The following is a 64,319-nucleotide window of genomic DNA, read 5'->3' on the forward strand; positions in this document are numbered from 1 at the left end:
CTTTGTCGTGCAACCCGACCATGCCTCCATCACAAACACCCAACTTCTTCAATCACCATCAGACTCCAATGACGATGGTCTCCTTGATATTGTTTTAGTCCCTTTCATTGACGTTTCCGACATAGCTGGACCTAGTGTTTCATTTATAGACAAATTAGTGGCAACCGTTCTACAGTCTTTACCGTTCATCAAAACTGTAATCTCTAAGATGGAGTCTCGTCCCCGCTCTAGTTGTCGACATGTTCGGAACGAGTGCTTTGGGGATTGCCGATGAATTCAATATGTTAAGTTCTTGTTTCATAACTTCTAATGCAAGGTTTTTCAGTTATGCTGCACGCCGGTGATGGATAGAAAAGAGATCGATGAGCATGTAAAGAACCAAAAGCCTCTCAACATTCCAGGTTGCAAGCCTCTTAAATTTGATGATACCATTGAAAAAAAATCATGGATCCTAGCGATCCTTCATATCAACGAGTTATTAACAACGTTATTAAAATGTCTCTGTCCGATGGAGTCTTGGTGAATACTTGGGATGAACTCGAACCCGCAAATCTCAAAGCCTTGAGAGAAGCAAAGGTGCCCATTTACCCTGTTGGTCCACTAGTGAGACCGACAAAAAAGTCGGATTTGTGTAATGAAATAGATTGGCTCGACAAACAACCGAAAGAATCGGTGATTTATGCTTCGTTTAGGAGTGGTGGAACATTATCAACCCAACAGGTTATAGAGCTAGCTTGGGGGCTGGAGCTTAGCCAGCAAAGGTTCGTTTGGGTGGCTCGTCCTTCTATTGAAAATGATGCAGCAGCAAACTTTCTCACTTTGGGGAATGGGTCTGATGGCACCCTAAATTACTTGCCTGAAGGGTTTTCGGCTAGGACCCCAAGATCGTGGACTAGTGATCCCGATGTGGGCACCTCAAGTGGAGATACTGAGTCATCCGTCGATTGGTGGATTTTTAACACAGTGGATGGAATTCAGCATTGGAGAGTATCATTAACGGGTGCCAATGATTGCATGGCCTCTTTACTCGGAGCAGAAGAATGCTGGTACATTGACGGAAGATATTGGAAGCAAGCATCCAAGTAAAGACAATGAAATCAGATGGATGGTAGGAAGAGAAGAGATAAGATCGATGGTTTGAAAATAATGAAAGATCATGAAGGACGAAACATACGAACTAGTATCAGAGAGCTAAAAGATAGTGCAAGGAGAGCTTTGGTTGAAGGTGGTTCTTATAATTCACTGCCTCAATTTGCAGAGATCTGTATTCAACGTCTCAAAACAAAGGCTTATGGTGCTTGAACTTGATCACGTTTTAACATATATGCACGAATAAAAATCCTCCGCCCCTTCTTTGTTTTATCATATTTTAGTAAGCATTAATCTTAATATCCCATTTAGCATATTTTTATTTTTTTAATCCATCTTCTCTCCCCATAAACTTAAATGGGCAAATATCTCTATTTTTAAATTCTAGAGATAAACTGAATCTAAATACTTTTATTTTTTAAAATGATTACCTCCCCATAACTGTTGAAGAATTAATTAAAATTAAGAGAATGGTGGAACCGTATCAGCCAAGGAAAATAGATGCTGACAAAGAACCAGCAATGGTTTATTTGGGAGGTCCATTAACCAATAAGAGTTGACACAGCAGTAACCATTTTCAGGACTATCAATGGCTGCTGCGACAAAACTCGAGTATTGTCAATGGTCTCCAAACAATCATGTGGTCACTGATCACCGAACAAAAGATGAATGCCACGGTGGTGGCCGAGCATATAGTGGTGGGTATCCGAGTCAACATCATTACTATCAAATGACGTTTATAGGGGGTGAAGTGAGAAATAAGAGGAACATGCAAGGAAGATTATATAAAGATAGGTAAACAAAGCATTAGATACTGCATAACGATGGGATATAAGTGTGCAAAATATTAAATCATTTACAGAACAAATCCCATTATTTATTCTTAATATAGAAGAAAAGCATAGAAAGATGCTAAAGGGTTCCTTGGGTTTTCTTGAATAGACATATCATGCACTTACAGTTTCAGTAGCTTTCTTCAGCCATTCCATTTCATTTTTATCCAGGTAAGGTGCAAGAATATCCCGACATTTTGAATGGTAAGTATTCAACCACTGATTTCCTCGGGTGTCAAGAGGCTCAAGTCAATCAACTTTATTTGATATGGTGCCTGAACATACGATAAGCCGTTTAAATAAAAATTCTCTGTTAAGAGGGAGAATGAACATCAAACCATTGAAGTGTGAAAAATAAACATGCCATGAGATGGAAATAAGATGCATACAAAGGGATACTTTGAAATAGCTGAATAGCGTAGAAAAGGAGATAAGATTAATGGCTAATTCTCCCGGTAGCTTATCAATCAAGTTAATCAAGCCCAGAGTAATAGTATAGAATCGTAACCCACGCCAAAGTATGTGAAACCCGAAAAAACTGAAGGCATGCATGCACATGTGAAGACAAAACGGACATGCAACATGGTCGATGGGAGGAAGAGAGATGAATAATGAGCAACTTACCCATGTGATATGATCAAATGATAAGTATCCCTTGTCACCAAAATTGAATTCGGTATCAGCCTCCTTGACCACGAGTACATTCTCTAATCTTATACCAAAGCTCCCGTCTTCATAATAACCAGGTTCTGGGAAAAAGAATTTCCAATTACAATAGATTATTACTTCAGTTGCATGGTAATGGCATACTACTTTTAAGACAACAAGAATTCACTAGCTAGTATTTTAACATTGAGAAATATAATTCTTAAATTGCTTGGAAATTTTATAATCATGCTAACATATGCACAAAAACAGCACCAGAAAAAGGAGGGACAAGACGGCCTTTACAAAAGACTGGAGCCAAGAATGACAGCCCGCCAGCATTAAATGCTTAGAAAATGTATGCATGAAAAGCTTGAAGTAAACCAAGTGGTAAAAAATTAAGTACAATAAAGTACAAAGGGAAGTCGGCAAGAGACGAGATAAAAATCCTTTGTGAAGATTTTGAACAGTGTTAAGACAGGACAAACAATGCTAACCATCAGTTACTGTCATGGAAACTTGAAGTGGCACATTTTGAGCTTGTGGTCTAAAACTAATTTGATGCGGCCCTGCTCCAAGTAGTTCAACAAGGAAAAAACAAAGTTAAATTAAAAGTTTTCATTGAGTTAACAGCAACCCTAACTTCAAGGAATTGTAGTTCATTGCTAACCTTCATGAACATTCAGGTGAGACCCAATTCCATGACCAGTACCATGTCGATAATCAAGACCATACCTCCACAAAGGAATTCGAGCCAGGATATCAAGAGCATAACCTACAAAAGCAATCAATCAATCCATGAAACTACTATGCACATATAAGAGTATGTGTGTCTAAGAATATAATTATATCTATACATTAGTTTGCTATTGGAGTTGACACAAATCTACTTGATTTCAAAAAAGGATATGTTTAAATAAATATGGAACAATCGAGCAGATAAATAGAAAAAACTTTTAATACCGTTTGTTCCATTAGGAAATCGAGCATTGCCCAGAGCAATATGGCCCTTAAGAACCTGCATGAAATCAACCAATCTCTTCAAAGCTTAAGCTCAGGGAAAATATGAAATCAAATCCAAGTGAATCTCAAGTCAAGAAAGAAAGTGGGACCCAAGCATCTCAAACTATCTTTTAAACCAACAGTATCAAAATAAAATTAACTATTCTGAGTAATAAATTTTGACTTCCGATATGTTGAACAGTCTTCAAATGCCTTAATATGAACACAAGTTGGGTTATGTCCAAAGTCACAGTTGCTAACTCATTGGATGGATCATCGCAAACAACAGATGATGCTCCATTCTTAGAAAATTATTAATTTAAAGACTAATATGTATCGTCAAATAAAGATAAGATGTCCTATTCACTCTATGTTTCCTATCTAGCATCAAAATCATTCATGTGACGCATCATTTCCCAGGCAATATAAACAAAGATGCCGAGCGAAGGATATGCAGCTTGTGTTATCAAATCCACCAGGGGCTTTGGAAATATAAGCACATCATAAGATTTGCATATGGTCTGACCAAAAATAAGGTGAACATAGGTAATTAATAATGAAATATCAAGAAGACAATGCAACAGAAGCCACTTACATAGGTATAGCAAGCCCTCTCATGTGCCGAAGGCTTTCCAAATGAACTGTCCGAGTTATGTCAGTTGTTCCATCTAGATACTTTATCAGCCATAGAATAAAGAATCAGAACAAAGAATCAAGAATAAGATTATTAGCGTGTTATTGATAGTAAGCTAAATTGTTGACTTGAGTAAACCTGTCCTCCTGAATCAAATAGATAAATGCTATTTGGATCAAGCTCAGCACATGTTTCTGCCTGAGGTGAGTAATGGATGATGGCAGCATTTGAACCAACTGAAGAAATAGTAGGGAAACTTAGGCCCCTGAAGTGCTGCAATTGGTAACATTGGAAAAAAAATTGTGAGAAAAAATCCAATGCAAACACAAGTTATAGAAACACCTGGAACCAAGGTACTTCATTACACACTAACTATGACTGTAAGTTGAGACTCAGGAAATTCTTAGTTTCAAATGTTATGATGCCCAAGTTTACATAACAAAGTAATTACCAACTGGTGGACACAAACAACAGAATTTATCACTACTAAAAAAAAATCTCGGTTGAAAGGTTTTTACTATTAAATTATATCCAAATGATATTTTGATTAATTTTCCTTATCTCCACAACATAGCTTTCTCAAAGGTATTGTTACCTCTTTTGATGCACGAAGCCCCTCCAACTTATCACTAACAATCACCTCTGTCAGTTTCATAGTCTCCCTGCATCGTTCATACCAATAGCATGAAACAACTAAGCATGGTCAGTCCATCTCCAGCACAGATTTTTTTTCTCAAGAGAGCAGACAGCCTATTTAGTTTCAGGCTCAAAAAAATAGCAACAGAGCAGGGGTGAAAGAAACACAAGATATCAACTTGCAATAATCTTACTTACAGTCTTTTTTTGTTTGCTACCTCCCCTTCCAAGAAGTAACCAGAAGCCCCATAAATCTCTTGCATCTGTTCAATTGAGAGAGCAATAGCATCATTTCCAGCCTATAATCTAGTTGCATATGATGAGAAATATTTTTATTTTGAAATAAGAACCAAATCTAAACAAATGAGTTAGAAGCTTAACGAATTTGAGAGAATGTCCACAAATTTTCAAGAGAGAAAATAATATACAAAGGTCACAGTCCAGTACCTGCTTATCCAACCAGACCAGAAACTCCACAACAGCTGCACCATCCCGGATATGCGCATTTTTTAGACCTTCCAACTCAACTGGATTCTAAAAATGCAAAAATTGTTGATAAATATATATTAATTTAAGAGAAACAAGACGAAAGAGAATCCCTATTTAAATATTAAAGATCCTTGTATGTTCTTTTAAATGGGTAATGGCTCTCCTTTTTCTCCTTTTCGGAGGCAGCAGATGCTTGTTATTTAGGATCAGTGCAGGTGGATTTACAAGTAAATATCCAAAAACTAAGGTCTTCTATATAAATTGTTTTCAGAAAATCAGAAGAGGACTTCATATAAATATATTCTATGCAATTCTAAAGAAGGATTCAACCAGATAAGAAATGCTTCAACAACCTTTAAGGCTTTCTCGAGGGCCAAGGGTGACTGCTGCAGGAGGACCTTATTAGCATCTAGTTTTGAAAACAAAGCATAGCAGCATGAGGCAGGATCAACCCATATGATCATTATCACGAGTATCGTTTTCACAAACGCCATTTTGACTAGAATTCACTCTCATGGCCTGGTCAAGCTGATTAGATGCTAACATCACAACATCCGAACTCACTGCACCATACTCCCGAACTTCAATTCCATTCTCTTGCAAGGAAGAGCTCACCTGGATTAACATACATGTGATCAATATACCCAAACCATCTAGCCCAAAAGTTATATCTTTATTTAAGATGATTAAATACGGTAAAAAAATTGAAAACTTCAACAACCAAATATATATACTCAAATTCCTACCTTAGAAGAAACCTTCCTTTTGTCAACATAAAGGAAAGCCGAGTTCGTTGTTACAATAGCAAACGCATGAACAACTGGTGAGTAAGATACATCGCTCCCACGGATATTATACAACCAAGCAACCTGTAAACTAGCCATTTAAACTAGAAAAAAAATAAAAAGCTCAACAGATTCGATTAGAACCAACAATTTGATAAAGCCACACCTCATCTAAAGCTGTGATGATAATTCCACGAGCCTTTTCATTGGCAAGCTTTACCCTCAAATCTTTCAATTTTTCAGCAACAGAACGACCGGAAAATTCCAAAGGATGATCAACCACTGGATTACTTTCAGCTGGTGGTCTGTTTTTCCAAACCTCATCAACCAAATTGGCTGAGGTCTGAACTAATTTCTGTTTCTTTTTAGCAAAAGTTCGTTCCCATCTTTGAGCCGTGTCCACTGACACACACCAAGGATCAACCCCGATAGCTGCCTCCCTTGGCAAAATCTAAATCATTCGTTAAATATATAGTATATATTAATAAAAGTATCGAATTTAGAAGCAAAAGATTGAATTTTTAGTGTAGCAAAACGGTAAATTTTACATCAGGCATCCAAACATCAGGTGAAGGATCTTCACCAATACGCATTAGTTTCCACTGATCACTAAGCTGCTGCATCGCTTGCAAGAAATATCGGCCGTCCGTCCATAGCATTGCTTCGTGTTTAGTAATAAGTACCAATCCTGAAATATTCGCCAAAATCAATAAAACATAAATAATGATGATGATGATGATGATAATAATAATGATGACGACGACGACAATATGAGAAAATTGAAAATAGAGACCTGCACTTCCGGTGAATCCAGAAACAAACTGGCGCCTTTTATCACGGGCAGAGACATATTCACTCTGCAAAATCGATTCAAAACTAAACAAAGAATGTTTTTTTTTCCTTTTTAGAAATGATAAAGGAATTTAAAAAGGAGGGTTTTTTTAATTAAACCTGATGATAATCTTCAGAAGGGACGAGTAAAGCATCGAGAGGAGGAGAGTGAGAGGTCATTAAAGACCTTAAAGAAGCGAGTATATCCGCCATGGGAAAAAGTTCAAAGCTTTGGAAAGATCTTCGAGTATTTGTTTTCTTTCTAGGATAATCAGAAGGGTGGAGGAAAGCGGCTGATATAGAAGTTAGGGGTTGAAGTTTCGTAGGAGACTGACTCTGTAAGCTGAGCTGAGGAAAGTATTAAAAACTCCTCTTTTCTGTCATGTTTGGAAATTCCAGTGTTGACCTCATCTTTCATGTGATCTGTCCTGGAGATAAGCGATTTTTCACTAAAATATATATATATATAATGATAAACTACGTATTTAATTATCTAACTAATTATTTTTAGGGTAAATTATAGTAATAGTCACTGAACTTTTTAAAGATTTCATTTAGATCCCCTAACTTTTAAAACTTGCAATACACTCCTCCAACATTTAGTCCGATTGCAATATGTTCCCCGACGTAACCGGCCGTTTGACACCGTTACACTGTCGTTAGTACGTTTGTAATATGATCACTGAACATTTCAGGCATTTGCATTTAGGTCCTCCAACTTTTAAAACTTGTAACACAGTCCTCAATTTTATTCTAAACCCTAAATTTTTTTTCGATCTCGAATTTCCTTTTTCGCTTCTCATTTCCAGCGTAATTTTTCAGTCGAGGATACATGGGAAATTCTAATCTAACTTTGAATTATGTGCATGTGTTGACTTGAATAAGGGTCCATTGAGAGAAGACCCGACCAAGGGACTATCGAGACCATCAACGATTCAAGGTGTAATGTTAGATACAGGTCATCTCACGTGAAGCATAGATGTTCGATGAAATGTTTGTGAGAAAAAATGGGGTTAGAAATACAAAGTTGATAGGTATTACTGAAATGAACTAAGTATCATTGTTGAAAGTTATCAACAAAGGTGTAATTATTTTGTATATATGGCATATAATAATTTATTTGTTTAATCCTTGTGGTTAAAGTTTTTCCAACAGATGATCAAATATAATGAAATCTCAAACATCGTATTCACCTTTCAGTCTCTTTCGCTCACATGCACTCTCGTTTGGTTTTTGTTCTTCAATTTTTCGCCATGTAGAATTGTAAACCCAAACAGTGTTCTGTCTTTCAGCTTTTTGTTTACAAAGAAAAAATTGAGGAAGACTTGATGGAACGCAACACCAATTGCGTTTATTTCTTAGCCTCTCCCCTCACTTGTAATAAGGTATTTATTTTATCTTTTGGGCTATCTGGAAGTAAGCTTTTCCTCTTTCGCACTTTCCTATTTTCAGCTCGCATTTTGTGTTTTTTGTTGAAATTTTTATGTTTCTAGAACTGCATGTCAATGATCTGGATATTCAGTGTTAGTTTTGAACCAAAACCATCTAATTTTCCTTCTTTCTTATCAAAACTTTTAGTACTCCTTATGAAAGATATTCAATCCATCATAATAGAAGTGAAAGAGGGTCCTAGGCTAATTTTTTTATCTTCTTGTTTGGTTTTTTTTAAATCAAGGAATTAGTTGTGAGTATCGACATAGTGAAATCGCCAGACTCAATCTGAGAGATTGCTGGTACTAGTTTACTGGGAATTGTATTGATCCGACTTGTGGTTTTCGGCGTTCTATGAGCTCGTACTCTTTTTAATAAGTTCATGTTGATTATGGGACTGATATATCGTGAACAAATTGGATTTTTTTTGCATGTTTTGGAAATTTTTTTCATAAGGAGTACTAAAAGTTTTAATTAAGAATAAAGAAAGAAAATTAGATGGTTATGGTTAAAAACTAACACTGAATATCCAGATCATTGACATGCAGCTCTAGAAACATAAAAATTTCAACAAAAAACACACAATGCGAGCTGAAAATGGGAAAGTACGAAAGAGGAAAAACTTACTTCCGGATAGCCCAAAAGAGAAAATAAATATCTTCTTGCAAGTGAGGGGAGAGGCTAAGAAATAAACGCAATCGGTGTTGCGTTCCATCAATTTTTCCTCCATTTTTTCTTTGTAAATAAAAGGCTGAAAGACAGAGCACTGCTTGGGTTTACAATTTTGCATGGTGGAAAATTGAAGAACAAAAACCAAAAGAGAATGCATGCGAGTGAAAGAGACTGAGAGGTGAATGCGATGTTTGGGATTTCATTATATTTGATCATCAGTTGGAAAATTTTTAACCACAAGGATTAAACGAAGAAATTATTATATGTCATTTATACAAAATAATTTCAGCTTTGTTGGTAACTTTAAAAAATGATATTTAGTTCATATTTGTAGTATTTGTCAACTCTGCATTTCTAACCCCGTTTTTTTCTCACAAGCATTTCACCGAACACCTATGTTTCACCTGAGATGACATGTATCTAACATTACACCTTGAATCGTTGATGATCCCGATAATCCCTTAGTCGGTCTTCTCTCAAAGGACCCTTATTCAAGTCAACACCTCCATATAATTCAAAGTTATATTAGAATTTTCCATGCATCCCAGACTGAAAAGTTACGCTGGAAATGAGAAGAGAGAAACGAAAAAGGAAATTTGAGATCGAAAAGGAATTTGGTGTTTAGAATGAAATTGAGGAATGTGTTGCAAGTTTTAAAAGTTGGGGACCTAAATGCAAGCGCCTGAAAAGTTCAGTGATCATATTGCAAACATACTAATAGCAGTGTAACGGCGTGAAACGGTCGGTTACGTCGGGGACCATATTGCAAATGGACTAAATGTTGGAGGATTTTATTGTAAGTTTTAAAAGTTGGGGGACCTAAATGAAAGCTTTATAAAAGTTCAGTGACAATTACTATACTTTACCCTTATTTTTATAGTTTCATTATTTTTTTCAAAATCATACTAAGTATTTAGTTATCTAGCTAATTATTTTTATAGTTTCATTTTTATTTTTTTCAAAATCATAATAAAAGTTATATTTTGACTTCATTTGATCATTTACTATTAAAAAATTAATTATGAAGATGACGTGTCATTATAAGGTAAGGTCATATCATCATTTAAAAATAAAAAAAGTAACATAAGCAGTTATGTCTTTTACGATGGATGACTGACTAAAAATAATTAGATGATTAAATATGTAATTTATCCAAAAAAATAAAAATGTAAATTCTTGTTAGGATTGATATTCTTTTTATCTATTTATATATTTACATGAATACGAGTCAAATAATAATGGTAACGTGCTTATATTAACATTTTCTTCAATAACTTAATTAGTGAATGTTTAAAAAATTATATTTAAACTCTTAAAAAGTGTTATATTTACAAAATATGAGATCTTTCTAAATTTGAATCAAATTAAATATAAATAAAAAGATTTATTTTTAAATCAAATTTAGATAGATTAAAAGTTTGAGCCGACTTTATCCATGATAATCTTTAAATATATTTTTCAAGTTTCTCTATAATATAAATTATATTAATTTACTCTTTATTATTAAATAGATGAAATTCTTTTAATCAATTTTCATATTTTAAAATTTGTTAAAATGTTTATAATTTTTCAAATTTTAACATAATTTTGAGTCACTTAATATGTTTTAATTGTATTTTTAACCAAAAAATAGCAGTATAATACACGTGTTTAATGGAAATTAAACAAAATAAAAAAATATTTAAATAATTTTTAAGAATATTTAAATCTAAATTCACGCACACGTATAAACTACGTTGTTTGAATCTGAATTATCAAGAAAATAAATTTCTCTTTATCACTTAAATCACCCCAATAATTTTAAATATTTAAATAATAAATGATAATAAAACATAAATTTAATAGTTTATTCTAAAAATATTAAAATATATTTTTATCAAAATATTATTTGATTAAAATATATAAAGAACATGCTCGTTTTTTTTACAAAAAAATTTAGGTCGGGAATGGCCCCCCAGTTTAGGCTCAGAGCATACATAAAACTCAATTGAGATTTATATAGGAATTTACAGATTGACTACTAAGAGTGACAATTATAGGATTCAAACTTAGTCTTACAAGCTCAAATTTTCGAATCTCAACTACTTGCATCAATACTAGTTGGCAACATGCTCGTCTTTTAATACAAATATTAATTATTTTTTAATAAAGTATATAATGAAAATATTTTTATGAAAATAAACAATTAAAATATAATTTTTATTTAGGGTGTTTAAAATTAAAAGGTGATATTAGGTTTTTCTTTGCTTTAGTTTTATCTTTTTGCTTTTTATCATCTTTAGTCCCTTTTCTTCTTTATTATTATGATCAATGTTGATACTAATTTTAATGTTGATCGTCGATCGTTGATATTCATTTTTTTCTTTTCTTTTATTATAAATATCTTTATTTTTTTAATAATTTCGTCTTTATGACATTTTTTATTTTTTGGCACGCTTTTTTTTATTATTTTATCGTTATTTTCGTTTATCTTTTTTGTTATGGTTGGATTTAACATCGTTATGACTGATCAAGATAGCGGTTATTTGTTATTATGTTGATCTTCCCTGCTTTGGACTATCGTATTGGATTTGGATACGTGATTTGCGTTCATGGATATTTTTTTTGTCGTTCAAATATGATTTGTAGTTTGTCAATGGCCTTTCAATAGCTTCATTCACTTTTGTGGTTCATTTACTGATGTGATCATATCTATTCGTATATACCTTATGTTTGAGTATGGTCATTTTATATGCTTAGTTTTCTTGTATGGTCACTTTTGTGGTTATTTGGTTAGTTTTTAACCTTTTCATTGTATGATCATTTTATATGCTTAGTTTTATTGTGTAAATAATTATAGAAAAATGTTATTGTTATATGCTTAATTTACGATTATGATCATAAACTTTCATTGTATTTTAGACTCTTTTTTATTTTATTAAAATTAGCGGCTTCTATTCAAAAAAAATTAAAACATGATATTAATTAAAAATATTTTATATATTTTAAATGTTTTAATAAAAATAAAGGTATAATGATAAAATTATCCCTAACGTTTACACAAAAAGTCATTGTGTACTCTATTCTTTTTCCCAGAGTATTTTATCCCTTGGTGTTTCAATTTTTTATCAAATCAGCTGAATGAAAATCATTAATTAGCTAACAATCAACCTATATTATTGACTAAACATTTTCACATGTATTTAATTGATGATGTGACATAAGCCATGTCATTTACATAGATTGATTGTTAGTTAACTAATGATTTTCTTCAACATGATATATTTTGACCAAAAATTTAAAACGTTTGAAGTAAAATGCTTCAAAAAAAAAAAAAAGAATAAGTTGTAAAACAATCATTTGTACAAATAGTAGTGGTATTTTTATCATTATGTCAAAAAAAATTCTTTTTGTGTAACAAAGCTCGTTGTGGTTGATACTTTCAACCTAATCCACTTTATTCGTAAATATTAGGATTTGAACTCTCAACATTGTTTAGTCTTATTCACACTAAATATCTTTATATTTGAGAAAATATATATTTTATACTTAGAGAAAAAAATAATATTCTTTGTATTTATTTTATAATTAAATCTAATTTTGATACCAAAATATTGTTTAACCCTAAATTTTAAAATGAATTCTATGCAAAGTACGTACGTAGCACATAAATCTCTCAAAGGGGCTTGTATTTTCAGTACTCGCAACGACTAAACAAAATCAAAGAGAAAACCTAAATAGTCTAAAGACTGCCACCAAAAAAGAAAATGACCGATTACGAAGCTTGCTACCAGCGTAACGGAGAGGATATTGGAAATAGTAATGGCGGCGTTCCCTCTCCTCAGCCTCGCGAAGGTAGTCACGGTGGACTTGAGGATCACCGCGATTCCAAATCTCAGGTACGTTTGTATGACTTCCACGAGCTTAAAGTTAGGGTTCCTTCCCCCGTCTCAGTTTAAAGCCGTTGATATGGATTGTTTTGTCCTTTTTGAAGAATATGTAGAGGAATTTTAGGTTGGTTAGTTTCTAGTTTCCTCTTCTTTTACATGCCATTTTACTTGTATGAGTGAGCTCATTTATGAAAAGCAAATATATTAGGGTTAGTCTTATTTTAAATTAAGTATTTTTTTCGCAAATCAAGTTCTTTTAGGCTTTTAGCTATGTAATTGTTGATTTCATATTCATTAATGTTGATATGATTAACTATTTGCAGCATGGATCTCGTGAACAGGATAGAGGATCTTCTAGAAGTAGGGAAAAAGAGAAAAGCCGCGATAGGGGAAGGGAGAAGGATTCTGATCGCCATAGGGACAGGGAAAGGGAGAAGGAGAGGGAGAGAAGTAAGGATAGGGACCGGGAAAAGGATCGTGACCTTCATCACAGAGATCGACATAGGGATCGGAGTAGGGAGCAGAGTGAGAGGAGGGAAAGAAGAAGAGATAGGGATGATGATGATTATCACCAAAGTCGAGATTATGATAGGTAGCATAAATTAATTAATTTAAGCTGCCTTTAATTTGATTACTCTGTTTACATTATTCTGGTTGTTCTTATTGCTAGTTGTTAAAGCAGTTGTATTTCTAAATGCTGTTTACAGGCGAAGGGATTATGATAGAGACAGGGAGAGCAGGAATAGGCGTGGGTCTCGTAGATCCGAACACAGATCAAAATCAAGGTCCCGCTCTCGCTCACCCTCGAAGAGGTAGATTATAAAGAACTAGATAATTTGTAAAATGTAATTTTCATTGTTTTTACAAATCGAAGCAGCATTTGGTTCCTTTTAGAATACTTGTGTTCAACTCTTGTATGTATTATGGTTAATGGACAGTTTAAAGTTTTTTGCCCTGGTTCATGTTTTCTTGTCCCTGATACACTAATTTTATCTGTCTGCAGCAAAAGGATTAGTGGCTTTGACATGGCACCTCCTGCTTCAGCAATGTTAGCTGCTGGTTCTGGTGGTGGTGCTGCCCCTGCTGCAGTCACCTCCACTTCAGGTACATATGCCTTGACAAGTTCTAAGATTTCTATATTTTGTTAACTGCCACTGTTCTTTTGGTTGATGATGTCTCATGTATTGTGGGAAGTTCGTACCAGAAATCTGGTATGCATTTGGTAAGTTGTATTTTTTTTTCCATCTTGCATATACAGCCTTTTAAGCTGCAGTCTTTAGAAGGGGCTTTAATATTATTTTATATACTTGGTGAAATAATTCTGGAACTGAGAGAGTTTTGGTTTTGTCTTGTGTTTGGTGTTTGTTTGTTTGTTTCTATGTTTTTGTCTTTGTTGTAAGAAGGAAATGGCGTGAGCCGACTTCTGTAGCTTTTGTGTACAAGGAGGAATCAATGCACCGGTTTAATGGTATTGTTCGTCTTTCCACTGGCAACTATTGCCTTTTTGGGTAGTCTTGCAAGTATTTCTCAAGAACTTGCTTATGGTGTGTTCTTTTTCTTTTTGTCTTTAAGAGGTTCAAATATGCTATGGGAAAGGAGGCATAAAAGTCCTTATGCTGGATCAACTGCTATAGGAATAAGACCGGTGTTTATAATTTTATCCTTACATGAAATCTGAATTTCTTTTGCAGTCCAGGTTCCAGGGAATAATCCAGCCCTCCCTGGAGTATTTCCGAACATGTTTCCTCTGGCAACTGGTCAAGTATGTATTTCTCTCATTTGAATGAGGTAGTTGTGAGCTCTCTATGTTCTCAAACTTTGTATAAACTTTGGTTCTTTGCAGCAGTTTGGTGGTCTCCCTCTAATGCCAGTTCAGGCAATGACTCAACAGGTTTGGTGTATTATGCATACATTTGGAGTTTAGGCCTCTTCTCTAGAAAATAATTTTCTTAAATTACACAATGATTTATCTTTTCATTCAGGCTACCAGGCATGCTCGTCGTGTTTATGTTGGAGGGCTTTCTCCTACTGCAAATGAACAGGTTTTACTCTGCACCGTGCTTAACATTTTCATTGTTATAGTTGCATTAGTGCTGGAGCTGACCCTAAATATTATATTACAGTCAATCGCGACTTTCTTCAGTCAAGTTATGGCTGCAATTGGTGGAAACACTGCTGGTCCTGGTATATGGAGAAGTTTTTTATCTATTGGTTGACTAAAATACCTGCTTTATGTCTCTAGCTGCTCATTATTTTCTTTACATTCAGGGGATGCTGTTGTTAATGTCTACATAAACCATGAAAAGAAGTTTGCTTTTGTAGAGATGAGATCAGTCGAGGAAGCTAGTAATGCAATGGCCTTAGACGGGATTATCTTTGAGGTATTTTATTTTCTTTGGTTCTTCATAATGGTCATTTAAGTACAAAAAGTTGCAATGACCTGTTTGAGTTTCTAGGGAGCGCCTGTGAAGGTTAGGAGACCCAGTGACTATAACCCTTCTCTAGCTGCAACTCTTGGTCCAAGCCAGCCTAGTCCTAATCTTAATCTGGCTGCTGTGGGTCTATCTCCAGGATCTGCTGGTGGGCTTGAGGGTCCGGACCGCATTTTTGTGGGAGGGGTTCCATATTACTTTACTGAAGTGCAGATCAGGGAGTTGTTAGAGTCTTTTGGACCCCTTCGTGGTTTTGATCTGGTTAAAGATAGAGAAACTGGAAACTCGAAAGGCTATGCTTTCTGCATTTATCAAGATCTGTCAGTTACGGACATTGCTTGTGCTGCTTTAAATGGAATTAAAATGGGTGATAAAACTCTCACTGTTAGGCGAGCAAACCAAGGTACTACCCAGCCTAAAGCTGAGCAAGAGAGTATCCTCCAACATGCACAGCAGCAGATTGCTTTGCAGGTAAGATGCAGTATTACTTATTTTTTTACTAACTTGTTTGTTGAAATTATCATCTTAGATTATAGGCTAATTTGCATAGTTCCCCCCTCTCAGAGGCTTATTTTGCAACCACAAGGTGTGCCCACAAAGGTTGTGTGCTTGACTCAAGCAATTAGCGAAGATGATCTTAGAGATGACGAGGAGTATGGGGATATCGTTGAAGACATGAGACAAGAGGGTGGGAAATATGGTAAAATTCTTCTTAAACTACTTGGTCCATCCTTTTGTAATTGTCTGTCCTTTTCTTAACATGCTAATTATTGTGTATTTTTATTAATTTCCCCCTTTTTTGTTAGTATGTTTGTATCTCTGTTCTACGGCCCTTTATTGTTCCCCTTGTGTTATAGAAGGGTCGAGTTTAGATTACATAGACAGGAGACACATTAACCCTTTATCTGCATTTTTTATACAGTTTCTACTTAACTAATTCCTTCAATAAAATTGTGGATTTGAAATTCACACACGTGGTGTGCAGGTGAATTGGTGAATGTTGTCATACCCCGACCCAATCCAAACGGCGAACCATTACCAGTTGTTGGGAAGGTCAGTGTTTGATATTGTTCTTCCATGTTTATCATTTTTCTAAAAAGCTCAGTTGTTTTAGTTATCACCTGCACTGACAGAATGCTTCTGATAGTTGCACTTGTATCCCTACGTTCCCCTTGGTGCTGACCTGCAATTTTATATATATATATATATATATTTGAAGGTATTTCTGGAGTACTTGGATGTCGAAGGTTCGCGAAAAGCCCAAGCTGCAATGAACGGAAGGAGATTCGGTGATAATCAAGTAATCGCGGTCTTCTATCCAGAGAACAAATTTGCTCAGGGGGAGTATGATGCGTAATGTCCTATCTTATCTACTAAGCGTTATAGTTGGACGAACTGGTTCTTTCTTTGTTTAGATTTTTGACTTGAGATAATTGATAAGATGTAAGAATTTTATCAATGACAGCCCACCTCTTTTGTAATTCTAATGTTGGTTTTGCACTTAATGTCAAAGTTTGTGTGATGCTATGCTCTAAGCAAAAATTATTTCGTTTGTTGGTGTTGCATATTTCTTGTGATTTCTTTGCCTTTTGATTTTCTTCATCTTTGTACGAAAGAAGTCCTAACCTTAGATAAAGGAAGAACCGAATATATTAAATCTGTGAAATCTCACCTAGGCTACGGATCGCTTTACTATAACTTTCTAATGGATGAAACACCATCGTTTAAACGGTAAAATGTTCAATTCCTCTTGCACGACGTTTTGGATTCGAGTTTGTAAATAGAAAAAGGCTACATTACAAATTTTATCCTTTAACTCAAGACACTGAGAAATTACCTTATTAGTCCTTACTATTAACAATTTCAATTTTCTCAAAACACTTTAAAATTCAATCTAAAAATAAAACTCATAAAACTTTAATCATTATGATATATAATATCTATAGTCAAATCAATGTGAAATTAAGGTATATTATTCGTCTCCTTCGCCACTTTCCCACTACTATGAATTTGTAAGAAGATGTTCCATCGTTAGGAGATTAAAGGGTATCCGAAATCAAAGTTTTTTTTTAACAAAATTAAAGCAAAATTTAAAGTCATTTCATAATTATAAAAGATATATGTCCAATCATAATTAATAAAATTGAAATTTTTAAAATTTTAGTGATCAAAATAGGAAAGAGAAAAATGATCGAGTGATAAAATATTTATTTTATAAAATATAATCAGACCTAGTAATTGTTAGAACTTGAGTCATAAAAAAATAATATTTTTATCATTAAATCACTCAATAAATTTAAATATAAAATATAAATTTATAGTGTATTGCTTGGACAAGGTTTAATGGTTGTGAATCCTAAAATCTTATAACGTTAAAACAAATTAAACAAGAACATCAATAAAAATCTTCAATTGGGTGAACGCTGGCCATTGTTTAGCTGCTCTCGTGTCTTCTCCCCCTCTAAAACCCTAACCAAACCCTCAAAAGAGTCCCCAAACAAGATGTCTTCTATTCGTCTCAGCCAACTCCGCCGCTTTTCGACCACCACCAGTGCAGTCGCCGCCGTTCACTCGTCCTCAATTTCAGTTTCCCAAGCCAAAAACAAACTCAGCACCGAATATGACCCTGACAAAGCCCTCGAAATCTACTCCTCCGTTTCCAAAAACTACACTTCCCCTTCTTCTTCCCGCTACTTTCAAGACCTCACCGTCCGCCGCCTCGCCAAGTCCCGCTACGCTCAAGACCTCCGTTTCCAAGATTTCTCAGGAGCCTTTTCACTCTACGCTCATCAGGTCGTATGGGATCGCTGGATTGTTAGATCATGCCATCAAAACTTTCCATCAAATGGACCAATTTGGTACCCCAAGATCAACCATTTCTTTCAACACCTTGCTTTAAGCGTGCAATCAGTCAAAGCAGTTTGATAAAGTCCCCCAACTGTTCGACGAAATTCCCAAGAAATACAATGGTGTTTCACCCGACAAAATTTCCTATGGGATTTTAATTAAAGCTTATTGCGAAGCTGGTCATCCGGAGAAAGGGCTCGAGGTTTTAAGAGAAATGGAAAGGAAAAGCGTTGAGGTAACTACTGTTACGTTTACAACAATTTTAAACGGTTTGTATAAGAAGGGAAAAACAGAAGAAGCTGAGAAGTTGTGGATGGAGATGATGAAGACCGGTTGTGAATTAGATGTTGCTGCTTACAACGTTCGGATTTCAAATTTTCAAGGCGGTGATCCGGAGAAAATGAAGGAATTGATTGATGATATGAGCAGCATGGGGTTGAAACCGGATACCATTAGTTATAATTATCTAATGACTAGTTATTTTAAGAGAGGCATGTTGGATGAAGCTAAGAAGGTTTATGAAGGATTGGAAAGTAATGGTTGCAACCCAAATGCGGCTACTTTTAGGACTATGGTGTTTTATTTGTGCTTAAATGGATTGTATGAACAAGGTTATAAGGTGTTCAAAGAGAGTGTAAGGTTAAATAAGATTCCAGATTTTAACACACTGAAGCATTTGGTGGAGGGATTGGTGAAGAAAAAGAAGATCAAAGACGCTAAAGGGTTAATCAGGACGGTAAAGAAGAATTTTCCTCCGAACTTCTCGAGTGCCTGGACCAAGCTCGAGAAAGAACTTGGTTTGGTTTCTTATAGTGCTGCTAATGCTGAAGTTCAAGAGGCTAAAGAATCTACAGGTTAGAAGTGATATTATAGCTGTTATTTGCTGGTGGTTTTGAGTTTAGCTGCTTTCACTTATCTGCGGCTAAGAATGATTTGATGAATTATGCAATCAGTTATATGCTAATTTCAGGTAAAGCTACCATAGAAGAAACTTGAATGGTGGGTAGTTTTGCAAATGAAAAATCTGCTTTAATTTCAATGATTGATGTCACATTTCCATATTTATATCCAAATATCGCTTCATTGTGTACATTGAAGCGTGTGTATAACATTTGTGTCTTCGATATCATCGTCGTAGTCGTTATCGTCGTCAACCAATTAAAATCCTCATATGATTCTTTGATCAACACAGAGGAAATCTTCCTCACTTTCCCTCCCACTGCATAATCGACAACCTCGCCAGAGATTTGCTCGCTGGCTGTGATGACCTCGTTATCACATTCTTGCCTTTCTTCTTTTCATTTTATCGCTTTTAAACACTTGGAATAATAATTTCTTAAACTTTTTCTTCTAGCTAACTTTAAACTCTTATAACTCTCGATATACTTTTGGCTTTGGAAGTTCTGTATCAAATGAAGCTCACATGGCATACTTCAACTTTGTCGTCTAAGAATTAAGAAGCCCAAACTTCATATTTTGATTATCAATTGGTACAAAAATGAAGTTGGATTAGCGTAACAAAATCGATTAAATTATATTAAATTAAGCGTTAATTTCATAATAAGTCCTGGAGATATGTCTCGATGGTCCGTGAAAAATGATCTAATGACTCTTTAAAGTATCACCATCATATTAATAAGTCACTCTATCAACCCGGTCATTAGGTTGCGCATTGAATGTCAATTTGAATAAGATGTGGGACATAGTGAAAAAATAAGTCAAATTAAAAACGTGTGTATTTACTACAAGGAGAATTTGTATCTAACATATTAAGAAAAGACTTATGGCCATTGTTTGTTTTTAACACTTCAGATCCAAGCTATTCATGCTGTAGATACATACATGTTTACAATTTGGTTAACGTGATTCACTCCATATCTGATTAAACCCTTAAAATGAGAAATAATTTGATGAAAGGACATGATTGATACTCTAAGAATTCAATTAGAATGATTTAAAGTTTAGACATTGATTTAGAATCTGGCAATAGTTTGGGGATTTATTCTGCAATCAACCCTTTAATTAATCAAGTGAATGGAAAATTTTCAAGCAATCCACTAACAATTAACGAACTAAATCAGCTCCAATATTATGTAAATCATGCCCACACAAATCCTACAAGCAAGGAGAGCCCATAAGGCAAATCCCTTGCCCGTTCATTTCCCACACGTACGTCCCGATTTTCACTCTCAATAAACAAGATCGTGAAGAAGAAAGGTAGGGTACTTGGTGTTTCCATCACTTGAATTCCCTCTCGCTTTGCATCTCTAACCAAATCACTGATATACTTATTCATATATTCACTATCCGTCTCGTTTTCTTTTTCTTCTTTTACATTTGTTAAATGAGGAAACTTTGTCCTAACATCGACAAAGAAGATGGCCTCGAGACAGTTCTCGAGGTCCCGGTGCCGGAGGAAATGTTCACCGGCATGGGAAACAATCTTCAAGCCCGGTTGGAAAACATGTTAACATGGATGAAAGCTCAAACATCTGATAAGTGGTCTCAGCCGATGCTAGCGGGTCGGATTAGCGAGCTGCGGTTCCTTCTTTACCTTGTTGGATCCCCTCTTATCCCTCTCCAGGTGCAATTAGGCCACTCTGTTCACAAACCTGTCAAGGACTGCTCAATTGTAACTCTTCTCAAGAACTCTCATTCTCACGTTTGAATTTGTCAGCGTGATTTCTTATACAGTATTATCTCACATAGATTAAATATTGGATTGTGCAGCAAGCTTCAACAGCAAAATACATAGTGCAACAGTACATAGCTGCAACAGGCGGACAACAAGCATTAAACGCAGTGAACAGCATGTGCGTAACCGGTCAGGTGAAAATCACAGCATCGGAGTTTCAGCAAGGCGATGTAAACGTTAAAGTGAAAAGCACAGAAGAAATAGGCGGATTCGTGCTCTGGCAAAAAGATCCAGATTTATGGTGCTTGGAGCTTATAATTTCAGGTTGCAAGGTTGTTTCTGGAAGCGATGGCAAACTTTCCTGGAGGCATTCTTCTAATCAAAACACTCCCATTTCAAGAGGCCCTCCCAGACCCTTACGCAGATTTCTTCAGGTATCTCAAATTTTCTGGAAAAATTCGTATCCTATAACATAAAATCGAGCTTATTTGAGTCTTGGTATCTTTTCAAGTAGGGTTTGGATCCAAGATCAACTGCCAATTTGTTTATAGATGCCACATGCATAGGTGAGAAGATTATAAGCAATGAAGACTGCTTTATCCTGAAGCTTGAGACTAGTGCAGCCATCCGTGAGGCCCAAAGCGGACCGAACTATGAGATAATCAATCACACAATCTGGGGTTACTTTAGCCAGCGATCGGGTCTCATGATTCAATTCGAGGATTCCAGGCTATTGATGATGAAGAACAAGGATGACAACGACGTGTTCTGGGAGACGAGGACGGAGTCGGTAATGGATGACTATAAAGCAACCGATGGCGTCAACATCGCTCATTCTGGGAAAACAAGCGTCACGGTGTTTAGGTATGGCGAGCAATCGGCTAACCACAAGCGGCAAATCGAAGAGAAATGGAAGATTGAAGATGTTGATTTTAATGTTTGGGGTTTGACGAAGGAAGATTTTCTTCCGCCATCTGATCCACAAACTATATAGTTTAGAAGCATAAGAAGAAGAGAAATTTACATTTTTCTTTTAACTTTTTTTGTTTTGAAGAGGACTAAAGAAAAAGCAATGGCTTTGGCTTTACACGATAGAATTTTGTTTTAATACAAAAGAAAATTTTGAAGCTTCTTCATATATTCATTTGTATTTCAAGTCCAGATTTCATTCCATTTGTATTAGAAAGATAACGCCATGTAATTCCGATATCTTTCAAAAAATAATTCCAACAACCTTAGATGAAAATAAAAATTCTCCGACTCCTTACATAAGAATTTATTTTTCAACTACATTATGTAAGGAAATTTACCTCGAATAGCGGGAAAAAGGCGGCGTACAGAGTTGGTAGCTGCATCTAACGAGAATTTGTCAAGTATCTTGTAAAACCGTTAAATCTGTCTCGATAGATCAACGGTCAAAATACTTCGCAGTTGAGTAAAAGATCAAGTAAAGCGGAAATAGTCTAGTGTGGTGGCCAGCAAAATAGTTACATATAATAAAATATTAATTGCTTTTCCCATTGATCTCCACTGCTGAGACGGCAAATCCAGATCAATCATCAATTGCCTTCTTGAATGTTTCCTACTCTAATCCAAACTCATCCCTTAGTAGTATAACTCAAAGGTAAACAAATAAATTTGCGAAAAGATTGGAAAAAATTTATCATTTACATTTTGATTCGAGATGAAGGATGAGGACACTCTGCCCACATCGGCGACGGCGAATTTGAAGAAGGAAAGTTCAGGTTCGAGTTTATTTGGTAAATGCCGGTGCAAGTTCTGGGCAAAACCCGGCCATTTTGTTGCTCGCATTATGGTCTATGTTCAACGGCACCGTTACTCTGCGGTGGTCAGCCGGCAATCTGAACCGTCTTACCAATGATCTCCATAGCCCCGTCCACTATGACCTAGATGTCCTCCTATTTTACTCTCAATTGTTTTGTATTCCTCGTCTCTAAATTTGCTTTTTATCTCTTTTTTTTTTTTCTGAATTGTTTTGTTTTTCTTGGTAGGAAATGGAAGAGAGAGAGAAAGTGGTGAAGCACATGTGGGATGCGTACAGTAACAGCCGCCAGATCAGATTACCGAGGTTTTGGCAAGAGGCGTTCGAGGCTGCCTACGAGGAGTTGACCAGTGATGTGCCCGGGGTTAAAGAAGACGCAATTACTGAGATCGCCGAGATGTCCATACGATCCGTTGATCTTTACCATCCTCGCATCCAATCAATGGTGAGAGTTTAGGGTGTTCTTCTTCTGTGAATTAATTATTTGTCATAATTTTTTTCGTTCTTATCGTAGTTTTTTTGTGAGATAGAATAGTAGTGGCTATTTAAGCATTAACGATGGTCCAATTTACCTAAATTGGATTTCCCTTCATTAGAATTGACTTTATTGCCAACTAATATTTGTTTCTACATTTACCATTTTTTTATGAATATGCAATTTCAATTTCATTCAATTTTCTTCATAACGCCATTGTGTTTCATTCAATTTACCATTTTTTGTGTTTCTACTGAGAATTAGTAATTAACCCTTCTCATAAAGCTTACAAAATCCTTCCCTTTCAAATATTCAACACGAGTCTCCTGCAAGACAGCCCATCTAAACTCTAAATCTTTATGGTCCTTCACTTTCTCATCAAATAATTGAAACACATCCTTTTTGACAGCTTATTTCTAAGTAGGAAGGAAATGATACATAAATTAGATTATATAAAATTCATGAATCACAAGCAGACAAAAGAATCGGACAACACATGCATACCGAAAAATAGGTAAAGTCAAGCCTAAAAGGCAATCACCACAAATCACGATAGAAAAATAAAAAGACAAGCACAAAATGTTAGTGTAGATTTTTAAAGCATTAATAAGTTAAAATGTAATTTCGTTTCACGAGGGAAGCAATATAATTTCCTCAATTTCTTAATTACAGTTAACGGTGAGTGACTCATTTATTATAAATCAATAATGTTATTGATTGATTTATTATTTTTTAAATTTTAGTAAAAAAAATAAAAAATTATTCAAATATTAATAACCATTTATGTAGTTTACCCTTATTACTTTTAATCTCATCACAATGAAGTGAACCGGTGGATCAGAAAATTCCAAAAGCAGCAAAAAGACATGAATATATAGTAAAGACTAAAGAAGGAAACGTGAGAGAGGATTTGTTTGGAAGTACCTACGTTGGTATTAAAATTAGGGGTAATTAAAATTGAGAAAATAACCTCAGTGACCAAAAATCCCAGATAATATATGATTTTGATCAATTTTTTTTGGATTTGCGAAAATGACCAACAAAATCGCAATGCGATCTCTAATTCGCATTGCGATCTCCAGTATCGCAAATTCGTGTTCCATTTCGCGGCGATTTTCCATTTCGCGTTGCGATAGTCTACAGTTGTCGTTGCGATAGTTAAAAAAAAAGATTTTGTTTCTTAAGAATTTTCTCTAAAAAGATAGTATCAGCGCGGACATGTCGAAGACACGTATTACCACGACCACGACCCCGACCCCGACCCCGGCCCCGGGTCCGACCCGACCCGACCCGACCCGAGACGAGACGGCTGCGGCGCACGAGAGTCCCTCTTGTTCTCTTTCACTCAACAAGGAAGTGCAAAATCCAAGCCTTAAATATCATTCCCAATAGTATTTTCAATACTATGTGGGATTGAGAATTACCCCACTTTTTCTAATTTTTTACTTTTAACAATGTTTTGAAACAAGTAAAAGTAGTCCTTTAATTTGATGACTTTGCTTGCATATATAGCAACTTACATTCTTAATAGTAATATACGTAGATATCATGTGCTTAATTTAAGTAGCATAGGTTATCATCATTTCTTCAAGTATAAGAATACAAACCCGACAGAACCTCCACCAGAACCAATCATGCAACGCTTGTGGCAATGAACGTTATTCAACTCTTCAAGCAACAATCTTCACAATATGATTGGTAATGCTCAATCCCACATAGTATCGGAAATACTATTGGGAATGGTATTTAAGGCTTGGATTTTGCACTTCCTTGTTGAGTGAAAGATAACAAGGGGGATTCTCGCGCGCCGCCGCCGCCGTCTCGTCTCGTGGTCGGGGTCGTGGTCGTGGTCGTGGTCATACGTGTCTTCGACACGTCCGCGCGGATACTATCTTTTTAGAGAAAATTCTTAAGAAACAAAATCTTTTTTTAACTATCGCAACGAATTTGGAAAATCGCAACGACAACTGTAGACTATCGCAACAAATTTGGAAAATCGCAACGACAACTGTAGACTATCGCAACGCGAAATGGAAAATCGCAACGCGATTTTCAACTATCGCAATGCGAAATACAACGCGAATTTGCGATACTGGAGATCGCAATGCGAATTAGAGATTACATTGCGATTTTGTTGGTCATTTTCGTAAATCCAAAAAAAGTTGGTCAAAATCGTATATTATCCGGGATTTTTGGTCACTGAGGTTATTTTCTCATTAAAATTCGATTCAACTTGAAAAATTGATCTTTTTTATTCGATTAGATTTGAATTGATTTTAAATTGTATTTTTATAAACTCAACTCAACTCGAAAAATTTCAAATTCGAATCGAGTTATAAAATAGAACTTAAATAACTCAAATAATTAGTATAATGATTTTTAAGTTTGAGTCTCTTGGCTTTGTATGATATATGTATATCACATATGAAAAAAATATGAAGAAATATATATGTATTGTATATAGTTATAGAAGTTTAGATTATAATCAACTAATATCATAATATTATAAATATTTACAAATAGATTTAGACAAAAACTCGAACAATTTGATTAGACTCTCAAAAAATTTAAATGAAGTTTGAGTTATAAAATAAGACTCGTCAACTCGAACAACTCGAATTTTTTTAACTTGACTCGATTTGGCTTGATAAAATATTGACCCCTAATTAAAACAGTTGAAAGAAGAAGCCAAGATGGACTGAAGCAGCTATGAAGTTTCATGGATTTGGCGTATAAATCGGCATTAAAATTATAGTACCCCAAGGCTTATACCTCGGGGCTGAGTTCCCTTTTACTGTAATTTTCGATGATGCCTGTTAATATTACTTCTTGTTCCGTACTAAAATGTTTGAAAAATTTGTATGCAGCTTCGGAGAAGTTTCCTCCAAACATAGCTCGCAGCCTTGCCTTTGATTGTTTCATTTCACTTCCAACACCTATGTTAGCGGTAGAAATCTAAATGAAGAGAACATTCTATTCATGAATAATTCGTATAATATTTATTTATTAAGTTAAATAAATAAGTATGCATATAATTTTTAGTTCGTTTAATAAGTGTGTTCGGTTCGTTTATGTTTACGAACAAACTCGTTTATCATATTCTTTTGCCTTTTATTTTTTTTATATTTTAAATATTAGTGAAGGTAGAGACTAAATTGAAAAGAATAGAGCTTTGGAGTTCAATATGTGAAGCTAAAAGGAGCTTAAGGACTAGTGGTGTGATTTCACAATTTCTAAACATATAAACGAACATGTTGGCGAACATATAAATGAATATGTTCATATACATGTTTGCAAACATTAAACGAGCCAAATACAAATACTTTAAAAAATAAACAAAAGAATACAAACATAACTTTATTTATTCAAATTCGAAATATTTACACCCCTAGATTTAGCTGGATTTATGATGAATGACAGACATGAATATATCCTATACAATCATATTTTAATTTTTTTATATATTTAAAATATCATATCTTATATCCATGTTTACTTATATAATCAACCGTAGTTAAAACTTGCAGTTAGTACGAGAGGATCCGAGGAACTGTGAGGTGGGGTAAAAAGCAGGGAAGGAGTATAGAGACATTTATAAATGTAGACACCAGGGATAGTACCAATAGAGTGAACTCATTGCTTCTTCATATTTTCTTATTTTCTCCCATGTTGTAATCTATATTGGTACCAGAGAGGGATAAGAAGAGAATTGAGTGAACTTAAAGCTTCAAAAAAGTTCTTCAATTGAATTGCTAATTCTTTGAATAGATGGCTGAAATTAAGGTTAACAGAAGATGGTTGGCATTCATGGCATGGAGAGTTTTTCTGGTTCTTGTCGTGATGAGCAATGTGGGGATAGCAGAGAGATTACTGAAAGACAAAGGGAACCGACATGTCCCCAAAGAGACTGTTAAAACACAGGGATTTCTTGTTAGAGTTGTCAATTTCCTCTGGCAAAGTGGGAAGTCTGGCTATGAACCTGTCTGGCCGGTAAGTAAAGCCGTCAGCCGATTATCTTACGCAACAGCTAATTCTTTTCAAGATTGGTAAGTTTGATATATATGAATTTATTAATCACTGTTTGAGCAGGAGATGGAGTTTGGTTGGAAAGTAGTTGTGGGATCGATCGTCGGATTCCTCGGTGCAGCATTGGGCAGCGTTGGAGGCGTTGGAGGTGGTGGGATTTTTGTGCCGATGCTCTCTCTCATTATTGGCTTCGACCCAAAGTCGTCCACCGCCATTTCCAAGTGTGAGTTCAGCTTTTTTGCATCAACATTGCATGATCATGACATGATTAACATTGTAAAACTCGAGAATTTATGCTGATCGTTCAGTCTTTAGCACTAATCACGTTTATAACGAGGATTTTTATGGTTGCAGGTATGATCATGGGTGCCGCTGGATCAACAGTATATTATAACCTGAAACTTAGGCACCCAACCCTGGAAATGCCCCTCATAGACTATGATTTGGCATTGCTCTTCCAGCCCATGCTTATGCTTGGAATCAGTATTGGAGTTGTTTTCAATGTCATGTTTGCTGATTGGATGGTCACAGTTCTGCTCATCATCCTCTTCATTGGTAATAAGAATTAACACCGTTTTTGGGCTAAACAGGTATATGTAACATGGTTTTCTCTGATATAGAAGCATAAATTTGTCGATGCCAGGTACATCTACGAAAGCCCTATTCAAAGGTATAGATACATGGAAGAAAGAGACAATGATGAAAAAGGTATAATTTTCCATTTTTCCTTCAGTTTTCCTTGGATTGCTTCCCTTTGGCATAACATATTAATAAGGATTTTGATATTCTGTTTTCAGGAAGCCGCTAAGTCCGAAGTAGACGAGTCCAAACCGGACGGTGAGTGTTGTAAACCTTATCTATAGAAATTATCGCAAATGTATTATGCTAAACTCAAGCATTGCAGATGGAGATGAACAGGACTATAAACGGCTACCAAGTGGCCCTGGGAACCAGCCAGTTGACGAAGTAAGTTCAAGGACAGTTCGGTTTTCGTACAACTATAGTCTTTGTTATAATTGCTTATTGTTGTTATTATTCAATTCAGGTATCTCTACTGCAAAACATATACTGGAAAGAGGTACTGCTGCTTGTCTACGTGTGGATCAGTTTTCTTGTTGTTCAGATAATCAAGGTGTGCTAATATTGTCCATATCGTTACGAGAACAATTTCGATGATCTTCCATGTTTACATAGTCCACATGTTTGTTTCTGCAGGAATATCTTCCAACCTGTTCAGTCATGTATTGGGTTGTGAACTCTTTGCAGGTAAAATATGGAACCAATTCTTATGGCTATTTTACAGTATGATTGATCCATGTTATTGGCTTGGAATAAAGCTTAAGAAGCACTGGTTTACAAATCAGAAAATCTAGAGTTTCTTGGGGCTAAAAGCTCAAGACTCGATCGTTATTGTTTCGTTTTCTGTTTTAATAGATACCCATTGCTGCCTCCGTGACACTCTTTGAAGCCGTAAGCCTATACAAGGGAACCAGGGTGATTGCATCCAAAGGAAAGGAAGTCATAAACTGGAAGGTATATCAGATTCTTTTATACTGCTCTTGCGGAATTATAGCCGGTATTGTTGGCGGCCTGCTTGGACTCGGAGGTGGCTTCATCTTGGGTCCCCTCTTCCTTGAGCTAGGAATTCCTCCTCAGGTACACTTCAGTACTACTTACATTTAGTATATTATGAGACAAATTTGTTGTGGTCCAAAAATTATTCTTCAGTCTTCATGGTAACCGAGTTCGACATAGTAACATATATTCTGCAGGTAGCTAGTGCGACATCAACGTTCGCTATGGTATTCTCGTCCTCGATGTCAGTTGTACAATATTATCTTCTCAACCGTTTTCCTGTCCCATATGGTAAGTGGATATATCAGTGAAAGATAACTATTATGATTGGTTTTTTCAGCAATATCAGTGAGAGTTTCAATGTAACCTTGTTTTTCCTCTGCAGCTGCCTATTTTGTTCTCGTGGCAACAATTGCTGCCTTCACTGGCCAGCATGTAGTCAGAAAGATTATTGCAGTCATCGGAAGAACATCGATTATCATCTTCATACTTGCTTTGACGATCTTTATCAGTGCAATCAGTTTAGGTACAACAGCTCCTCGCTTCCTCGAGGCCTTACAAGTTACCTTGCAAAGCCAGTCACTTGAATTTGAACCTCTCAAAATGCCAAGATCCTGATCCCATTTTCATGAAAATTGTTGCAGGTGGAGTTGGCATTGTTGATATGGTTGAAAAGCTGGAAAATGGAGAGTACATGGGATTTGAAAACATCTGCAAGCTATCTTGAGTTATTTTCTTTTCGTTTTGCCTTGTTGTAGGTGGAATTTTCTCGGTAGAAAGCAACTTCATCATCCACACTGCATTTAACTTTCAGCACATCAAAATCAAGTGTTTTGTCAATTTTTTTTACCTAAATAATTTGGATTTTTAAATGTGTTGTTCGGACATTGATTTTCTTGTCCACTGTATGCAAAAAATTCATCAGCTGAGCTTATTTATTGGTTTCTCATTTTTCTTTCTTCTTATGAAGTTTTATTTTACGGTGGTTCCTAATTATGAACAAACCCCTTCTCTTTATATATATACACATATATATATATATATTACTCATAACTATATCAAACAAGACATTGATTAATCAAATCAAAAAGTTCTTAAAAACCATTTCAAAAGTTGAAAATATCGCACCGTCCCTCGAAGTCGCAAAAATTTAAAAAAAGGCAGGGAAGAAAATTAGTGGAAGGGACAGAGCGTGCCCCAAAATTGGGAGCCCATAACCTACCTGTGAATGCCACATATTCTGGACCCAGATGAAATATCAATTTACTAATATACCCTTCAAACATTCAGGAAATAAATTGAATCCACTGTTATATATTGGACACTTAGGGGTATTTGTCAAAGTTCGTTTTTCCCGCCCAAACTGACGACAGTCAATTAGAAAATAAATAAAAATAATTTTTAATGCTTAATTTAAGTGCTCCGCTCGTGCAAAAATGTATCACACTATCACTCTCATTTTCTCTTTTGCGCTCTGCTCGCTCTTCCTTTTCGACGATTCGACTTAGTTTCTCTCCGGTTACTCTCTGATAGTTGAAGCTCTTTCACTGTATGTTAAGTTCCTTGTCATATATTTCATGCTTTTTACTATTGGGATGGTGTTATTCTGCGTTCAACGATCTAAAACCCTAGGGTTTTTCTGTATTTGGATGTAGCTAAAGCTTTAGTTCATATGTCTAATCTCTTAGAATTTGATTATTTCGTTTACATGTTCATGTTCATGTTCCTTTTTTTAATTTTGGTTGGTGTAAGTACTTTTAGGGTTTGACAATGGGGGCCGAGAAAGGAAACGAAAACAACGCTTCCGCTGAATCACCGACTTCAGTTCTCGAAGACGAGGTTTGTTTGGATGTACTTTATCTCTTGCTTCGTTTCCTTGTGGTTTTAAAGGTTTTGGTGTCTTTTTAACTGCTTATGTTTGGTCATTGATAAAATGATTGAAGATATAACCTAAATCTTTATGCTTGTAAACTTAAAAGGCTGAGCGAGGAAAGGAAAATTGAAAGGAAGACAGAAAGTTTCAAATGTGATATTCTCTTAGTTTTTAAAGGAAATTTTTAGGTCCTTTGTAGCTTCTTGAGGATTGAATAATGTTTCTTTTGCTTTATATATATATATTACTCTTACAAAAATGAAGGAGAAGTGCGAAGAAGAAATCATAAAGCTGGAGGAGGAAACGTTGGTAGATGCCAAAAATGGAGATGCGTCTCTTTTATCAGAGGCTATGGTCAAGGAGGAAGAGAAACTAATGGAAGATCGGTTGAAGGAGGATATAAAACAAGAGGAGCCTGAAGAGTTGGTGCACTTGAATGATACACAGTTTACTAGATTGGATGAGCTTTTGACCCAAACTCAGATGTACTCTGAGTTTTTGCTTGAAAAGATGGAGGACATCACATTTGTATTTCCCTATCACCTTTGTTTCACATACATTTTTATAATTTGAATTGGTTTGTTTTTTTTCTGATTATCTGTTATAATATTGGTAGAATGTACCTAAGCCTGAAGCTGCTGAGACAAAGAGAGGTCGTGGCTCAAAAAGAAGAGCTGCTAACCAGTACAACAATGTATGATTTCTGCTTTATTTACCCTGACAACATGTAATGCTTGCAATACATGTGCTGTAATGCGGCATCATTTGTGCATGATTAGTCGTGTCTATTTCTTACAATCTTACTCGGTAGGTCCTTAATCTGTTGCATTTTGTCTTGATAATTACTGTTCTTAATTTATGCTTCTGTTATTGCTTATCAATGCCAAGTACAACTTGTAAATTGTTCGGTGCTCCTGTTCCCTGTTAACAATCTGGTTTATCTCGACAGTTCTTGTATGATAATAGCTTTTTTGAGAACAATGCTAGGTTGCAGGTTGTATGTTTCTGATCCATTGGTAGCCTTGAGATCCTTGTAATATAATTTGAAGCCTTGGGTTGTATTAAGCAACTACTTTTCTGTGATTTCATTTTTCCAGAGGAAGGTCAAGAGGGCAGTCGCAGCTATGCTTACTAGATCTAAAGAGGGAGAGAATGTGAACAATGAAGATGAAAATCTGACCGAAGAGGAAAAAATTGAGAAAGAGCAGAGAGAACTTGTACCCTTGTTGACTGGTGGAAAATTGAAGTCTTATCAACTTAAAGGTGTGAAGTGGTTGATCTCCTTATGGCAGAATGGGCTGAATGGGATCCTTGCAGATCAGATGGGTCTTGGAAAGACAATTCAAACTATTGCTTTTCTTGCACATTTGAAAGGAAATGGGATGAACGGGCCCTACATGATTATTGCTCCTCTGTCAACTCTTTCTAATTGGATAAACGAGATTACAAGGTAAAATAATTTGTTAGGTTTTATATAAAAAACATATAATCAAATTTCATCTTTTAATTGGTCTTTCCCTCTTTTTTTAAGCAGGTTTACACCCTCTATTGATGCAATCATTTATCATGGAACCCAGCAAGAAAGGGATGAGATTCGTAGGAAGCACATGCCTAAAGGAATTGGCCCCAACTTTCCAATTGTTGTTACTTCTTATGAGATGGCGATGAGTGATGCAAAGAAATTTTTGAGGCATTATGAGTGGAAATATGTTGTGGTTGATGAGGTCAGTATTTTATCCTGGGTTGTCTATAGCCTGGCTAAGTCTTCTGGTTGTACTCCTAAATATGTGAAAACTTGAAACTTGTTGATGGGCAAATGATCCATTATAACTGTTATCCTCTTTCTTATAGGGGCACAGATTGAAAAACTTCGAGTGCAAATTAGTGAAAGAATTGAAACACTTGCGTGTTGCCAATAAGCTCCTCTTAACTGGAACACCTCTGCAGAACAACTTGGCAGAGCTATGGTCGTTGTTGAATTTCATTTTGCCTGATATTTTTCAATCTCATGAAGAATTTGAGTCATGGTATGTCGCATAATATTTTCTCGGTCAATTCTCAAGTTAAAAATATGGTACTAAACCATGTTTGAACTCTTCATTCCAACTCCAAGTCCAAGGATCCTCTTAATGAATGAAAAAAACTTAGAAAATCTAATCATACCTGTGTTCTATACATATCAATTTCCGATACTTATGCCTGTGTCCGAGTAACATTAGGTACTAAATAACTAGTTTGCTAACTATTCACACTGTCAAGGTTCCACTTCTAGTAATTATTCCATGTAAAAGTCATCGTGTTCTATTTTTCTGTAATCACACAATATTGATTTCTAATGTTAGCCTGAGGGCATATCTTGAATATCTTGGTCCCTTTCTATAGTACTTTTGAATACTTGGAAAACATAGGAAATGCTTTGTTGGCCTCTTAGGTTATTAAATTTTTCTGGAAAGCATGTTATGATACTCCTTTCTCAGGGTTTCTATTTTTTTTATTTGAGTTATTAATATAATTGTTTTTTCCTCTTCCTGGGTGAGATTTGCTGCATTAGCTTACTGTTATCTCATTTATGACATGATTTAAATATTTAGGTTTGATTTTTCGGGGAGAAGTAATGGTGACATGTCACAGGAAGAAATAGAAGAGAAAAGAAAAGCTCAAGTATGCACCTTTCTGACTTTTTTCCTCCCCACACCTCTGAAACTACAATTTATAAATTAATTCTGATTTTGACTTTTTACTTACCTGCAGGTGGTTGCTAAACTCCATGCTATATTGCGCCCCTTTCTTCTTCGAAGAATGAAGGCTGATGTGGAGCATATGCTCCCTCGTAAAAAAGAGATCATACTATATGCTACATTGACCGATTATCAAAGGAATTTCCAAGATCATTTGCTTAATCAAACTTTGGAATCATATCTAAAAGAGAAGGTTGACACAGGTATAGATCAGTTGAGTTTGGTTTTAGAAGCAAAACTATTATCATTTCAATTTGGGTTTAGATCAATTTGAGTTTGGTTTTAGAAGATTGACTATTCTGCATTATGTTCGAAATCTTAATTTTAAGCATTCTGCATTATATTCGGCCACGATTTGTATGATAGTTTACCTTTCCAATGCTGCAGGGCGTCGTATGAAAGGGAAGCTTAACAATTTGATGATTCAGCTTCGGAAGAATTGCAACCATCCAGATCTCCTAGAAGCTGCCTTTGATGGATCATGTACCTATCTTGTGCTTCTTCTTTTTTTCCTGAAAAATTGCTCTGAAAGAATTCTCGGCAACCTCACTTACACTTTTTTCTTGTTTGTGAAGATTTTTATCCGCCTGTAGAGCAGATCGTTGAGCAGTGTGGGAAGTTTAAATTGCTTGACCGGTTGTTGACCCAGTTATTTGAGCGCAAACACAAAGTATGTTATGAACGTTTAGTTTGTATGTTCTCATTGTTTTATATATATTTAAAGCTGTCTACTCATTCTCCCTGCCTTTCGTCAACAGGTTCTCATCTTTAGCCAGTGGACTAAGGTTCTGGATATAATGGATTACTATTTGAGTGAAAAGGGGTTTAATGTTTGTAGGATTGATGGTGCAGTGAAATTAGAAGAAAGGAGAAGACAAGTATGTGCAACGTGATGAATACTGTATATTTATTATTATTTGTTTTATAGTTCTCTTAAATCAGCTTAAAGTTGAAACCACATTATAAGAAATGGGTTGATCTGTGTATTTGAGTCTTCATTAGAACAAAATAGCCATATGCCTCCAAGAATACTCAGTCTTTAATTAAGTTCTCCGGTATCAGATATCTTATTAACCGTAATTATTAATCAGCTATTTTGTATTTCCGTTTTTTTGTCCTGCAAATAGATCCAAGAGTTCAATGATGTGAACAGCAATTATAGGATATTTATTCTCAGTACAAGGGCAGGTGGCCTAGGTATCAATCTGACTGCAGCTGATACTTGCATACTCTACGATAGTGACTGGGTATCCAGTTCTATTCCTCACGTTCTTCAGTTCCTGATTTATTAGTGGATTTAAAACCTTACTCATTGTGTTGCTTGTCTATCACAGAACCCTCAAATGGATTTGCAAGCCATGGATAGATGTCATCGCATTGGACAAACCAAACCTGTTCATGTTTACAGACTTGCAACAGCACAATCTGTTGAGGCATGTACTGTTTCTTTTTCCAATATTTGTACTTTCTTTTAAGCTTCCTACTGGCAGTAAAATTAAGAAGAAACTGAAAGATGTGGTTTTTAACAGTGTCGCATTTTGAAAAGAGCTTATAGTAAGTTGAAGCTAGAACATGTCGTGATCGGAAAAGGGCAGTTCCACCAAGAACGGAAACCTAGTAATGATGTCATTGAGGTTTGGTTTATCATCCATTCCATTTATCAAACCTTATGCTGTGGGATCTTTCACCAATCCATTGTCCTTGTGATTTGTAAAGATTATTATGTGAGGCTGTAGACTGATTTTCAGACTAAAAATTTCAGGAGGAAGATCTACTGGCACTACTCCGGAATGAAGAAACTGCTGAGGACAAGATGATTCAGACAGATATCAGCGATGAGGATCTGGAAAGGATTCTTGATCGCAGCGACCTTATTGCTGATTCTGGCGATGGAGAGGAAACCAAGGCTAGTGCCAATGCAGTTCCCCTCAAAGGTCCTGGTTGGGAGGTTGTACTGCCGACTGGTACTGGAGGCATGCTTTCAACCCTCAACAGTTGAAATGATTCTTCACTTTGTTGATGCAGAGTCTGGTCTTTTGATTTTTGCGGTTGAGCTTGAGATATAGCTCTAAAATTGAAGCTCCCTTTTCCATTGCACTGTGGATTATTGGAATATTAGGGAGCTGATTTTGTAAATGCCCGTTGTAGAACTACATAGTAGTAGTAGGTAACGTTCGATTATTAATTTATTAATCAGCTGTTAAACAAGTTAAGAGTTTAATCTAATGATCATTTTGCGGTTAATTTGATGTGGATTTACGAATCTATATTTTCAGCTGTTAACGATAGTTTAGGGTTTTGAAGGCTGAACGGTGAACATGTAATATGAAAAATAAAATAAACAGTATTGATCAAAAACCGTTCCATCTAACGAAAAAGGGTTGCTCAAAAAATTCACTTGTAAACTGGCCGACCAAAATATTCACTGCAGGAGTAGATTCTTCCGTAATCCAAGCGTTTGGGTATGACCATCATACGAAATTAATCACAACGGAAGTGTCTCATTCCAGCTATAAAACAAGAGATTTAAATCCCAGAGGCTTTTTTGTTTTACTATCCCGAACTTTTACTCGGAGGAGAAGATGGTTACAAAGATCGGAGAAGAAAGATTCCGGGTTTCCTGAAAGGATAAACCGTTCTAAGCTCGTCGATCAACTCAGAGATTGGCCTTCTCTTTTCTTCTTCTCTCCCAAGCCCCATATCACTTCATGTTCTTTTTGTTTTTCCCTTCTTTTATTACCATTTTCCTTTTAAATTCCGCATTTTTTTATTGCATGCATGATTTGCTTATTTGTTCGATTTCCAATCAGATAGTTAACAAATTTAAAGTTTTTCTTGTTAAGGAGAATAATTTGGGTTAACGAAAAATGAATGGATTTTGAAGTTTGGAATTTGGTATTGTTCCCAGAACTAAGTGCAATATCTCGATCCTGATAGCACACACCTTGTCATCTTGCTTTGATGAATCAGTGTCTGTTCTGTCACTACTTCAGCCAAAGGTACAACATAAACTACCACGCCTAAAACAAGTAGGAACGGTATTTAGCTGCCATAGAGGCTCTTAAGTATGGTGTTAACCGGAAAGATTTGAACTCAACTTTTATTTTCAATTGTAAGCAAAGTCTTTGACTCATACTTCGATATCGATTGTGCAAAATATAAACAATCGACTTACAAAGTATCACTACTGTTTGGAACTGAAGTAAAGCATTTTGAGAATGACCTTAAGTGGAGCTATATGCTGTAGTTGCTTCAAAACGCTAAGTTTCCTGCCTTTTAACTACAGACCTGCGTGATTTATAAACTTTTGAGTTTTTTTCATTGACAAGAAAACATGTTGAACGGGTGACAGACACCATTTTCACTAGGGAAAACAACGGAGCAGTTGACACAAAACTTGACCTTCGTGTATTCTTTCTGTTAAAATAATCTGGTATAGATATTTACACCGGTGAGTTTAGACATCCGGCCCCAACTTCACTTTTTCTTTTTAATCATAAGAAGAATGCAAATGAATCTGGAAGTTGTATGTTAATGGTGAATGTGATGCAACGTGGGTGCAGTTTCCACCCATAGGTCTGTTGTGGCTAGTAAGTGCACCAGCGGGTATCTCTCTTACTTGGAACCATTTGGGTCATGGATCAATGCTTACCTCCCACACCTAACTTGGTTTAAGCTCCGTTAAACACCAGCTCTCCACCGATAACCGTTGCTTAATTTGGCAAACAACCAAAATGTGTCTTGGCTTTCGGTTCTCATGTTATTATCAATCAACTAATCTATTAATCTCGAATAGTTTTAAAAAGAGTTACCCTTTAAAAGTAGAATCCAATTTTTATATACTTTTTATCATAAGTTAATTTAATTTAAAAAAAATGATTTTTAAAAGTTATTTTCATTCAATTAAAAAATATTTTTTTAGATTAATAGTCTATATATGATTTACTAATCAACTAATTTAAATTGGATATTGTATATCTATGTTATGAGACAACTCAATTTTTTCTTTCAACAACATCAAAATTTAAACCACCTTTGATTTTATTTAAGAAATTTAATATTACATCTCACTAAATTAAATAATTAATAATAAAACTTATTTTTTTAATAAGATATATTATAATTTTTAGCTACGATACAAAACATAACCCACACGTAGTGTGGAAATTATATTCGAATGTGAGAGGTTTGAAAAGTTGATTCCTAGCTCGGCAAGCAAATCAGCACATCAGTTATCCTCCTTCATAATGTACTAAGCATATGATGCTTGAAGTGGTTGACTAGGGTTATGCAACCGAGTAAAGAAAATATGATTAAACACATTAATTTTGAATTATCAAATATATATTTTGAATTTAATTAAATTTATTTCAATAGTTAATGACAAATTTTTATATTAAAATTACGAATACTTCAAAAAAATAATTAATGGAGTCTAAGATTTATTTTTGACAGTTCGAAATCAATATATTTAGTCTTGGATTTATTAAATGTCATATTGTTTAGATATGAAATTTTTATGTGTTTAAATATAATCTTTCAAATAATCACTTATTGAATAATTAAAGACTGTTAGAACGTAAAATTGTTATATCTGATAGATAAGAATTTGTTAGTATATTAGGAGAGTTTGTTGAGAATATTTGTTGAGTTGTACCCTTCTAGGAGCTTTCTAGGTTTTCGACAATCTGTAATCCCTTATAGAAAAGAATAACTCTATGAATGAAAATAAAGTTAAGAAAATAATGGTTTTCAACATGGTATCAAAGTCATGAAATTCTTCTCCATCAGCCACATCAACACCATCAATAGTAACGTGATGGATGACACCAGAATCCACAAATCAACCATCATTTTTACGAGCAATACCACGACCATTGTGCCCACAGTCGGCCACCAAAGCCACACCACGCTTAGGACGAGACCCAAACCTATTATAGCCACAATAATGGTCTCCAGAATACGAATAGAAATTTACCGAGGGAGTTTGAGGCTTTAAAGGAGCTTTGGGAGGAGCAGTGGAGTCACTATTAAAAGTTTGGTCAAAACGGTACCAGCATCGGTCCACCGAATGACCAAGTTTTTCACATAATTGACACTGAATACGAGTGCGACAACGTCCTTTACCAGCCTGACGATACTGAGATTGCCCAAACTCCTGCGCAGAGACTTGCGATGGATTGTGCCCGCACGAATCACCTGTTAGAAAAATTATTAAATGAATTGATGTTATTTATAACTAATTAATAATAAGTTATGTCACTTGGTGAATTAACTTATTGTTTTTTGTTTAAAGTTAATCATATCAACAATTCTCTTCATGAAAATATTAAATCCTTTCACGAAAAGGTCTTAACCCGTTTCCTCTCCATATATATTGGCTAGTTGAGACATACTTCTTAGGCACAAGTTACAAGTTACAATTCACAATATTGAATTAAAAAAACCCTTAGAAAGTTACTTCCAAATTCGTTCTTTCCGGTAATAGATAAAGGCGAGATTGTGTTCGACTGATCACTACGGTTGTGCTTACTATTATGATCGTTTGTTGTTGTATCCTGGGAGACTGACGTCCAACGTTACTCAGAGCACCGGGGAGATGACAAATATGTCTTAAGGAAACTGTTCATACATGCCTAAAAAAATCCTTTTTCAGTTCATCATACTCTACTCATTCGATTCAGTGTCTACACATGAGTAACTAATTCCATTCTCTATTTTAATTCTTTATAATTATTTTGCTTCGTTTGATTATATAATAATATTTATTGTTATTGTTATTTTATCTCGGATTAACATTTTTTCTAACGTCACTAATGGAAACTTTAGCCAGTTTAGCACTTATATAAAGTCCATAAAGATGATCAAAATTTTGTTGTTGAAGCTCGGCATCAATAAGGACATAAGTAACCCCACCAAGGGAAAGAGGCTCTCTGCTGGCTGTTGTAACTGTAATGACAGATCTATACTCCGAGGGAAGAGCACCTATAATAGTAGCAACCTCTTTGACCTGAGAAATGAAGGAACGCATGCTTAAGTCACCCTTCTGAACCATATTCAGCTTATAATGGAGGTTCATGATCATGGCAATCGTCTTTCTCGCAAAGAACCGATCAATGATTTTTCATATTTCAGCCGTCGTTTCAGCACCCACCAGCTGTGGTAGCAACGAAAGCCAAAGCACTATTTTGTGCAAGAAACGTTTCAGACTCTTCTTTCGGAATCGTTGTCCCATTCGCAAGTAGGATCTGCTGCTTCCATGGCAGAAAATTGAACTTGTCCGACACCACGCTAATTTTCTTGTTTGTAAAGATCTTATCCCCCATGACAGAGGCACCCCAACAAAGAAGCCCGAAGAAGAAAACCCTAAAAATTCAAGAAATGAACCACAGAATCCCCAAAACCTGATATCATGTTGAAAGCCATTATTTTCTCAACTTTATTTTCATTTCATAAAGCCGTACTTTCCCATAAGGAATTACAGAGAGTATATAGTTACATTGACGAAAACTTAGAAGGCTCCGAGAAGGGTTCAACTAAACAAACTAAACAAATATTATATAACAGACTCTCCTAACAGACAAACAAATCCCGTAATTGGAATTACGGAATTGGTTTTCCCCGAATTCCCGTGTTTGTTTCACGTAATTCGTTTTCCGGAAAATGTTTTCCCGTGTTTGTTTCACGTAATTCGTTTTCCGGAAAACGTTTTTCCGTGTTTGTTTCACGTAATTCGTTTTCCGGAATGTAATTCATTTTCCTAGTAACAGAATTTCCTTTGTGTTTTCTGTAAAATGACTTACGGATTCATTTTCCGTAAGTCATTTTCCGAACTTTTCACTTCAAAGCAAAAATACTCAAAATAATTTTATTTTATGAATTTAATATTAATAAAATATTTTAATATCATTTTCATCAAAATATTAATTATTAAAATATTTAAAATATATTTATTAATATTTATAATAATATAATATTATATTTTTAATATTATATAAAATAATCAATTATATTATAACAAACATGGAAAAACGTTTTCTGAAAAACGAATTACGTGAAACAAACACGGGAAAATATTTTCCGGAAAACGAATTACGTGAAACAAACACGGGAATTCGGGGAAAACCAATTCCGTAATTCCAATTACGGAAAACAAACAGACCCTAATTCATTTTCTAGAAAACCAATTACAGCTAAACAAACAGACCCTAAATTATGTTTTAGCGAGTTAAAGATCATAAGGTTAGGATGCACATATTAATCCATTAAACTTTGTGTTAAATGAAATAATATGAATAAAGATGAAACGAATAGGTTAGGTCATTTTTTCAACCAATCTAACTCGATTCAAGAAGCATATTTTTCATTCGATTATGATCCGAGTTTAATTTTTTTATATAATTTAAAATTTGATCTGAATTTTAAAATAAAAATATATATCATACCTAATACAATATAAAAAAATTATTCAACAAAATAAAGAACTAATTAAAAACAATTATAGAAATAATGATTTAAAAATTATCTCTAAATATATATAAAAATTATATTACTACTTTAATTCATGTCGAATCAAATATTTTTCACTATCAATTAAATTCTATTTAACCTCAATTTTTATAAAATTCTATTTTAAATTAGCCTTTAAAGAAGTTAATCCTATTGAATTGAATCAAAATTGTCAAATTAAGGTGAAACTACCCTCTCAAAATATGAAATAAAAAAGTTGATATGATTAAAATTTGATTCATAAATTCTATTTTTTTTATTAGTAAGAGTAATTATAAGGTTAATGTCTATTTTTTTAATAGTAAGAGTAATTATAAGGTTAATGTCTGTTTAAAATATTTCTTAATTATTGATAACATATATATTTACAGTTATTTGAATTTATTTTTTTTAAAAAAAATTAATATTTCTCTATATAACATAACCATTTAGGCAGTTTAGGGTTTGTTTGTTTCCCGTAATTGGAATTACGGAATTGGTTTTCCCCGAATTCCCGTGTTTGTTTCACGTAATTCGTTTTCCGGAAAATGTTTTCCCGTGTTTGTTTCACGTAATTCGTTTTTCGGAAAACGTTTTCCCGTGTTTGTTTCACGTAATTCGTTTTCCGGAATGTAATTCATTTTCCTAGTAACAGAATTTCCTTTGTGTTTTCTGTAAAATGACTTACGGATTCATTTTCCGTAAGTCATTTTCCAAACTTTTCACTTCAAAGCAAAAATACTCAAAATAATTTTATTTTATGAATTTAATATTAATAAAATATTTTAATATCATTTTCATCAAAATATTAATTATTAAAATATTTAAAATATTTATTAATATTATAATAATATAATATTATATTTTTAATATTATATAAAATAATCAATTATATTATAATAATATAAGATATTATATTTTTATTTTAATAATATATAATTTTTTATATATTTAATAATGAATAATATTATTTATATATTTCAATAATATTTAGTAAAGATATTAAAATATACTAATTAATATTTTTAAAATATAATATAGTACTATTATTTTAATAATAATAATATAATTTATCACTAGAAAAAATGTTTAAATTCAAACATCATTTTTCCAGAAATGTAATTCATTTTACAGAAATGTAATTCATTTTCCAGAATTCAAATTCCAGTAATTCAAATTCCAGTAATTCATTTTCCAGTAATTCATTTTCCAGTAATTCAAATTCCAGTAATTCAAATTCCAGTAATTCATTTTCTGGAAAACCAATTACAGCTAAACAAACAGACCCTTAATTAGTTCACAATTTTCATTTTATAATGGTCTGAATAATTATAAGATAATATTTATTTAAATATTTTTTAAATTATTAACGATATATAAACATCTTATAAACATATAATTACTCAATTTTAAATTTTTTAAGAGAAATATACTTCTTTTTACTACTAATATAGTTCAATAAATTCGTAATTCCCACTTTTATATATATACATGCCCTCGAGAAAAAAACATGAAACGCAACTAGTGGCATTTCGGTAGTTATATAGAAACACAAAGGGCGAGTCTAAGAGCATAGTGTGTCACATTCCCCGGCAATTAGCTTCAGTTACTACTTCGCCGCCACCCTTTTTGCTCTATACTTTTTTTTTCCTGATACCAATTCCCAGCAAAGATATAACCACACGCCTTCCGGTACCCATAATTTGGAAAAACCAAAACCTATTAAACAAAAACTTGATAAAGCGAGCGGAGATGTGGCGCTGCGTTTCTCGTGGCCTTCGAGTTCCGCACTCGAAGAGATCAGTTGCCATTGATTCTCTTAGATCTCACGTGTTTAGATTCTTCTCCACTGATGCTGTACTGTTCTTTCTTCCTCCCCTTAATTCTATGGTTTTTGAACTCCTTGTTTGTACTTTTATTTCCTTTTTATGCTTTGAAAAATCAAAAAGCTGCTTTCCTTTTTATCTTTTCTTTTTTGTTCCCGATTACGGATTTTCTCGGTAGATCTCGATTGGTTTTATCTCATATGTTAGCGCTTGGACTGTTTGGCTGATGAGAAAAGGAATGCTTGGAATCTACGCTTTATTCTCTTTAGTCATCTTTGACTTAGCTCCGTTTAATTGACTTTTCTAATATTATGTAGAAACAAATACCATGTCGAACTTAAGCTTAGTTATCTTATTCTAATGTGATAAATTTCCGTTTTCTCTCCATATTGATTATTTTAGCTGCGTTCACGCTAATGCATATATTTTTTATTGTTTGTAAAGTACTATGTGTTCCTCTGAGCATGGACTTTTCGTGGAATTGATATAATTATTATACATAAAAAAATAGCAAAAAGGGGATTGTGATGAACATATGTTATTTTTGCAGGGAAAACCCTCTTATACAATAGTGGATCATACATATGATGCAGTGGTGGTTGGTGCTGGTGGTGCCGGGCTGAGAGCAGCCATTGGTCTTTCAGAGCATGGATTTAATACTGCTTGCATAACTAAGCTTTTTTCCAACTCGTTCGCATACTGTTGCAGCTCAGGTTTCTAGACCTTTTTTTCTCGTGATTATGTGCTATGCTGTTGCTATTAATCAGGGTGTGCATGTGTACGGTGACTATAGATTAGTGGGACTCATAGTTCTAGATTTTATAGGCATATTGGTTCTATAATTTAGTGGGTTTATGTAGATCATACTTGTCTCTCGCTGTTGTTTCCTTCCTCATCACGGATATTTGGGTGGGTTGCACAATAACTGGTGTTCTCTTGTCCAACTAAGATTGACAATGAATTTCACCAAAATCATTCTTATTACCATTACTGTGGGCTTTTCTTATAGTTCTTCAAAGACTATAACTTACCACTCCTCCATATTTCTATGTAAAAGAAAATTCGGGTTTTATTTGCAATGTTTAAAGCGCAGTCTGTAGTGAGGTTATGAGATCACTGGTGCCTTTTGCTTTTCCATTCCATTTGAAGATTATTCTCTCATTTTTCTTTCTGGACATTTCTGTTCAGGGTGGCATAAATGCTGCTTTGGGAAATATGACTGAAGATGACTGGCGATGGCACATGTATGACACAGTTAAAGGAAGTGATTGGTTAGGTACATGACTTGTTTGGACTTGTATCTTTTGTGATTTTACAGGTGGTGCATGGAGTGCAAATAAGTATATGTTTTTTCTTGATATTTAATCATGTAAGAATAGTTTATTTTTAATCAGCTTCTCTTCCGAAGTAAAGTTACATGTCTCCTTTAAGTACACTTTTGTATTGGCTGATGTAGTTTATTATATCTCCATGCATATTCATTGAAGTGGTTGTCATATTTGTTGATCTTTTTCCCTTTGAACTCCATTCAAACTACTTATATTAGTTGTTTGCCTGCCAAAGCAATATCGCTGAAGCTAAGGCATAAGAGCCATGCCACTTTTTGTATTAAATACCTTTTTACTTGCATTTTTATAGCTTTGTGAACTACCTTTTTAACAGCCTTTTCCACTTTTTCACCTCCTGTTTTAACAAAAGAGAGGCTGTATTATTGTAGGTGATCAGGATGCAATTCAATATATGTGCAGGGAGGCTCCAAAAGCCGTGATTGAACTTGAGAATTATGGTCTGCCTTTTTCTCGAACAGAAGATGGCAAAATATATCAGCGAGCATTTGGTGGTCAAAGCCTTGACTTTGGAAAAGGTACAAGTACATAAATTTGATAATTGGGATTAGTGATGGAATTCTGATCTTGGCTTCTTGGCGTTTTCTATCTTGATCAGGTGGACAGGCTTATCGTTGTGCATGTGCTGCTGATCGAACAGGACATGCTCTATTGCACACCCTCTATGGCCAAGCTATGAGACATAATACCCAGTTCTTTGTGGAATATTTTGCTTTGGATCTGTTGATGAATATTGACGGTACGTTATAGCAGGGAATTAAAAAAAAAATTACATCAATTGTGTATCATGGTACTTTTGTTTGCATTGGTTACCTGAAGCTGGCTTGGCATATTTATCATCTTTTGTTATTGTTTGTCGACAATTTTTAGATGTACTTGTTTTCTTCATTTTGACGAGCATGTCACCTTACTACTTCATTTTCTGTTGTCACTCATGTTTGTGATAACTAGTGTTGATTGGTTGTCTTGTGCAGGAAGCTGCCAGGGAGTGATAGCTTTGAACATGGAGGATGGAACACTACATCGATTCCAGGCTGCTAACACAATTCTGGCCACTGGGGTACTATATATATCCCTGATATATATATATATTAAAATCGATTATAAAAATAAATAGGACCTTTATCTTTGCTGTCCTTCTTTCAGGGTTATGGTAGAACCTACTTTTCAGCAACCTCCGCTCACACATGCACTGGTGATGGAAATGCTATGGTTGCACGGGCTGGGCTTCCCCTCCAGGTTTCTTCTGTTTTTATAACCCTGAAATTGGTTTCTGAAACCTCTTCCTTAACTACCTCTTTATCTGTTATTTCCCCTTTTTGATTTATTCTTCTTACAGGATTTGGAGTTTGTGCAATTTCACCCAACTGGAATCTATGGGGCCGGGTGCCTCATTACTGAAGGTTTGTGCCTATTCCACTTCTTATGAAGTGTGGTGTTATGGGTTGAGTTTTTTTGGTTGCATTATATAGAAAATCATTTCTTTTTTCTTTATCGAATTTAATTTTTATTGCACTTCTTGTTGAGAGGGATTCATTTCTAAGTTCTATATGCAATTTGCAGGGTCTCGTGGTGAAGGTGGTATTCTTAGAAATAGTGAAGGTGAACGCTTTATGGAACGGTATGCACCTACTGCCAAGGATCTTGCTTCAAGAGATGTTGTTTCAAGATCTATGACCATGGAAATAAGGGAAGGTCGTGGTGTAGGTATGATTCTCTCTTCATTGCTGGCATTTCTATATTCCAGCACCCAGCATCAACTGTGTTTTTCCACCCTTGAAGAGTTTATATTAGGTTGCCAATGTGCAGTGAGTTATTGCAATATGGTGCTTGTGGTTTAGAGTAGGTTCTTGGTTTTTTTTTGTGATTTATGTGATTGTTTAGTCATAGATTTATGAAGTTTTAGATGTTTTCGGCGATGTATGTGCCATGCCATTAGAAGCATATTTTTGTTTCTAATGTTATGTGATGCAAATGGTTACCAGTTCCTGCAAGCTAACTTGACCTCATGGAGTTATTGTGATCTTATATCCAATAGGACCTTTGAAGGACCATATCTATCTCCACTTGAATCACTTGCCTCCAGAGGTGCTGAAGGAGAGGCTTCCTGGTATCTCTGAGACCGCTGCCATTTTTGCTGGTGTGGATGTTACAAAGGAGCCCATCCCAGTCTTGCCTACTGTTCACTATAACATGGGTGGAATTCCAACAAATCATCATGGCGAGGTGTGATATTAAGATGCATTTAGATGTGGTTCTCAGTACAAATGCTGAAATTTAATTGTTTTTCATTTAAGATATACACAAAGCAAATGCATATTGATATGTATGTATGATCTTATAACTGATAAACTCGCTTAAAAATGAAAGACAATGCAGTACTATCTGAAAATAAAACATGTTACATTGGGTTCTTCAAATAATCTGTATCTTTATCTGTATTGCTGGCTCGTCAAACATAATAATTTTGCTTTTATTTCTCAGGTAGTTACTATCAGAGGCTGTGATCCAGATGCTATGGTTCCTGGACTAATGGCTGCTGGAGAGGCAGCCTGTGCATCAGTTCATGGTGCCAATCGGTTGGGTGCAAATTCCCTTCTTGACATTGTTGTCTTTGGTCGGGCTTGTGCCAACCGAGTTGCAGAGATCAATAGGCCAGGCAAGTTGTATTGCATTGTTTTGTATACAAGTACCTTTGCCATTCATGTCTAAATGTTAATTCATTTACTAGTTATTTTCAGGGAAGAAGCAGAAACCTTTGGAAAAGGATGCTGGTGAGAAAACAATTGCATGGCTCGACAAACTTAGAAATTCTAATGGTTCTATTCCAACCTCAAAAATTCGATTAAATATGCAACGAGTAATGCAAAATAATGCTGCTGTTTTCCGCACACAAGAGACACTAGAAGAAGGTGTGCCGTGCTTCTTATTAATGCTGTAGCTTTGCCCCTTCTATTTTTTGTCATGTGTCTTCTTCCTGCCTTTCAGTCTTCTTCATATTCCTTTTTGCTGGAAAATTTAATCTAGCTTTATGTTGCTCATGAGATGCCTACTTGCTGGAACCAATATAAGTTGACACTTAGGAAAAAACCTAATTATGTCTTTCTATTTTTTAGGTTGTCAGTTAATCAGTAAGGCATGGGAAAGTTTCCATGATGTTAGCTTGAAGGATCGTAGCTTAATATGGTAAGATTGTAGGAACTAGGATGTTTGTGGCCAAGTAATTATTATAGTTTTAGTTCGTTTTATGAACTTCATTTTTAAAATGTTTTGCAGGAACTCTGATTTGATAGAAACTATTGAGTTGGAAAATCTTTTGATCAATGCCTGTATCACTATGCACTCTGCTGAAGCTAGGAAAGAGAGCAGAGGAGCACATGCTCGTGAAGATTTTACAGTTAGTTTTTGCCTTTTTGTACTTTGGTTGTGTCCTTTTTTCTTAGCTTTGGTACAATAAGGTTTTTTCTTTTCTTTTTTCTTTTATTTTGCAGAAAAGAGATGATGAGAACTGGATGAAGCACACATTGGGGTAAGTTCCCATTCCATTGAAAGAATACAATGTAAACTTGTAGATTGGTGAATGTTGTGGTTGGGGGGAGTCAAAATTAATCAAAAGAAGTGTTTTTAGTGAGAACAGGTTTCTGTTATCAACAAACCTATTACAATCCTGATTTATAGTTTCCTTATGTTTGGACTTTTAAGCTATTGAATCTCATTTAGAATATGAACTTATCGTTTAAAAGAAAATTGTAGGTCGGGCAAATCATATCTGTATCAATGCTTGCTATAGAATGTTCCTTGCAGTAGAGAACATAATTATGATTGGCAACGAGAGGTAGTGGCTTGAACCAGGTCAATTCTAGGTTGTTCATTATTGGTATTTGCAGGGTGAATGCAAGTATGGTTATTCTTGCTGCTGATAAACATATATTCTATATTCCTAGTGATTTTATAAATTATACAAAAGATGCAAATCACTAAACTGCAGCATTATTGTTTGAGGCTCCCTTTGGGGGGACCTCGTTGAATGCTCCCATGCACTGGAGGGAGTGGTTTATGGCTGGACTCTTGGGTGTCTGGTCATAAAATGACTCCCCCAATGCAGTGAAGGTGCCTTACACCATGTTCCCTCAAGGAAGCCTAAACCTATTGGGAATGTCATGAAGTTGATTGTTCACAAATTCCACTTTGATTTGCAGCTATTGGGAGAATGAGAAGGTGAGACTGGATTACCGGCCAGTTCATATGAACACATTAGATGATGAGGTTGAGTCATTCCCACCTAAAGCTCGTGTCTATTAATCTGTGTGCCTTTTTGCAAATGGTTCAGAGGATCCAATAATTCAGCATGGGGAAACTATGCCGAACGGGGAGGCAATAAAATATTTGGAAGCACAACATACTGACAATATTTGTGCCATTCATTAATCTTGGAACTTCTGTAGTTGAAAGCATTCAATAAGTTTCAGTTTGAGTCAGAATTTTGTATGTCAGCAATATGGTTATGGTTGCTGAATTGGATCATCTTTTTTATACACTGACCTTTTTTACCTCAAGCTTAGCTCTAACGTGTGGACTGACTGGACGCATTTCAAAGTTGCTTCGTTCCAAGGCTTTCAGCTAGCCATAGTTCCCTAACCCCAGGAGGTAAAGATAATCCTCGAATCTATTAAGATGTCAAGAAAATCGAAACAAGCAACCCACAACCACAAACACGAAAGATCAAAACCACGGATCTTTAGCATGTGGCTGGGTACACATTCCCTTTCCCTTGGTATTGCGTTTGCCACCAATTCCCTTCACTAGGATCATCTGCTTCCTGATTCAAGATTAGAAATTCAAGAGTTCCTGGTATAGAAACAAACTAAGGCGCCAAATTGTTTTGGATTATGATGTGGGGCTGCTAATCCATATAAAAAGGCTTGGAAACCAGTCGTTAAGTTGTTGATTATGTTCTCTTTCTTGTACAAAGCATCACTATCAAGGGAGACAAGCAAATGCAATCACACCAACCAATTCAAGTGGGTTGCATGTCAATGTTGGTAATGCAATCAAAATAATAATTTCAATTGTCTAATTGTTAAGGATTTTAGGAGGTGGTTCAGAGTATTTTTAGTAACCAAATTTCATCCTATTTTATAATAGTACCCATTATTTTTCCCCTGTAAAAAAATAAAGGTTTCAATCCTTCATTTGATACATCAAAATCATTTGTTTCAATTCATTTTGTTTTTATTTATTTTCAGTCTCCTTTTTAAAAAGAGTAATGGCAATCTGGTTTCACTTTTTTATTCGATTGTACAAAGATCAGACAACTGTGTTAATCTTGTGGAATAACAATCACTTTTATAATTACATCAATCCGGACAAATTACTTCTAAGACAATAATTTACATGATACAATAATTTTATTCTATTGTTTTTATTTATTTATTATTTACTGGTTAACGTTAATCTTTTTGTTTTGCGGCATTATCTATTTACCAAGAGTCAAAACATTAGTTTAGAAATACTAATAATTATAACCAAGACTAAAATAAAGGACATAAATACATTATGAATTATAAAATATAATGGTAAATACAGTTTTTCAGGCGAAACAGAAAAGCCATATTCTATTTGACAAAAATACAGTGTCTCCCACTACAGATGGCCAGTCATCTTAACACATCCAAATTAATATTTCATATGTGCAATTATATTTCTTTATCTCGAGTATATATATATATATATATATATATATATATGTCGTTTTTCAAGATGTTGAGGCCATTGCTGTCAGTGCTTGTAGTCCACTTTTGGGTAATCTTTGGATGATGAGGAATCCACTTAATTGCATGTTTGAGTGAAATTGTCATCATTTACTAAGAAATAAGAAACGTTTGGGATTTCACTTTATATTCTGCTTTTCTATTTTCTAATCATTATGCGTTTACTACTAATTTTCTCCGTTTATTTGTTTGGAATTTTGAGGGATTGTAAATTTTGTGACTTTATGTGACAGATTAACCAGAATTATCTTCAAAAACCATACATTCATGTCATGGTCGAATTAAATATTAAACTTGGACCCAAAATAGCTGCACTTTTAGCCCTTTTTTCGAAACCCATCTTCGTTATAACTTTGCACTTTTAATCTCTAGTATTTTTTTTGCCTCATAAAAAATATTGTTAATAATTAATAAGGGTTTAAATTAAAAATTCACTAATGATTTATCGCATCATTTTTATAAAAAAAATAAAGTATAATGATATAATAAGATTTGAGGTCAGAATTAAGATGTAGCACGTGGATATTTGGTTTGATTAACACTAAAAAGAAATATAACACGACATGTAGATGTTTGAAAAATGATTTTTTAATATCATTTTAAATTTAAGTTAAACTCAAATAATAATAATTGTACAAAAAAATGCTGCACATGGAAACAAGCCCAGACCATTATCGATGGACAAAATATCAAGTCGATTGTTTAATTTTTAGATATAATTAATAGCAAAAAATGTGACATTGATTTTAGGTGGACGATGTTGTCCAAAATACAAGTCAATCAACATCTTCTAACGGGACAAAATAAATCAGATTGAAGCGATCCACATCTTATAAATAATGATAAAGTAACGACAGAAGACTAATCATAAAAATTACAAAGTAATTACGAAATAAATAAATGCCATAATAACATACAAATGTGGAATTAAGCCCATCGTTATTAATAAAAATAATATATATATATATATATATATATATATATATATATATATATATATATATATATATATATATATATATATATATGTTTGATCTGGTTTGCTGCTTTCAATTTTCAATTTCTGATCAAAGAAAAAAAACAATTTCTACCTATTTTGTGCATTATTGATTTTTTTTCATATACTTCATGTAAATATATAAAATTTTAAAATTTATATAATGCAAATAATTAATATTATAATATTTACATAAAAAATAACTATGAAAACAATAAAGTTGAAGAATACTTATATACAATATTGATGGGGAAACGGCCACAAATGGGTGTCATGGCTAATATATAATAAGATAACTGGTTCAAATGTGTAAACCAATTTTGATGATAAAAAGAGTGAAAAAGAAAAGTGAGCGATTTCCAAAGCCGACACTGCAAATTTTCTTCTCAATCATCCAATTGCATGACCATTGACTGAAGACGTGATTATCTAGAAAATAAAGGAAGATAAAAATGATTAGATGTTTTTTTTTAATAATTATGATCATTTTAATCAATTATTTAATAAATAAAGTAATATATATATATATATATATATAAAACAATGCCATTGTAGTTTTTTAACCTTCACTTTCAAACATCAAAGTGTCGACCGAACCTAATATAAACAAATTTCAGTGAACTAAAAAAGAAACTATTAATGAATTGTTGAATAATATTTTATTATGTAATGGTTGAATGAGACGTTAATGAACAATGAATATATTTAGGGGGGGAAATAAAAAAAAAACATCATATATGTTAAGAGAACCATGTTTCCCCCACAGCGCAGCCATGAGATGCCAAAATGAAGGCGTGGCTTTCAGTTGAGAAGAGGAGACATGGCCTACCGCCGTTAAAATATCATGCACCGTTGCTTTTATTTAATTAATATTTTTATTGGTTGGTCTACGATTACTTCATTGCACTCCCCACCTTTGTTAACGCTCCCAGGCCTTAGGTGTCCCTCTCTTGTGGCCCCTTAAACCGCCCCCAAAAAGAACGGACCCTATTCAGCACAAACCCTGTTGACCCCACCTTCCCGTTTACACTCTTCTTACCTCTTTCTCCTTTTATCCTCAACATGGAAGGGAAGCTCAAGCTCTGAAACTACGCCAAAACTAGCACCTGCTTAAATGGGATGCAGCTGTACACGTCTCCTTGTTTTTATATGACTTACTCGTCTTTAATGACTTCTAATTGTTGTCTATATCGAAATTTTATGGTGTTGATCGAATAAATTTGGTTAGTCGATTATTAACACTTCATTCCTTTTTATTTAAATGAAGAGTAATAGTTGATAAGAATAAGTTCGTTGGTTGGTGTTTTTCTATTAAGTAACGATGAAAAGATAATAGTAAAGAGGATGATAAGTTTTGATGAGTATTTGGAGAAAAATACGTTCTATTCATCATTTTAGAGTATTGTTTTTTAGAATTCTCGATTATTAAAAGTTACAAAATGGTCATATGACTAGTCATATGTTCTAAATTCATCATTTCGATCAAAAAATGACAACAGTCTAAGCTTGATGTTAATCTGCTGATTGAGATATGATAAAATCTGGTCTCAAAATCTTAAACGACTATCATATCTCAGTCAGCATGTTAGCTTTCAGCTCAAACGACCGTCAATGTTTTTACGAAAAATGATGAGTTAGTAATATATGAATAGTCGGATAACTATTTTATAACTTTTAATAGTTGGAATACTCAATAAAGAAACACCCTTTAATAGAATGATCATTTTATAGCTATTAATAGTTGAATGACTCATTAAAATAGTAGCTTATAATTAAATAACTATTTGTGTATTTTACCCAAACAAAAATTACAACGGTTTAAATCTTTGTGCTTCCCCCTAAAATCCAAATGTTAAAATAAAGGACAAACTATGTGAATAGTTCCTAAGTTTTTTTTTATGATTGACTTTAGTTATCAATTTAAAAATTAAGGAAAAATGATCTCTAATGTTATCGGTCCGTTCGATTTTAGTCCATAATATTATCGGTCCGTTCGATTTTAGTCTCTCAACCGTTAACTCTCTTTAATCTTTTAACGAAAATATTACGTGATAATTAAAAAATAATAAATAAATCCATGTAAGTCACTAACAATAAGCGATGTGAAATAAAAAAAAAGTAAAAAAAATCCCAAAAGCCCAAAAACCCACGTGTATTCTTCTTATTCTTCTTCGAATTTTGCTTGCTTTCCTCTAAAATTCCATTGCAACCTCTTTACTTTTATCACCGTCTTCTTAAACAATTCTCATTTCACAGGATTGAGCCTAGGTGGAATAAAGTGTATTACCCGAACAATGTTCTTGCTTGGAAATGAGGGCAGCTTTAGCAACTGAGGTTGTATTTTTTAGCGTCTTGGTGACTGCTTCTTCTGCCATATTGCCTAAAACAAGACCTATCTACGAATCAACTATGACTAAAACGTAGAATCCGTCGATGGGTTCGAATCCAGTTTAGTACTTAGCGGTGGAGTGATCCCAAAAGAGTTTGATCTTCTTCTTTTTTCTGAAGCAATCAACAAATAAATTGAAAAAACATCAAATGCTGAGCAAGATTATTATAAAAGCAAATCAACAACAGCTTATAGCATAACTTAACAACATGAAATATAAGTTCCAACAAAAGTCCAAAATTAAAAGATAGTTTTCCTAGATGTAATAAAAGCAATAACTCTCTCGATGTAACCATCTCATTTCTTCTTGGCAGCAATGACCATGGCACCGGTTGGATCCTTCTTCTCAACACTCTTGATGGCATCGACAGCAATAATATGGCGCATGTCACTATTAGCATATTAAGGTTGAGTGTGAATAAAGTTAGTTTAGCAGCTGAGCTGTATGCATGGTGTGAGGTTGTTAAGCGTGTGTGAATATGAATGTTAGTAGTCTGTTATGAAGTTGTTACAAAGTTGTTATGATTGGTTAGCAAACAAGCTGTATAAATGGGCATTAAGTCCTCACTGCTATGTGAGAATAAATGAATAAATGTGTACTGTGAATCACTTTAGAGAGCATTTCATCATGGCATCATTCGCCTTTTGTTCCTGAGGCACCTTGCTTCGTTGCTTCATCTGTTGGTGGACATAGACTCCGTGGTTGCTAAAACGTTCACTCACAAGAAAGTGAATGTCATTCTTGATGAGTCAAACTTTTTACTCTGGAATCAACAAGTTCTGCTAACTGTTCGTAGCCATCGACTCGAGCGATTTTTGACTGGCTCGTTGCAACCTCCGCCTGAGTTTATAGTAGGTGCAAATGGTGAATCTGTGTCGAACGAGTTGTATGATGACTTTATAGCACAAGATAGTGCAGTGGCGTCGTGGCTATTGTCAACCATTAGCTCTCATCTGCTCTCTCAATTTGTTGGCGCGGAGACAGCAGTGGTTGTTTGGAACAAGGTGATACAGTTATTCGCAAATCGCTCTACAACAGCGATCATCAGTCTTCATTACAAGCTTCAATCCCTTAAAAAAAGGAGATGATAGCATGATGACCTATCTCACTCAGATTAAGGAGGTATATAATGCGTTGGCATCATATGATAGTGCGATCTCCACAGCTGAGCAAGTTGCCAGCATCTTAGAAGTACTCTCCAGGGATTATCAACCTTATGTTGCGTTCATTACAACAATGAAAGACTCGATGTCGCTTGATAAGGTGTGCTCCTTGGTGATTGATGCTGAAACTCAAATGGTTGGCTTCGATGCTCGAGATGATCAGTTTCCAATGAGTGCTCATGTTGTTAATCTGAGTATTGGTGCCAAATCGAGCAACACAAATTCTTACAATCGATGAGACTACAGAAATGAGTCTGGTTATTCTACTCGTGGACGAGGTCGTGGAAGACCACGGGTTCATTGCCAACTGTGTGGCAAGAATGGTCACCTAGTGGCTGACTGTTGGTATCGATTTGATCATAACTTCTCTGGTAAAGGATCTACTCGTGCTTCATCTCGAGATAACTCTAGTAGTGCTCACTATTCTAGTCTTGAAGCTGTAGAGAATGTAGCGTGTTCCTGCTGTACCAAAGGACTTGCTGAGGCTCATAGTGTTTCATCTTCTAGTGGTTCATGGGTGGTTGATTCCGGTGCATTACATCATGTAACACCTGATGCCTCAACCATTGGTCATAAGGGTGATTTTACAGGTCCATGTAAATTACTTATTGGCAATGGTGTGCCCTTATCTATTCATGCTTCTGATAGCTCTACTTTAATATCTAATTCTCAAGCATTGTTATTGAATGACTTGTTGCATGTGCCTACGATAACGAAAAACCTGCTCTCGGTGTCAAAGCTTGCTAAGGACAACGGTGTTTACTTTGAATTTTGAGCTTCGGGTTGTTGTGTTCGAGACGAGAGGTCTGGTGAAATTCTTTTGTGTGGTGATGAACGAGGTGGTCTGTATTTCTTTCAGTCAAATATGGATGTTAGGAGTAGTGGTCAAGTAGAAACTTATGTTGTATTTTCTCCAAATAAGTTGTATGAACTTTGGCATTGGCGCCTAGGGCATCCTGCATATGGGACCCTAGAGCAAGTTTGAAAATCCTTAAATGTACTTGTTGTAACACCCCAACCCGTACCCGACCCAGATACGAGTCTGAGATGTCACATTAACTTTTAAAAACGATATTCTTACAAATTATCAAAACATTTGAAATCTTTTTAAGAAAATACCACAATATTCTATTAAATTATGTTTCAGTATAAAAATTCAAGTCAAAAACATATTTATGAACAGTAAAATATTGTATGAACAATAATGAACAGTGAAATATATAGAATATCAATTGTGTATTGATGCACTACTACAATAACTTTCGTAAAAATACGTATAAATTCATAAAAACTTAAGCTTCCATCCGTATAAAATTTACCATTTACATATACACGTTTAAAACCTTACAAAACTCAATCATATAATTTTACAAAACCAATTAGAGCATATATGAGATTCAAATATTTTATATTACATGCCAACTCAATTCTGTATAACCAAATACGTGTAATTCAACTATATTTCCTGATCTGATCTTCGGTAAGGAGAACTGACATGTCTTGTTCATCTTTACTTCTCTTTTTGCTTTCCAAACCTATATGTGAAACAATCACACGCTAAGTTGATGCCTTAGTGAGGCATATAAAACATATAATGGAAACCATAAAATGTTTCATAAAGAAATACATTTAACATTATATAATTCATACCAAATGCATGAACATTTATTACTATCATATCATAACAAAAAAACATATATCATATATGTAACATGTACCCACATGCACATATATCCTTATCAACATGTTTAATATTTCATATTCAGTATACTTATTAAATTTCTTTGTTAACCCATATACACTGTTGAGAACTCAAGGTATACAAATACGATAAGGTTGTGTACACTTATATTGTCACCACATCTCATATAAAATCCACTAAGTTACATATGAAATATGTGTCCCAAAGGACCTATCAATATGTTCCTAAGAACATAGGTAACTGTCCATATGGCCCAAAAGACATAGGCAATTCTGTCCATATGTCCCGAAAGACATAGTTACTATTGTCCATATGTCTCGAAAGACATAGGTACTATTGTCCATATGTCCCGAAAGACATAGGTAATACTGTCCATATATCCCGAAAGACATAGGTAATATTATCCATATGTCCCGAAAGACATAAGTTATACTATCCATATGTCCTAAAAGATATAGGTAATATTGTCCATATGTCCCGAAAGACATAGGTAATACTGTTCATATGTCCCGAAAGATATAGATAATATTGTCCATATGTCCCGAAAGACATACGTAATACTGTCCATATGTCCCGAAAGACATAGGTAAAATTTATCCATATGTCTCAAAGAACATCGGTAACCATCGACTCTTGGCATACCAACTATACTTATAGCTCTCGTATCACATAACATAGGCATTCTCTTGCATATCATTTCACATATTACCATTCCTATCATATATCCATATAGGCTTACGATTTTTATTACCTATCATGTCATTTCACATATACACTTTTATATCACATAAATCTATATCTTTTTATCACATAGCTTCTTATTATATCATTCCCATCACATAACTTATCTTTTGTGATCATAAAATCACATAACTTTGAATCATGTTTTTCATATAACTCATATAATCCTTTCCTATACTTCATATCTTATTGTCACATATTGCATAACACATATACTATATTCATATACTTCACTATCATTGGACTTATTTCCCTATATTACATTAAAACATAGTCATGAAATCTTATGTGCCATATCAATACTATTTGTTCATATAATCTCCTTTATTTCATCCAAATTCTTAAGGTTAAGAATCATACCAAATTTTCCATGTAATCCAAACTTATTTATAACACTTATAACTTATTATTCACACTTATGACAAGTCAAATCCAACTTTCATTTCTTATTATGAACTTTATTTCAAGATTTTATCTAAGAACCCCTAATATTTAATCTCTCATATACCTTTCATCTTGTTGTTTGAAAACAAATTAAACTTTCCTTAAGCTTAATTAACACCTAAAGAATCAAAACCCTCTTGAAATTTCCAGAAATTAACCATAAGAAAATCAACTCACCTTGGTTATGAGGCTTCACGGTTGGAAGAAGATAAGTTGGAAACTTATCTCCTCAATTATTATTCACATAAGTATTATAATAACCACTAACCATTATTTAATTATTTCCTTGTTAAATGACCATTTTGCCCTTTTATTCTTTTAATAATTACCAATAACCCTTAAGATATTATTTTAAATAAGTCATTGAACTATTCAACTTTTCCACTTTAAATCACCAAATTCTGAAATTTTATAATTTAGTCACTAACTCGGTATTGAGGATGTTACACTTAATGATAAGAATGTGAATGAATGATGTGTTGCTTGCCATATGGACAAAAGTCATAAACTCCTCTTTCTTGTATTAGATTCGATTTACACTGCTCCATTCCAGTTGGTTTATACTGATTTGTAGGGACCTTCACCTGTTGCTTCAAACGGGTATATATATTATGCTAGTTTTGTCGATGCTTGTACACGACAAACTTGGTTATATCTATTGCGTGATAAATCCCAAGCAGTTCATGCTTTCCATTTATTTCAGTAACTTGTGTCAACGCAATTTAACTCGAAGGTATTAGCTGTGCAGAGTGATTAGGGAGGTGAGTTTAGAAGCCTCTCTCGTGTTCTTCAAACGACTGGGATTGTGCACCGTATAACTTATCCACACACCTCCGAGAAAAATGGAGTCGTTGAACGAAAACACAAACATATAATTGAGCTTGCGTTAGTTTTACTTGCTCAGGCTTCTATGCCTATTAAGTTTTGGGCATATACTGCAACAACGGCTGTACATCTCATCAACAGATTGCCCACAAAGGTGTTGCACGGGCTATCTCCATATGAGTCACTTTTTCATAAGCATCCTGACTACAGTCTGCTAAAAGTCTTTGGCTGTAGGTATTTTCCACACCTTAGACCATTTAACCATCATAAACTGGAATTTCGTTCCTAGCCATGTAGGTTTTTTGTATCTTGGGAGGAATGGGCAAGTGTATGTGTCTAAGCATGTAAGATTTGATGAATGGCAGTTTCTATTTGTAGCTAAATCCGGTCACAGTTGTCGTTACTCCTATGGATAAATCAGTCAACCTCTTGATGTTAATCGATTTTTTACTAAAGATGTTGGGGTATCAGGAAATCAACATACTCCTATGCATGAGCTTGAGAGCTCTGTTGTTGGTTCTGCTGCTTCCTCGAATGATCTTGAGGACTTATTTGAGCCTTTATGTCCAAATGAAACTCATGTTGATGACTTAGTCCAGGATGAGACTGTTGCACCTCATGGTTCTGTTCAAGATTCTCCGGTTAACCATCATCCTATGCTGACTCGTAGCAAATGTGGTATCTACAAGCCCAAGGTATAAATCACTACTCTTGATGACAATGTTCCCTCTAATATTCATGATGCATTAATGCCAACTAAATGGGCAGCTGCAGTCCATGCAGAGTACTCGACTTTAATTCAAAGTCAAACTTGGAGTTTAGTTGAGCTACCTCGTGATAAGAGCGTTGTCGGCTGTAAATTTATATTCAAGCTAAAAGGAACCCAGATGGGTTTATCTATTAATATAAAGCTCGTCTAGTTGCCAAGGGTTTTCATAAATTACTGGCCATGATTTTGTGGCCACCTTTAGTCCAGTTGTTAAGTTTACAACTGTCTATGTGGTTTTAGCAGTAGCAGTGGTTAGAGGGTGGTCGCTACGACAAATAGATGTCAATAATGCTTTTTTTAATAGAGATCTCGCTGAAGATGTTTATATGCAACAGCCCCCCAGTTTTGAACATCTTGGCTCCAATGGAGCTCCTTAGTATGCAAGCTGTAGAGAGCTTTATATAGACTTCGCCAGGCTCCACGAAACTGGAATGATAAACTTAGGAGCAGTTTACTTGAGCTGGGTTTTGTGGTGTCAATGGCTGATACGTCTTTATTTGTGCGAGTTGTGAATGAGTCATGCATGTATATTTTAGTATACGTTAATGATATAATAATTACGGGAAGTTCGAATGCTGAAATTGATATTGTTATTCATATGCTGCACAAGAAGTTATCTTTAAAGGACATTAGAGCACTTTCGTTCTTCCTTGGTATTGAGGTTAAGAGGACTGGTGCTGGTTTAGTCCTCAGTCAAAAGAAATACATACTCGATATGTTACAAAAAAACAAACATGCTTCAAGCATCTTCAACCTGTACACCTATGGTAGTTGCTATGAAAAATTCAGGGAAAGGAAGTGCCCTGTTAGCTAATGCACGTGATTATAGAAGCATTGTTAGTGCTTTGTTATAGTTTTGGCATACTAGGACTGATATCGTCTTTGCTGTCAACAAGGTGGCACAGTTCATGCAAGCACCTTGTGAAGAACATTTGGTTGTTGTTAAGCTCATTCTACGCTATCTAGCTGGTACACTGGATTATGGCTTGGTTTTCTCATCTGAGGATACTAAGTTGTGTGTAAAAGCGTTTTCTGATAAAGATTGGGCAGGTGATACTGGAGATAGGTGTTCAATGACTGGCTATGGAGTGTTTGTTGGTAACAATTTTGTTACATGAGCATCTAAGAAGCAAAAATCGATGTCACGTTCAACGATGGAAGCTGAGTATCGAAACATAGCATAAGCTGATGTAGAAGTAACTTGGGTTGATGTTTTATTGAGTGATCTAGGACTGTATTCACTATATAGTCCTATTATTTGGTTTGATAACACAAGTGCAGTAGCAATGATTGCCAATCCAGTGTATCGTGCGAAATCAAAGCATGTTGATCTTGAAATTCATTTTGTTCTAGAGAATGTTGTATCTGGTAAACTGATGGTGAGTTATGTACCTGCAGATTTTCAATTTGTTGATGGATTTACCAAGCCTTTGACTAAGGCGTCGATTCAGGTTTTTCGAGATAAGGTTCATGTTCAACAATGTTGAATTGAAAAAATGAGAAGAAGAAAGACGAGAGAATATTAGCATATTAAGGTTGAGTGTGAATAAAGTTAGTTTAGTAGCTGAGTTGTATGTATGGTGTAAGGTTGTTAAGCATGTGTGAGTGTGAATGTTAGTAGTCTGTTATGAAGTTATTACAAAGCTGTTATGATTGGTTAGCAAACAAGTTGTATAAATGGGCATTAATTACTCACTGCTATGTGAGAATAAATGAATATATGTTTATTGTGAATCACTTTAGAGAGCATTTCATCAGTCACGGACAGCAAAACGTCCAAGAGGTGTACACTCGGAGAAAATCTACCCAACCATGAACTTGGTGGGAACAATCTTCACCATCCTGGCATCACAGTTTTTCGGTTGAAATAATAACTATAAACTCTGGTGACTGCGTTCTAGACCGATGACACTAGGCTCTGAGAGATGCAAACATTGTTTGAAATACCATGAAGAATGTGAAACATTTATTGTGTTTTCACTAAAATACAAAACAACGTCTCTCATTGTATATATTGAAAACTGCAAAAGAAATAAAGGTTCTTGATTTGGAGAATAAAAGATTTAATTATTTTAAGAGATGGGTGTTTCTCTTTACGTGTGTGTTGACAGTCTCCTCAAACCATTATTACATACAACCATGTGCAAGGCTTTACAGAATGCAATTGTGAAGAAGAAGAATAGCATGTAACACCCCCAACCCGTACCAGAACCAGATACAAGTTCGAGATGTCACATTGACTTTTTAAAACAAAATTCTTAAAAAATAATAGAATATTTGGATCTATATTAATAAAATACGATAATATATTGTTGAATCATGTTTCATTATAACAAATTTAAAGAAAAACATTTTTATGAATAATACTATATGGTATGAATAGTACCAGGAACAGTACCTATGCTAAAAATTTCCAGAATGCTACAGGGTTATCAATACCCTGCTACAGTGTATCGATACCCTGCTATAGTATTTTCGGCCAACATATATAAAACTCATAAAAATTTAAACTTTCATCACTATACAATTACCATTTACATATATATGTTTAAAACATTACAAAACTCAATCATATGATTTTACAAAATCGATTAGAACATATCGAATTCAAACCTTTATTTACATGCCAACCACAATCAGTGTTACAAAATACAAACTATTCATTTCTTTTATGATATGATATTTGGAAATGAGAAACTAACCTGTCTTGCATAACTTTTATCAATCTTCCTCTTCTCGGAACCTACAGGTGAAACAATCACACGCTAAGTCGTTGACTTAGTGAGGCATATAAAACATATAATAGAAATCATAGAACGTTTCACAAAGAAACACATATAACATCATATAATTCCTGTGAAACATTTCATATCACCAAAAGCATATGCATAACATATATTGTATTTGTTATTATCTCTTTATTAGCTCATGTACACATGTCAGTCATTGTAAAAATAATAATAGTATATCATTTAATAATGCAAATACTTTTGATATCTTTTATAGGCCCATGTACATTATTGAGAACTCAAGATATGTGAGTACACTGAGGTTGTGCACACATATGCTGTCACCACAGCTCGTATAAATGTCCCGAATGATCTATCCATATGTTCCTAAGAACATAGGTAACTGTCCATATGTCCCGAAAGACATAGGTAATTCTGTTCGTATGTTCCGAAAAACATAGGTAATATTGTTCATATGTCCCGAAATACATAGGTAATATTGTCCATATGTCCCAAAAGACATAGATAATACTGTCTATATGTCCCGAAAGACACAAGTAATCATGTCCATATGTCCCGAAAGACATAGGCAATACTGTCCATATGTCCCGAAAGACATAGGTAACCCTCGACTCTTGGCATGTCAACTATACCTATAGCTCTCATATCATATAACATGGGCATTCTCTTTCATATCATTTCACATATTTGCATGTACATTTAACTTTTCATATGATTTCATAATCATTTATCACTTAGCTTATAACACTTCTCTTGTGTTCATATGACATGTATATCATTGCCATCTCTTATTCACATATGTTTCCTATACATCACATAACACATTTATATCACATATTCTTATAAGCTCATGGTTTTTATCACATATCATGTAATACTCTTATCGAATCTCATATTTCATTATCATATTTCTCATATCACATGGCTCTTAGTCATATTTTCATATATTCATATAATCACCTAGTTCATTTCACTTAGCCTCTTATGTTCATCACATATAACATATAAACTCCTAGTTTCTTATCCAATATATCATATAATATGATGGTAAAGTCTCATAATCACATAACATCTAACAAGTTTAGGTCATAATCCACTTAGACTTAATTCATATAATTTATACATTGTCATCATATAACTATTTATATATCCATATCACACCAAATAACATATAACCTATATGAATCTATCCATGTGTTCATGCACAAATAATAGTCATGTTAACCACATATACTAACATTATCATGTTATGCATATACACTCACCTATATCTCATTGTCTTTCCCTCGATTAATCCTACTTGTCATTTGTTCCGAAACTCGTTTAGGTTCTGTATCTACATAAATATAATTTTCAAGACAATTATCAGAAGCCTAAACCTTATACTTCTATGCTATTAACTTAAACGAATTTAATGAATCAATCTTCAATTTTTCCTTTAAGGGTATCGATACACTCCTTAAGGTATCGGTACCCTTATTGAATTCTGTGATTTTTCGTTCAAGAGGGTATCGGTGCACATACATATGATACCGATACACTCTGCCCAAAATAGGTTTTTTCACCCGAAATTCATCATTCTCAGCTTAAATTCTTCATTTTTCATTCTCTTTTCTATTCTTAATTCAAGTACACATACTTAAATTCATTTATATCTATTTATCTCATCTTTAATCTTAATATTATCTCATCTTTATGAACTTCAAGAATCATACCTAATTTTTAACATGTTTTAAATCTAATTCTAATACTCCATATTCCTTAATCAGGTTGATGACAAGTCAAATCCAACTTTCAATTCTTATTATAAACTCTATTTCAAGATTTCACTCAAGAACTCCAAATCTTTAATCTTCCCTAACCCCTTTATCTTTTGATTTTATGATAACTTAAGCTTTCCTTAAGCTTAGTTATCATCTAATGATCAAAACCCAAACTTTAAATCAACAAATAATCAGACAACTCACCTTTGATTGGCTTGAGCTTGAGCATACGGGGGAAGAAGAAAGAAAGAAGAAGAAGAGTGTTTCCAAATAACCTCTCCTCCCCATATGATTCATTCTTATCAAAGGGGAAAAATATTTTTCTTGTCAAATGACCATTTGTCCTTTAATTATTTTAATAATTACTAATAACCCTTCATGAATTATTTTCAAATAAGTCATCGAACTATTCAATTATTCTACTTTAATCACCAAATTCCAAAGTCATACAATTTAGTCACTAACTCGGTATTGATAATGTTACAAAGCACAAGATTTTTTTAATTGTCTCATAATAATTTCGTTAAGGGTTATCGAAAGTTAACAATAGAAGGATAAAAATTGGACAGTTCAATAACGTTAAGAACTAAAATCAGACGAATCAATAACGTTAACGATCATTTCTCCTTAATTTTTAAATTATTAACTAAAGTCGGTTAGACAAAAAAATATAAGCGACTATTCGCATAGTTTACCCTCAAAGAAATGAGGTGATTTGCGTTCGCTGCTGCGGTGGGTGCTGTTCTCGAGACGTTCGTGGAGATCAGAGAATGACGTCAGTAAGATGGGGACACCGATGCGCCGTATAAGATTATCGTGACAGACAGGACGCGAGGGGATATGGTGGGTCCCGTTTGGAACCCCAATTTATGGCGGACCCGAACAGATCGGGGAGGGAGGGATTATTGAAATGAAATGACAGGAGGAGGGGTGTAGGCCCATTTTTCATTTTCTGATTCTTAAATTAACCCAAGTGGGTCCAACGGCTTCGATTAGGTCCACGTCATGTAGACATCGACTGGGGCAGAGGGAAAAAGGCGTATG

General features: G+C 34.6%; 6 protein-coding genes and 3 pseudogenes across 8 annotated transcripts; 8 read left to right on the plus strand and 1 right to left on the minus strand.

Moving 5' to 3' along the window:
• The first annotated feature begins 7 nt into the window (after window positions 1–7).
• Window positions 8–1,384, plus strand: LOC120183784 (annotated as a pseudogene).
• Window positions 1,385–2,000: 616 nt separating this feature from the next.
• LOC120183762 (aminopeptidase P1-like) lies at window positions 2,001–7,306 on the minus strand. The gene is given in 19 exon segments (XM_039188395.1): window positions 2,001–2,143; window positions 2,146–2,197; window positions 2,547–2,671; window positions 3,065–3,136; window positions 3,238–3,342; window positions 3,531–3,585; window positions 4,165–4,205; window positions 4,208–4,244; window positions 4,342–4,476; window positions 4,799–4,865; window positions 5,038–5,102; window positions 5,287–5,373; window positions 5,682–5,787; window positions 5,789–5,943; window positions 6,075–6,197; window positions 6,280–6,564; window positions 6,662–6,801; window positions 6,907–6,970; window positions 7,065–7,306. Coding segments are annotated over 19 exon segments (1,914 nt in total). The 5' UTR covers window positions 7,158–7,306; the 3' UTR covers window positions 2,001–2,036.
• Window positions 7,307–12,712: 5,406 nt separating this feature from the next.
• Window positions 12,713–16,920, plus strand: LOC120183769 (splicing factor U2af large subunit B-like). 3 transcript variants are annotated; one of them, XM_039188401.1, is made up of 13 exons: window positions 12,713–12,925; window positions 13,240–13,508; window positions 13,624–13,728; window positions 13,920–14,020; window positions 14,608–14,678; window positions 14,760–14,807; window positions 14,899–14,958; window positions 15,040–15,100; window positions 15,185–15,297; window positions 15,373–15,819; window positions 15,913–16,048; window positions 16,334–16,401; window positions 16,568–16,705. In XM_039188401.1, exons 1-13 carry the CDS (start codon window positions 12,794–12,796, stop codon window positions 16,703–16,705), a joined length of 1,749 nt encoding a protein of 582 aa, XP_039044332.1. In that variant the 5' UTR covers window positions 12,713–12,793. The 3 variants fall into 3 exon arrangements, with proteins under 3 accessions (XP_039044332.1, XP_039044333.1, XP_039044331.1); XM_039188402.1 differs by having other exon boundaries at window positions 14,763–14,807; XM_039188400.1 differs by having other exon boundaries at window positions 14,899–15,100; window positions 16,568–16,920.
• An 842-nt stretch (window positions 16,921–17,762) lies between these two features.
• On the plus strand, window positions 17,763–19,213 carry LOC120183770 (annotated as a pseudogene).
• Window positions 19,214–20,184: 971 nt separating this feature from the next.
• LOC120183795 lies at window positions 20,185–21,824 on the plus strand. Its single transcript, XM_039188425.1, has 3 exons — window positions 20,185–20,827; window positions 20,926–21,264; window positions 21,345–21,824. The coding sequence occupies exons 1-3, from the start codon at window positions 20,540–20,542 to the stop codon at window positions 21,822–21,824; spliced, it is 1,107 nt and encodes a 368-aa protein (XP_039044356.1). The 5' UTR covers window positions 20,185–20,539.
• A 616-nt stretch (window positions 21,825–22,440) lies between these two features.
• Window positions 22,441–23,070, plus strand: LOC120183774. Its single transcript, XM_039188404.1, has 2 exons — window positions 22,441–22,749; window positions 22,843–23,070. Exons 1-2 carry the CDS (start codon window positions 22,651–22,653, stop codon window positions 23,068–23,070), a joined length of 327 nt encoding a protein of 108 aa, XP_039044335.1. The 5' UTR covers window positions 22,441–22,650.
• A 3,674-nt stretch (window positions 23,071–26,744) lies between these two features.
• LOC120183771 (sulfite exporter TauE/SafE family protein 3-like) lies at window positions 26,745–29,636 on the plus strand. The gene is made up of 12 exons (XM_039188403.1): window positions 26,745–27,078; window positions 27,178–27,337; window positions 27,469–27,669; window positions 27,758–27,822; window positions 27,912–27,951; window positions 28,019–28,080; window positions 28,160–28,246; window positions 28,330–28,380; window positions 28,549–28,770; window positions 28,887–28,980; window positions 29,075–29,215; window positions 29,334–29,636. Exons 1-12 carry the CDS (start codon window positions 26,857–26,859, stop codon window positions 29,414–29,416), a joined length of 1,428 nt encoding a protein of 475 aa, XP_039044334.1. The 5' UTR covers window positions 26,745–26,856; the 3' UTR covers window positions 29,417–29,636.
• A 504-nt stretch (window positions 29,637–30,140) lies between these two features.
• LOC120183786 (ATP-dependent DNA helicase DDM1-like) lies at window positions 30,141–35,526 on the plus strand. The gene is made up of 16 exons (XM_039188413.1): window positions 30,141–30,238; window positions 30,451–30,528; window positions 30,827–31,090; window positions 31,179–31,256; window positions 31,660–32,012; window positions 32,097–32,286; window positions 32,414–32,589; window positions 33,154–33,223; window positions 33,314–33,503; window positions 33,688–33,783; window positions 33,876–33,970; window positions 34,059–34,178; window positions 34,428–34,547; window positions 34,635–34,733; window positions 34,830–34,934; window positions 35,063–35,526. The coding sequence occupies exons 2-16, from the start codon at window positions 30,460–30,462 to the stop codon at window positions 35,297–35,299; spliced, it is 2,262 nt and encodes a 753-aa protein (XP_039044344.1). The 5' UTR covers window positions 30,141–30,238; window positions 30,451–30,459; the 3' UTR covers window positions 35,300–35,526.
• A 6,906-nt stretch (window positions 35,527–42,432) lies between these two features.
• LOC120183787 lies at window positions 42,433–48,516 on the plus strand (annotated as a pseudogene).
• The last annotated feature ends 15,803 nt before the right edge of the window (window positions 48,517–64,319 follow it).

The sequence above is a fragment of the Hibiscus syriacus genome, unplaced genomic scaffold (assembly GCF_006381635.1).
Source record: "Hibiscus syriacus cultivar Baekdansim isolate YM2019G1 unplaced genomic scaffold, ASM638163v2 tig00112812_pilon, whole genome shotgun sequence".
In the NCBI taxonomy this organism is placed as follows: domain Eukaryota; kingdom Viridiplantae; phylum Streptophyta; class Magnoliopsida; order Malvales; family Malvaceae; genus Hibiscus; species Hibiscus syriacus.

Bases quoted from the DNA above. Each gene is read 5' to 3' on its own strand.
- LOC120183769 (XM_039188400.1), top strand. From the start codon at position 12,794: ATGACCGATTACGAAGCTTGCTACCAGCGTAACGGAGAGGATATTGGA. The intron at 14,021-14,607 runs GTACATATGCCT...TTTCTTTTGCAG, and splicing joins TGCAGTCACCTCCACTTCAG to TCCAGGTTCCAGGGAATAAT. The intron at 14,679-14,759 runs GTATGTATTTCT...GGTTCTTTGCAG, and splicing joins TTCCTCTGGCAACTGGTCAA to CAGTTTGGTGGTCTCCCTCT.
- LOC120183795 (XM_039188425.1), top strand. From the start codon at position 20,540: ATGAGGAAACTTTGTCCTAACATCGACAAAGAAGATGGCCTCGAGACA. The intron at 20,828-20,925 runs GTAACTCTTCTC...TGGATTGTGCAG, and splicing joins CTGTCAAGGACTGCTCAATT to CAAGCTTCAACAGCAAAATA. The intron at 21,265-21,344 runs GTATCTCAAATT...CTTTTCAAGTAG, and splicing joins CCTTACGCAGATTTCTTCAG to GGTTTGGATCCAAGATCAAC.
- LOC120183774 (XM_039188404.1), top strand. From the start codon at position 22,651: ATGTTCAACGGCACCGTTACTCTGCGGTGGTCAGCCGGCAATCTGAAC. The intron at 22,750-22,842 runs CTATTTTACTCT...TTTTCTTGGTAG, and splicing joins ACTATGACCTAGATGTCCTC to GAAATGGAAGAGAGAGAGAA.
- LOC120183771 (XM_039188403.1), top strand. From the start codon at position 26,857: ATGGCTGAAATTAAGGTTAACAGAAGATGGTTGGCATTCATGGCATGG. The intron at 27,338-27,468 runs GTGAGTTCAGCT...TTATGGTTGCAG, and splicing joins GTCCACCGCCATTTCCAAGT to GTATGATCATGGGTGCCGCT. The intron at 27,823-27,911 runs GTATAATTTTCC...TTCTGTTTTCAG, and splicing joins AAGAGACAATGATGAAAAAG to GAAGCCGCTAAGTCCGAAGT.
- LOC120183786 (XM_039188413.1), top strand. From the start codon at position 30,460: ATGGGGGCCGAGAAAGGAAACGAAAACAACGCTTCCGCTGAATCACCG. The intron at 32,013-32,096 runs GTAAAATAATTT...TTTTTTAAGCAG, and splicing joins TGGATAAACGAGATTACAAG to GTTTACACCCTCTATTGATG. The intron at 33,784-33,875 runs GTACCTATCTTG...TTGTTTGTGAAG, and splicing joins AGCTGCCTTTGATGGATCAT to ATTTTTATCCGCCTGTAGAG.